Source organism: Dermochelys coriacea, chromosome 1 (genome assembly GCF_009764565.3).
Source record: "Dermochelys coriacea isolate rDerCor1 chromosome 1, rDerCor1.pri.v4, whole genome shotgun sequence".
NCBI lineage: Eukaryota > Metazoa > Chordata > Testudines > Dermochelyidae > Dermochelys > Dermochelys coriacea.
This window is the reverse complement of record NC_050068.2, coordinates 174,943,074-175,015,162: the sequence shown is the minus strand read 5'-3', so window position 1 is coordinate 175,015,162 and position 72,089 is coordinate 174,943,074. Positions and strand designations below refer to the sequence as shown.

At 40.9% G+C, this 72,089-nt stretch overlaps 1 protein-coding gene across 3 annotated transcripts; it reads left to right on the top strand.

Moving 5' to 3' along the window:
- The first annotated feature begins 11,729 nt into the window (after positions 1–11,729).
- CXADR (CXADR Ig-like cell adhesion molecule) lies at positions 11,730–71,039 on the top strand. Of its 3 annotated transcripts, XM_038387765.2 has the most exons (8): positions 11,730–12,212; positions 45,916–46,085; positions 46,748–46,952; positions 47,698–47,853; positions 48,307–48,429; positions 48,815–48,953; positions 49,368–49,554; positions 70,360–71,039. In XM_038387765.2, the coding sequence occupies exons 1-8, from the start codon at positions 12,158–12,160 to the stop codon at positions 70,399–70,401; spliced, it is 1,077 nt and encodes a 358-aa protein (XP_038243693.1). In that variant the 5' UTR covers positions 11,730–12,157; the 3' UTR covers positions 70,402–71,039. The 3 variants fall into 3 exon arrangements, with proteins under 3 accessions (XP_038243693.1, XP_038243692.1, XP_043365190.1); XM_038387764.2 differs by lacking the exon at positions 70,360–71,039 and having other exon boundaries at positions 11,908–12,212; positions 49,368–51,616; XM_043509255.1 differs by lacking the exons at positions 11,730–12,212; positions 70,360–71,039 and adding an exon at positions 43,546–43,688 and having other exon boundaries at positions 49,368–51,616.
- The last annotated feature ends 1,050 nt before the right edge of the window (positions 71,040–72,089 follow it).

Here is a 72,089-nt window from a genome sequence, read left to right as displayed (position 1 = left end):
ATGTTACTTGCTTCTACCAGTTTCAGTGGTTTTAATGTTCTGTTTTTTTGTGAGCCACTGATTTTAAATAAACATTACATACACAATTATTATTTTAAGCAAATTGTTTCCATATTTTACTATTGCAAAGGCATCAGTGTAAAATGTTATCCTGTTAAAGCATTTTGCTGAAAACTATCTCCAGACAAAGAACAGTGGTAACAAAGTATGAACTATGACTACCTAACAATTATCACCAGAGTGAGCTGATAATTTTGAAAGCTGTTCATACTGTTTATATACTAACTTCAATCAATGGCAATATAAGAAAAACACTCAGCTGGAATTACTACACTTTAAAAAAAAAACAGTTGATTTTGGACAGTTTATCCTTTAAATTATTCCTTTTTAACTTCCATTCCCCTCAATAAGGCATTGATTTAAATAGAACAGTGTAAATGATGCCATTATAGAAGAATAGCCATCTAACAAAACACTGTTTAAAAAAAGAAGTTCAGACCTATGCATTTTTTGGGTGGGGGTTGGGAGGGTAAAAGGATTGGGAGAAAACAGACCCTTTAGCCTTGTCTAATCTGTTCTATTCTACGCATGTTCTTGTACTACCCTCAGTGCATAAAACTCCTTGTCTAACATCTGTCACATATAGTTAGTTTTTTCTCTCATTCTCTCCCTAGGGGAAGAATTGTGTATGCAATGTAGATTTTTGCTTTTGGGGATTTTTTTTCTTTTCTTTTCCTTTTTTTACTAGTAAATATTTACCAAAGAATCCCACTGTTGCTAACACTCATTCAAACAAATGGGTGATAGCAAAGTTGGGAATCTCAGGCTACGCTAAAAAGTTAGAACAACCCAGCTACATCGTTCGGGGTGTGAAAAATCCAATCCCTGAGCGAAGTAGTTAAGTGACCTAGTCCCCTGTGTAGACAGTGCTAAGTCAATGGAAGAATTCATCTGTTGATATGACTACCGCCTTTCGGGAAATTGGATTACCTCAGGAGAATCCCTCCCATCAGCATAGATAATGTTTATGCTGATGTGCTACATTGGTGCTACTGCAGTGTTTCATGGGTAGACAAGCTCTTGGTGGAGACAGTCCTCTGGTTCCAGCAGCCATTTTCAACAATATGCCGGCTAGATTTGCTCTGAATAGGTTTAATTGACATAATGCTAGAAATGGCTGCCAGAGCCAGAGAGCCATTTACACTTGAGCTCCCAGTGTTGCTAACACTAGTACAGTTGAACCACAATTAGTAACTGTGAGAATATTTTGCAAGTATTCTGTCGTGTAGAACAATGGCTCCCAACCTTTCCAGACTACTAAACCCCTTTCAGGAGTTTGATTTGTCTTGCATACCCCCAAGTTTCATCTCACTGAAAAACAACTTGCTTATAAAATCAGACATAAAAATACAAAACTGTCACAGCACACTATTACTGAAAAATTGCTTATTTTCTCATGTATACCATATAATTATAAAATTAATGAACTGGAATATGAATATTCTACTTACATTTCAGTGTATAGTATATAAAGGAGTATAAACAAGTTATTGCATAACATTTTAGTGTGTACTGACTTCACTAGTACTTTTTATGTAGCCTATTGTAAAATTAGACAAATATCTAAATGAATTGATGTACCCTATGGAAGATATCTGCATACCCCCTGGGGTATGTATACCACTGGTTGAGAGTCACTGGTGTAGACTAGGTTTTTTCCACTTCTTCCTCTGAGAAGAGGTTTCCTATCATGCTGCTACTATGGAATGAGACTGGAGTTTTCTTTATCCTATCATTATTTCTATCACTTATCTATTAAATACAAACAAGGCGCTTAATAAATAAAGTAAAATTCCATATTATAAAACAGGGATCGGCAACCTTTGGCCCCCGGCCTGGTTTAGTTACCTGTCGCGTCCACAGGTTTGACCGATTGCAGCTCCCACTGGCCGTGATTCACCGTTCTAGGTCAATGGGGACTACGGGAAGCGGCGTGGGCTGAGGTATGTGCTGGCCATGGCTTCCCGTAGCGGTGAACCACTGCTGGTGGGAACTGCGATTTGCTGAACCTGTGGATGCGGCAGGTAAACAAACCGGCCCGGCCCGCCAGGGGGCTTACCCTGGAGGGCCAGGGGCCAAAGGTTGCCGATCCCTACTATAGACTATAAAGAAGGATGGTTCTATAGGAAAGCATTGGACTAGGAGTCAGAACCGGATTCTATTCCAGGCTCTGCTGCAGCCTTTCCTGTGTGATCTAGGGAAAGTCGCTTTGGTCCGAATTCGCAAAAGAACTTCGACATTGCAATGCCTTGAGTCAGCTCAGGCCCCCTTCGAGCTCCATCACACCATTGTGCCTCTCCCTGTGTGGTGTGGGGGCAGGGTGAGAACAGCTTGGGGGTTGGGTTAGAAGCTGGAGGGGAGGTGCTGCAGTTTAGAACTACACAAATCCTCAAAGGTGATGCTTTCCTATTCCTTTGAACAAAGCATTTGAACTATGCTTTCTTCCTACCCCTACTTCTTCTTCAAGTATTGCAGATGATTTGATAGGACAGAGCACAAATCAATCTCAAAGTGTGCGAATGGCCCAGGTTCTGGTTCCCAGGTCTCCTGCATATGTCAGCCTGGTCTCTCATTAGCACTCATTCCGTCCCAGCTTACTGACTCGAGAGAATGGCAAGTTCTGTGTGACACTGCCCCCACATATTCTTCATAGAGATATTATTTATATGATTATGGCATAATTCTGATGTATTTTATAAAAGATCGGTCATGTGAGATATCATTGAAAAGGTTATGATTTACTGAATATGATTATCCTATTTGTATGCATGTATCATTTTTTTTATCTGAAGTTAGGCTTATGACTATGTATCTATGTTACAAATGTGTTTACACATAGGGAATGCCCACTAGACAAAAGACTCTCAGTCTAGATGGCTGGCTGGGAAGGGCCATTCAAGTTAATGAACCATTAGGAGAAAACAATAGCCCTCAGAAGGTGCTTATCTCCCACCAGGAGATAATGTTCTGAGAACACTACAGACAGCCTCCGAGTTATGGCTGCTGTGACACTACAGGGACATGTGACCTGGTCACCTGGTGTTGGACTCCATTTTGGAATACCAGTGTTTTTCCACTGACTGGTGTGGGAACCAAACTTTGAAACAAAGGGGACCCGCCATATGCAAAAGCCATATAAAGCAGGGGAGTGACATAATTGTGGTTATTCACTGACTCCCCACCCAAGAAGACTCCTGGAAACACCTGAGGAACAAAGACTGAACTGGAGGGAAGTGCTGGACCCAGGCTAAAGGGATTTTTAGCCTGTGAATGAAACACCTAGGGATTCCAAGCTGTAAGCTGGTGCAGCTTGCCCCTTAAGAATCTGCAGCCTGCTTGGATCATCACTTAAGGTGAGGATCTGCTATTCATATCCAATCTCTTTAGTATATTAAACTTAATTTGCATGTTTTGTTTATTTGACAGGTAATCTGCTCTGATCCGTTTGCTATCCCTTATAATCATTTAAAGTCTATCTGTTGTAGTTAATTTGTTTTTGCTTTGTCTAAAACCAGTGTGTGGGAGAGTGATAACTCGGGGCAAAAAGCTGTTTTCCTCTCCACATTGAGGGAGGGGGCAAATTTCATGATCTTAGGCCGTACAGTTTCCTGTGCAGCACAGGATGGTATAATTTTGGGTTTAAACCCTAGGGGAGGGGGTGGTACCTGAGTAGCTGGGACATTCCTTAGCTGAAGCATCCCCATGCAGAGCTGATCACACCCAGTTGCAGTTATGTACAGATGCTATGTCCCTACCTGAATATGTGCTGGTAAAAGTGCAGGCAGGAGCCTGGAAAAGGGCTTGGCAGATTGGTCACAGCAGTATAGTGTACAGGGAGCCTAGGCTGATGGGTCAGGGGTGCTCAGTGGTGCCTCAGTTCCAAATGACACCCCAGGGGGATGTCGTCACAGTCTGAAATCCCAGCCCCAAAGTTCTTCACCTTACAGCTGGGTATTTGGATGGGTGTTGAACCTAGAACACTCCTGTTCCAAAACTGTACAAGCCGTTCTTACTAACAGCAGGAAGGACTCCAGCAGTGCTATGTGGAAGCATTTCTCTACCTGGGCCTAGCAGCACCATATGTCTCCTGAGACAATAGATATTCCCGATAATTTGGATTACCTCCTTCTCCTCAGAGTGATGGATCTTTCCCTTAGCCTGACACGGGTTCACCTGGAGGCAATCAGCTCTTCAGTGGACAGTCTTTACTCACCCAATCACCTCCAGAATTCTTAAGTCTTAATTAGAACACTTCCACCAGTTAGAAGACCAACCTCTCAATGGGACCTTAATTTTGTACTTTCAACACTTACCAAGCCTCCTTTTTTAACACCTGGCCACTTGTTCGATGTCTTACATGTCTGTGAAGGTTGTCTTCCTTCTTGCTGTCATACCAGACACATAGGTGAAGTGGGAGCCCCAGTGGCAGACACCCATTACACAATATTTCATAAAGATAAGGTTTCACTAATCAACCCCTAGTTTCAGAATTCCATATAAACAAGATTATTCACTTTCCTGTGTTCTTCCTGAAGCACCAAGCCTCCAGCATAGAAAAGAAACTTCATTCCCTTGACATGAGATGAACTTTGCCATTTTACCTACAGAAAACAAAACAGATCAGAAAGTTACCGATGCGCTGGTTGTTCTGCTGTGGCATCAAGCCCTAGGTCAAGCTGTTTCCTCCCAAAGGACCTCCAAGTTTATCTCTGTCTGTATCCTACTTTATCAGCTGGCACACCTTCCTCTCCCACATGGGATATTGGCTCATTCTATGAGAGCCAGGCAGCCTCAGTAGCATCACTTCAAGAAGTATCTTGATATTTTTAAGGCAGCAACGTGGAGTTCCATTCACACATTCATAAGACATGCCTCGGTCCAAGCCTCTACTGATGCATCCTTTGGAAAAGTGGTTCTGTGAGCAGCAATACACCTACATCCTTTCACCTTCCTCCTCTCTGAGTACTTGCTTGTCAAGTTGTCAGTCACACACAGTGGAATATCCATCGTGATCAGCACTTGAAGTAAAAAAGGAAGTTACTTACCTTTTGTAACTGGAGTTCTTTGAGATATGTGCTCTCTCTCTGTATTCCACTACCCACCCTCTTTCCCCCTCTGCTTCAGATCCTCTCTGATTTCTGGGAGGAGGGAAAACTGGAGAGACATCAGCCTGCACCGCCCCTTAAACCTTCTGCACAGAGTATGAGGAGAGCAATCGTGCAGGCATGGACCAACTGACTCTACTTGCTAGAATTCTCTGGTCTCAGGCGCATGGAGCACATATGTACCCACTGTTGAATACACTTCTTGAACTCCAGTTATGAAGGGTAACTTCCCTTTCATACCTTACAGAGTTTTGTTTCAAGCTGTTTTCAAACTCAGGGAGACAGCACTGCACTGGTTCAAATATTAAAGATTATCTTTGTAATCATGTGGGCTAGATACTTAATTATTTAATAGAAGTTTAGGTGCTGGAGCACAAGCTGGCAGCCACAACAAAAAACAAACAAACAAACAAAAACCTCATCTTGTTAAACTATTGTGAGCTGGTAAAACGCAACTCCTAGCTTACAGTTCCTTGCTCCAATGTCTGCCTCTTCCCCACTAGTGACTTTTCTTCCCATCATGGCTGCTCTCCTTTGATCCAAAGATCAAAGCATTGACTTCAGAAGGAGTGTTTCTGTTCACTTCGGAGGGCTTTGAATAAGACCTTTTGTTCCTTCTTTGTCAGTAAAGTGCTTTTGGCCTCCTGTTTCAGCAGATCTTATCTCACTTTCAGCAGTATAGCCACCTACACCTTCAGCTTCCCCAGTTTGGCGAATCTCAGAATTTACAAGGTGTCACACCTGGGAATACATCTGGTAGATTTCTGTAAGTAATCACAGTTATGAGCTGTGACTTTTCTACATGGATTTTAGTGATTGTATTGAGATCTATTTAATCAAGAATATTTCTTGAAAAATGTAGATTTCTGACACATCATCTCTTACATTTAAAAACTTTCTGGTTTAAGACCTAATTTTTAGGATTGTTGATATTAATTTAAATGGGAGTAGGATTGGCCATATGGAGACTAGACAGAGTGTGGACTTCAGGTTTCCTAAATGCTACACAGTATTTCACTTAATTACTAGCTAGTGTTTATTCCACATAAGGGTGAGGCTCTCCAATCTAACAACCATTTTCTCTTTCAGTAATACTTCATCATACTTTTCATGGTATATAATGTCTGTGTTGACACAAGAGGTGTTTCAACAAAGACTTCACTCACCCAGCCTATGATACTAAAGTTCAGTTAACCTTTAAAGTACTAATCTGCAGTGCATACAAAACCAAACAACAAATCTGAGGGAAACAAAACAAACATATTTCAAGGCACTGTAAACACGCTTTATATGAAATCCACTGTAAGCAAAGTTTTTCAGTTTGTCTCTAGTGTTTTAGATCAGTAAATATTTTATTGCCACTCCCTGAGAAACTACTTAACATATTCTTTTCCAATTTGCTTTGCCTTGGAGATCTCACTGAAGGTTTTATCTATACCTAACAGTTACACCAGTTTAAGTAAATTGATATAAAAATCAATTTAACCCCTACTGTACCCACACTTAAACCACTTTAACCATTGCTAAAGTTACAGATGCAAAATAAAGTAATTTAAGCAAGGGTTAAACTGGCTAAATATATCGACATTACATGTTTACACTGATTTACCTCGACACATTTTAAATAATCTTGAATTCAATAGGTGGAACTTTTTTGTATAGACAATATCTGAGACTGAAAAATTAGACCAAGCTTGAAAACTGTTAATTTCTGAAAAATGATATTAGAAATTCTGATTTCTATTGCATGATCTATTTTATTGACAGATAATTTAGTATGTTACAAAGATAAACCATTATAAAGGTATAAACAAAAGAAACAAAATTGAGGGTTGAGCTTTCAACTTTAACTCTGAAGTTTCTCGTTTTTAAACTCTTAATTTCTTGATTTCTTTGCTTTAACATTGCGTTAATGCTAGACATTTTTCTTTGTGGAATAGATAATAGTTTTGATCTGTATAATTAAATAAATTGCAGAAAGAAATCCTGATTTAAAAGGCAATGCTAATTATGCAAGATCATCTTGAAAGGGAATGTAAACAAATATTAGACCATGTGAATTGTCATGTATTTATAGTGTAAATGTTAACCGTATTCTGTTGTACTCTTAGAGAAAATGACTTGCATTCACTTAACCTTCTCTAACCTTATAAAGAACACAGAGACTCACCGTTGGCAGGTAGAAGCTGTAGCTTTATTTACACTAAACAACCATTTCAAAATATGTCCGTGCACATTTATACAATCATTATCCCAGCAGAAATGGAGACTTCATGGATCACATCAGTGATCAAAGCTGTGGTCTACACTACAAATTTATGATGGCATAACTACATCGCTCAGGATTTTCCACACCCCTGAGGAACATAGTTATACACCAACCTAGCCATTGGTATAGACAGCACTACGTCGATGGGAGTGTGACTGCTTCTCGCGGAGGTGGAGTACCTATGCCTATGGATCCAATAAAAGATATTACCATGCCCGTCTTCACTGAGAACTATAGTGGCACAACTGCACTGGTGACTGAATAATATGCCCTGTTAGATAACAGGTAAGAGAGGACCCTTTTGAATAGTGGCCCATTAAATCTATTAATATATACCCAGGGCAGAAATGACCTTGGGTTTTAAGGTCTTATCTGAAAGATTCCCATGCAACAAATTGTATAATAATATATGTTGAAGTATTTTATGAAGGTGAATAAATATCTTTAGCTGAACTCCTGCCAAAATTCAAACCTGTGGTTCCTGGATGTCTAAGGCTTAGTCTACACACAGATTTTATGCTAGCTATGCTAACTATTTCATTGAGGTGAGTGGTTTTTTTCCCCTCTCAGAAATAGTTATACTGCTACAGCCCCTAGTGTGGCTGCAGTTATACTAGTATAAAGGTGCTTCTACTGGTATAGTTTATTCTCCTTGCGGTTGGCTGTATGTGAATAGAGTACACCAGTAGAAGCACCTTTATACCAGAATAACTGTGTCAACACTAGGTATTTGTTGCTTTAACTAAACTGATATAGTTAAATCAACAATAAATATTGATATGTATTAAAGCACAGTTATATATTAGATACTTAGACCACTGGACTATGGATGGGCCATACACTGCACCCCACTCTGTCTTGTACTATATATAGCTATGTAACTGCTATGGTCTTGTTGCCTGTAGAATACAAATCTTATTTTCTAGGAGTCACTGTCCACTGATTGCAGCTGCCATTTTGTGTTCAGCACAGATTAAGTGTATTACAGAGCAAACACACATTGTACTCTTTCACAGAAACTTTACTTTTGTTTGTTCCTATTTTCTAGTTTCCTTTAATAAAAAGTAAATCATTCAGAGTGAAAATATGAGGTGGTTCTATATATGGAAAATACATACAATATATCTTTACGGGACTGGTGATGTCTGAAACTCAATGGGGAAATGCTGACTGTAAAGGTATATTTGTTGGTTAGTAATGGGTAATTTTACAGTACTGGGTAACGATTGTCCTATATGACATCATCTATACTGGCAAAAATGGGACCCACAATTCATTACCAGCAGTAAAAAGAGTTATATGAGATGGATAAGCTTACCTGTGACTGGTCTACACGACAGCTTCCCCAGTTGCTACCAGAGGTGTTGATTATGGCTTCTGTTTTTATGGCTGTAGACACAGTCTATCAGATCTCCCCTCAGCCAAGGCATTTAGGCAAAAATCTCTTACCGTTGCTGCTCCAGTTATGCTAACAATGGTAACTACTGTATACAGAATCCTATTTTCGACGTCTCCAACTCAGAGAATATTTCCAACACACCTCTGAACAACATACTAACCCACAGAGACCTTCCTACCAACACTACAAAAAGAAGGATTCTGGGTGGACTCCTCCTGAAGGTCGAAACAACAGACTGGACTTCTACACAGAGTACTTCCGCCGATGTGCACGAGCTGAAATTGTGGAAAAGCAGCATCACTTGCCCCACAACCTCAGCCGTGCAGAACATAATGTCATTCACAGCCTCAGAAACAACTCTGACATCATAATCAAAAAGGCTGACAAAGGAGGTGCTGTCGTCATCATGAATAGGTCGGAATATGAACAAGAGGCTGCTAGGCAGCTCTCTAACACCACTTTCTACAAGCCATTACCCTCTGATCCCACTGAGAGTTACCAAAAGAAACTACTACTACCATTTGCTCAAGAAACTCCCTGAAAAAAAGCACAACAACAAATCCGCACAGACACACTCCTGGAACCCCGACCTGGGGTATTCTATCTGCTACCCAAGATTCATAAACCTGGAAATCCTGGACGCCTATCATCTCAGGCATTGGCACCCTGACAGCAGGATTGTCTGACTATGTAGACTCCCTCCTCAGGCCCTACGCTACCAGCACTCCCAGCTATCTTAGAGACACCACTGACTTCATGAGAAAGCTACAATCCATCGGTGATCTTCCTGAAAACACCATCCTGGCCAGTATGGATGTAGAAGCCCTCTACGCTAACATTCCACACAAAGATGGACTACAAGCCATCAAGAACAGTATCCCCGATAATGTCACGGCAAACCTGGTGGCTGAACTTTGTGACTTTTTGTCCTCACCCATAACCATTTCACATTTGGGAACAATGTATACCTTCAAATCAGCGGCACTGCTATGGGTACCCGCATAGCCCCACACTATGCCAACGTTTTTATGGCTGACTTAGAACAACATTTCCTGAGCTCTCGTCCCCTAATGCCCCTACTCTACTTGCGCTACATTGATGACATCTTCTTCATCTGGACCCATTGAAAAGAAGCCCTTGAGGAATTCCACCAGGATTTCAACAATTTCCATCCCACCATCAACCTCAGCCTGGATCAGTCCACACGAGAGATCCACTTCCTGGACAATACGGTGCTAATACGCAATGGTCGCATAAACACCACCCTATATCGGAAACCTACTGACCGCTATTCCTACCTACGTGCCTCCAGCTTTCAGCCAGACTACACCACAGGATCCATTGTCTACAGCTAAGCTCTGTGATACAACTGCATTTGCTCCAACCCCTCAGACAAACACCTACAAGATGTCTATCAAGCATTCTTACAACAACAATACCCACCTACTGAAGTGAAGAAACAGATTGACAGAGCCAGAAGAGTACCCAGAAGTCACCTACTACAGGACAGGCCCAACAAAGAAAATAACAGAACGCCACTAGCCATCACCTTCAGCCCCCAACTAAAACCTCTCCAACGCATTATCAAGGATCTACAACCCATCCTGAAGGACGACCCATCACTCTCACAGATCTTGGGAGACAGGCCAGTCCTTGCTTACAGACAGCCCCCCAATCTGAAGCAAATACTCACCAGCAACCACACACCACACAACAGAACCACTAACCCAGGAACCTATCCTTGCAACAAAGCCCGTTGCCAACTCTGTCCACATATCTATTCAGGGGACACCATCATAGGGCCTAATCACATCAGCCACACTATCAGAGGCTCGTTCACCTGCGCATCTACCAATGTGATATATGCCATCATGTGCCAGCAATGCCCCTCTGCCATGTACATTGGTCAAACTGGACAGTCTCTACGTAAAAGAATGAATGGACACAAATCAGACGTCAAGAATTATAACATTCAAAAACCAGTCGGGAGAATACTTCAATCTCTCAGGTCATTTGATTACAGACCTGAGGGTGGCTATCCTTCAACAAAAAAACTTCAAAAACAGACTCCAAGCAGAGACTGCTGAATTGGAATTAATTTGCAACCTGGATCCAATTCAATTTAGTCTTGAATAGAGATTGGGAGTGGATGGGTCATTACACAAAGTAAAACTATTGCCACATGTTTATTCCCCCCTTCCATCCCCAACTGTTCCTCAGATGTTCTTGTCAACTGATGGAAATGGCCCATCCTGGTTCTCATGACAAAAGGTCCCCCCCCCCCGCTGGTAATAGCTCAACTTAAGGGATCACTCTCTTGTTGCAATGTGTATGGTAACACCCATCGTTTCATGTTCTCTCTGTATATGTATTTTCGCCTGAATGCCTCCAAGGAAGTGAGCTGTAGCTCACAAAAGCTTATGCTTAATGAATTGGTTAGTCTCTAAGGTGCCCCAAGTCCTCCTTTTCTTTTTGCAAACCCAGTTGCTACTCTGAATAGGGTGTCGCGGGCTCTGTGTTTTAACCCCTGTCCCTGTCCCTGTCCCCTACCCCTGCCCAAAGTCAAAGGACATTTTTAGATGTCACGGCGTGCGCCCAGCACTACCCTCGTGCTCCCACCCTGAGCGGCTGCTGCACCCTCCTGGTGGAAACATTTAACGGGGAGGCAGGAGCCCTGCTGGCGTTGACACAGCCCGGGAGTAATTTGAGTTGGAGTCACCGAGGGGTGAGCGGGTAGGGGACTGTGCCGGCGCTAGGTGGGGAAGTTCGCCTGAGCCAGGTGTAGGGGGTAAACTAAAGCAGCAGCTGCGGGGAGGAGCTGTAGGGGCCGGGCTGCGCGGGAGGGGCAGCGTGTGTCTGCGGCAGAGGAGGCGGGTGCCCCTGGCGGGGAGGGGGGCAGTAGAGGCGGGCCCGGGCGGTAGGGGCCCGCAGCTGCGTATGGCGTGGCCCGGGGCTGTCCTGTAGCCACGGGCAATGGGCGTGTCCGGGCCAGCGACTCTTTGTCTCTCGTTTCAGCGCGGCGGCGGCCCCTCGTCCGCAGCAGCAAAAAGCAAGTGAGGCGCGCTTGTGGCACGTGGGGAGCCCAGGGCTTTTCTTTGGGCACAGGCTTTCCGGGGCATCTGGGGAAGTGGGTTGTAGCCCAGGGAAGCTCGTGCCCGAATAAAGCGGTTAGCCTCGAAGGGGCCACCAGGGCTCCTGCTGGGGGAGCGCCCGGGGGCGAAGAGGCGTCCGCCCCGCGGGGGGCTGCTGTGGCCGGCCGGAAGTGACGGGCCGTCGCTCACCTGCTGGGAGTGTCGGTTGGGAGGAGGCCGCCGGGGCCCCGCCATGGAGCTGCCGCCGCGGGCCGCGCTGCTCGGGAGCCTGCTGCTGTGCTGCGCAGGTGAGAGCCCGGCCCGATGCCGGGGTGTCCCCCCCCGCCCGCCGGGCACAGCGCGCCCCTCACCCACTGCCCCTGCCCCGCCGGTCGGGGCCAGGCTTCGGGGCTGCCGAGGGGGCCGCTGTCCCCGGCACCTCCCCCCCCCCCCCCACGGCTGTAGTTTGTAGCACGATGCTGCCCGGGCGCCCATGGTGGGCTGCCGCCGCCCAGCCCGGGGGCCGGAGGGGCTGGATTCTCGGTGCCCCTGCCCGGGGCGCGCCCCCCTCCCAGCCGGTGAAAGTGCTTCGCGATCCCGCCGCCGGAAAGCGGCTTTGTCAGCGAGGCGGGGGGCGAGCCGTGGGCGGCCAGGGCGGGAGCCCAGAGCCCACCTCGGCGCTCGTGCAGCCGGTGCCTCCCGAAAAAAGAGGGCGCGTGGCGCCTTGCCGCGCGTTTCGGGGCTTTGGTCTTTCTGGGGCTTTCGGCGTGATCCGTGTGGAAAACGTGGCTCCGTGACCGGCAATGTAGGAAACGTGGATTAAGTGAAAAGCTCAGGGCAGAGCTAACGTTCACAACGAGTAGTACACATTCCTGGAGAAAAAGCCCAAGCAAAAGACTATAAATTACTGTAGTCGGAAATAGTTTGGTCTGGAGCAAAAGCAAGACGTAATTAAGCAAAAGGAGGAGGCGTGTTGCACTACGTGTTCCTAAAACAGCTCCTGCTTTTGGCTGAGGAAAGGTGCATAAGCATAACTCAATTCTTTCAATTTGTTTGCAGGTACTTTACAAATTATAGAAATATTAGGGAAAGGCACTATTTAAACAACTGGTTCATTGTTTCCCCAGAAAAATGTGTTCACTAGAGTTTGCCTAAAACACTTTTTTGTTAATTCCACCTAATTTTAGGAAAGTACTACAGTTATCTGTTGAAAGACTTTCTCTTTTCAAAGCTTTCAGATATTTCTTAGAATTTTGCATCAATTTTGATGTAAAACAAAAGAACTATGAAACACCTGGGGAGATTAAAAGTTAGAAAAAATGCTTTTCAGCAGCGTTAGGATGACTCTCTCTGTTTCCTGTTGAAATGTTAATGCCATTGTTGATGTCACAGCTGTGTTGGGGAATTACTCATGGGACCAACATTTGTTGTAGTAGAATCTCCAAATCTAATCTCTTAGGTGACAGGGCATGAGTTGGAAACTTTCTTGTCAACTTCAAGTAAAAATATATGGCTGGTTTGTTTTTTGCTATACTGAATATATTACATTTGTTCAGGGATTAATTAAGATTCATTTAAAAATATTTTCCATGTACTTCGAATAGGCACTGTGTATAATCTGGATTGACTGGTGTTAATTTGTGCATTTAGAAACTTCTTTGTTTTCTTTGAGACTCTTGGACAGTTCTGCCCAAAGTGAAGTTTGGGCACAAATTTTATATATAAACACAAAACACTTGATTCAAGTGAAAACTGTCCATAGGAAAAATACTTTCTCTTGTGGCACCTTAGAGACTAACGCATTTATTTGAGCATAAGCTTTCGTGAGCTACAGCTCACTTCATTGGATGCATTCAGTGGAAAATACAATGGGGGAGATTTATATACATAGAGAACATGAAACAATGGGTGTTACCATACACACTGTAACAAGAGTGATCACTTTAAGTTGAGCTATTACAGCGGGGCGGGGGGCGGGTGCCTTTTATCATGATAATCAAGGTGGGCCATTTCCATCAGTTGACAAGAACATCTGAGGAACAGTTGGGGAAGGAGGAGGGGGGAATAAACATGTGGCAATAGTTTTACTTTGTGTAATGACCCATCCACTCCCAACCTCTATTCAAGCCTAAGTTAATTGTATCCAGTTTGCAAATTAATTCCAATTCAGCAGTCTCTCCTTGGAGTCTGTTTTTGAAGTTTTTCTGTTGAAGGATAGCCACTCTTAGGTCTGTAATCGAGTGACCAGAGAGATTGAAGTGTTCTCCAGCTGGTTTTTGAATGTTATAATTCTTGACATCTGATCTGTGTCCATTTATTCTTTTACGTAGAGACTGTCCAGTTTGGCCAATGTACATGGCAGAGGGGCATTGCTGGCACATGATGGCATATATCACATTGGTAGATGCGCAGGTGAACGAGCCTCTGATAGTGTGGCTGATGTGATTAGGCCCTATGATGGTGTCCCCTGAATAGATATGTGGACAGAGTTGGCAACGGGCTTTGTTGCAAGGATAGGTTCCTGGGTTAGTGGTTCTGTTGTGTGGTGTGTGGTTGCTGGTGAGTATTTGCTTCAGATTGGGGGGCTGTCTGTAAGCAAGGACTGGCCTGTCTCCCAAGATCTGTGAGAGTGATGGGTCATCCTTCAGGATGGGTTGTAGATCCTTGATGATGCGTTGGAGAGGTTTTAGTTGGGGGCTGAAGGTGATGGCTAGTGGCGTTCTGTTATTTTCTTTGTTGGGCCTGTCCTGCAGTAGGTGACTTCTGGGTATTCTTCTTGCATAATCACAGGTTTCAGAGTAGCAGCCGTGTTAGTCTGTATTCGCAAAAAGAAAAGGAGTACCGGTGGCACCTTAGAGACTAACAAATTTATTAGAGCATAAGCTTTCGTGAGCTACAGCTCACTTCATCGGATGCATCCGATGAAGTGAGCTGTAGCTCACAAAAGCTTATGCTCTAATAAATTTGTTAGTCTCTAAGGTGCCACAGGTACTCCTTTTCTTTTTGGGTATTCTTCTGGCTCTGTCAGTCTGTTTCTTCACTTCTCTTTGTAAATCATATAACTGTACCAGTGTATATAATCACTATCATTTGACAATTGTTAGCACAATGTTGATATCTTAAAATGAAAGTAAATGACACAATATGTTGTCATTAATTTGAAACTGAGTAGCAGAAAATACAATTTATAGTTCCGATCTGTCTTTATTTAAAGGCGATTTGAACAGTTGCTTTCAAATTGAGTTTGGAAAGAACAGTAATCAATGTTCAGTACACAGTCTGTACAACATGCGTCCTCCTTTTGCTTTTTGTTTTGTATTTACCTTCTTCCAATTAAGAATATTGTTTTAATCAAAATATATTATGTTCCTTTAAGTTAACAGTATATTTAAATGATTATTTTCAGTATTTTGACCTACAGGTTTTCTCATCTTTTTCTTTTTCCAGTTTGTGACAATGATTTAGTCTTCAAGTATTTGGGTATCAAGTTGAGGAGATGCTGTGGTTATGGATACAGTATTGGAAAATACTGATTATCTTTAAGTGTGACTTGCAAATGTGTCTGTTACTTCAACCGTGAACTAAAATATAAGTATTATGTTAAAAATATTAAAGAATGTTAAGGTTGCAAAGTCAACCACTCAAAAAGTTAGGAGGTGACAGAATTAATGCTGCATATTCCAATTTTAATTCAGTCCATTTGTTGTATGTGTTAGGATAGCATGTGGTCATGTAATTAAAGACTATCTTTTCAAAGGTCCCCTGCCTCATCCTGTGCACATAATGGGTTCTGTTAACTCCATGAGTAGCAGCTATTCAGCGTTTTGATTTGTCTTCCCATGTCTAACTTATTGTACACCCTTCTTGCTCTGCTTTGAATACAGAATTAATTTCCTCATGGGCTTTTCTTAGAGCTCATCATTGTAATATCAATCTGCTTCATAAACTTTAATATTCATAACATTTCAGTGAGGTAATGTGGTATTCTATTGTCACTTTACAGATGAGGAACTGGTGCACAAAGAGGTTAAGGTAGAGAGAGCCTGTTTAATTTGGGATCCCAGTTTAATGCACCAGGGGACTGATTTTTTTCAGGGTATTTAACAAGTTATATGTCCAGACTATATTGACTTTCACTGTAGTTGTGAATGGTCAGCTCTTCTGCAAATCAGGCCCCGAATATGTCAGATTGGGCACTTGAAAAATTAGGATTCGAAACAAATGATTAGTGGCTGCCTGTGAATAAATTGATTTAAGTCAGGGTAGTCAATTATTTTTTTGTCAAGGTCCAGACTCCAGAGAAACATTTTTCACACTGCAATAACGATAATGATAATAAGTAAGTAAAAAGACTTCCTGGTCCATTCAAAAGTGTCTGGCAGTCTGGATTTGGCCCGCAGTCTGCCTATTAAGTACCCGTGGTTTAAGTGATTTGTCCAGCATCATCTAGAAACCCTGTGGGAGATGGGAAGGATAGAAGTCAGTTCTCCAGGGTGGCATTCAACTGCTTTTTCCATCAGACTATCCTTTCTTTCTGTAGTCCCCTGCTTTATTCACTCATTCCAACTTCTCTGAAACAAATGATGCAGAAGTACTACAGACAATAGCCTTGTTTTCTAGGCAACTGTGGTTTGTTTCTAGGACACTGCCTATCCTGTGCACTGAATTAAGCAGAGATCATGTGGAGAAAAAAGTGTGATCATGTAATCAAAGACTATATCATAAAGCATACTCACAAGGGGTCTGAATTAAGGCTGCATGGGCAACCTTAATTCTGGCATTTCCCAGCTTTTGGGTACTTGACTTTGGAACCTTACATTCTCGTAAAGTAGCTTTTTTGGAAGTAATTTCCTAATTTATTTTTTAAAGCAAACTGGGGAAAAAACCCAAATATCACAGAAATGTAGGGCTGGAAGGGATCTTGAGAAGTCTAACCTTTTCTCCCCGTCTTCCCAATTCAGTAGGGAAAATCCCATAGGTTCCCTGCTGGTGGTACCATTTCCTAGTTCTTTCCATAAAATGGAGCCAAAGTTAAAGACTTTGTTCTCCTTGTTTAACAAGAAGAGGTTTCTGCTGTAACTTCTGTGAAACTATTGAGGCTTCTATGAGGTAGTGGAAGGAGGATGTTTTAGCACTGCCTGTAGACACCTGGGCTGAGGCAGGACCAAGTCAACCTCCAGTGGTGGAGATTCCACAACCTCTCGTAGAATCCTATTCCAGAGCTTGACTATCTTTTAGAGTTAAAGTTTTCCCTAATATCTGACCTAAATCTCCCTTGTTGCAGATTAAGCCCATTACTACTTGTCGTACCTTCAGTGGACATGGAGAACAATTGATTGCAGTTCCCTTAATAACAGTCCTTAATACCTTATCAGGTTCCCTTTGTCGTCTTTTCTCATGACTAAACATGCTCGTTTTTTAGCCTTTCCTCATAGGTCAGGTTTTCTAAACCTTGTATCGTTTTTGTTGATATCCTCTGGACTCTTTCCAGTTTGTCCACATCTTTCCTGTGTTTAGGCATGACTGGATTTGGTTTAAAATCAACAAATGTTGGTAAATGTTGATTTTAGCTGATGCATTGAAATAAAAGGAAAAAATCCATCTGTAACAGTCAGCACAAATGCAGCTCCATGCCCCCTCCCCTTCCCCCACACATATTTTGCCTGCAGGGATTGGATGATGACACCCAAACTGGTCATTATTAGGGTTGGAATCTTTGGAGTTTGGCTCTAAAGAACAGACTTCTGCCACTTGAGCTAAGGGACTAATTGATAGCAATAGTAGGTTGTAATCCTCTATGTGGACCGGACTGGAAGGAGGTGACCCACACACTTTGCCAATGGGTTTCACATGTATTTGCTGATTGGGAGAGGATTGTTGAGACAGTGCAATCCTGGGTTCAATTCTGGATTGTGCTTTAATAGTCACAGACCCTTACATCCTGACTCCCTTAATCATTTTCTTCTTTCATAGCTCCTATCTCAGTCTCGCTTCACCTTCCCTCCAGCTCATCATCCTTTTGCATTCCAATCAGGTTAGCTCCTTCTCCATGCAGCCTGAGCCCCAGCAGTGGAGGATTCAGAGCTCCCTGTTTATAGTTCTGATGCCTGGCATCACAGATTCCCAGCCACCAAGAGGAACAATTTCAGGGAGAGTTCTGCTTACTCTTGCAGCCTTGGAATAGATCATGCTTATTTATTCTGTGGCAATGGCACATGTGCAGTCTGGTTGATACATAGGAGCTGTGTGATGAGCTCATCCCAGCCCTGCAGCGCAAGGACACGAGAATGAGAGCTGCCTTGCTGTTGGAGAAGTGTGTGGCGATTGCACTGTGGAAGCTGGCTACCCCAGACTGTAGCCAGTTTGGAGTGGGAAAGGTGATATTAGACTCATGTTGACGGAAGTGTGCAAGGCCATTAATCGCATCCTGCTCCGAAAGACTATGACTCTGGGCAACATGCATGACATTTGTGGATGGCTTTGCACAAATGGTCTTCCCTAACTGCGGAGGGGCGATAGATGGCATGCATATTCCAATTCTGGCACCAGAAACCTAGCCACCAAATACATTAATTGGAAGGTGTGTTTCTCAATAGTTCTCCAGGCGCTTGTGGATTACCGTGGGCGTCTCACAGACATTAACGCAAGCTGGTCCGGAAAAGTGCGTGATGCACGCATCTTTCGGAACATTGGCCTGTTTAGGAAGCTTCAAGCAGGGACATTCTTCCTGGACCAGAAGATCACTGTAGGGGAAGTCGAAATGCCCACTGTGATCCTGGGAGATCCTGCCTATCCCTTAATGCCATGGCTTATGAAGCCATACACTGAGCACCTTGACAGCAGCAAGGAGCGGTTCAACCAACAGGCTGCACAAGTGCAGAATGGCTGTTGAGTGTGGTTTTGGCCGTTTAAAGGCCCACTGGCACTGCTGATATAGGAGGCTGGACCCAGCCAATAACATAATCCTTTGTTTATAGCTGCATGGCTGTACACTATATAATATTTGTGAAGGGAAGGGTGAAAGCTTCATTCAGGGCTGGGCCGCTGAGGCTGAGCGCCTGGAGGCTGAATTTGAACAGCCAGAGACCAGGGCTATTAAAGGGGTGCATCACAGGGCCATAAGGATCAGGGATGCCTTGAGACAGCAGTTTGAAGCTGAAAGCCACTAATATTTGTGGCTATGCTCAGGAGTGCAGTGCTTGTAATGCTAGGAGATTATTTGGATTGGTGCAGACGATTCACTGTGAAGGTTTAAGAAAACTGCCTGTTGCTTTGCAGGGCTTTTTTTTCAATTCATGGAATAAAGATTGCTTTCAACCAAAACAATTCTTTTTTATGAAACAACAACTGGAGAAGAGAGACAAACAAAAAAACACATTAGCACTGAGGGGAATGGGAGAAAGGAGAGTTTCAGGAGGACATGGGGTCCCGGGATGGTTAAAGGTTTGTGTATGTCCAGGTATCATCCAACCTTCTCCCTTGGAGTACAGTGTAGCAGGTACTATACTTCTGCGGGGCTAAACTGCAGAGGGATGGGTGTTGAGTGCAGTGGGTACTGCGAGTACGCAGTGCTAGACTGTGATGAGGGAAAAGTGGAATGCAGTGGGTGCAGACTGGAGCCAGGAGGTTGATAGGAGTGTGTTGACAGTGTCCGGGGGGCTCATGGAAAAGAGTTTTGCAACAGCTGCTGTAGGGGAAGGTGGGCATGGAGCTGCTCGGTTTGCAGTGCTAGTAGTACCTGGAGCGTGTCCATAACATTTAAGAGCTGCTCCGTGGCTTAGTTCTGGCGTGCCACATTCTCCTTTTGGTCTCTCTTCTCGCTGTCCCGCCACTCCTTCAGTTCTTGTTTTTCAGCTGCAGAGTGCATCATGACATCACGCAGGAAGTCCTCTTTAGTTCTTTGTGGCCGCTTTCTAATTCTGCACAGCCGTTCAGCTGGTGGTAACAGAGGGAGGCTGGGCTCCCAAGGTCGTATATGTGAAGCCAAAATGCAGCATTTTACAGAAACAGTATTGTTTGCAACAAACAGACCACTGATTCAGTGATTTAAAACAACCACTATTCACATACCTGTCACTAACTGGCTGGCCCCAGGCAAGCACACATGAGCCACAAGACCCCCAAAATGGTGAGTACCCGCTGGGGCAGGGGAAATCAGTGTTCCAGGACCGTATTGTACACTGGGCACATGGCTCTTGGGGAGAGCCAGCACTGTAGGGGGGGGCCTTGTAATCATTACTGTCCCCACATTTTCCACAGGCTGTGTTGATTATGGAAGATACTTCGTTGCTGAGGGTGAGCAGGGAATCAAGAAAGGGTCTTTTCCAAGACTGCAACTTCTCCCTTGGCCCTTATGCCGTACACTGTGTGCAGCAATGGTGTCTGTTCCCCATCTCCCTCTCCCCTCCCCCCCATGATTGACAGAGTGCTGCGGGAAAGTTACCCTTAATGGGGCAAGAAACAAAGCAGCTCTGCCAAAGAACCGCGGCAGCGGTTTTCCCAGTATCTCCATGAGAGTTTCGTAGAGAGGCAGATTCCCGTGAAGTGAGGGAGTCAGTCAACACCCTGTTGTGCTGCTCAGACTAGGCATGTGGTGGTACGTGTATCATACAGACACAAGCCTGCTTTCTGCAACCCTCTTGCCCCCAATAACTCGCTTCAGCGATTCCCACAATCAAAGCCACTTAACAGGGGCCTCCTATCCTGTTTGCGCTTTGCCAAGCTCCGACAGGTGTGACTGGCTAGCCTCCTCTGAAGTAGAGAAGAGCTCCTGGCTGCATGCATCTCTGACCTCCAAGTTGTCCTCTGCCTTTGAGTCCCCCTTCCTCTCCACATCCTTGTCCAAGATTTCCTCCGGGCTCGGTCCACCGAGTATCGCGCCCAGCTGCTTATAGAATCGGCAGCTCGTGGGTGCAGCACTGGAGCAGCAGTTTGCCTCCCGTGACTTGTGGTAGGCGTTCCACAACTCCTTCACTTTGACCCTGCACTGCAATGTGTCCTGGTCATGGCCCCTTTCTGTTATGCATCGTGACATCTTCCGAAGGTATCGTAATTCCTATGGCTGGAAGGCAGCTGGGACTGGACAGCCTCCTCTCCCCAAATACTGATGAGGTCCAGCAGCTTGGCATTGCTCCAAAGCGGGGATCGCCTGGTGCGTGGAGCAGGCATGGCCACCTGGAAAGATGCACTGAGACCGTTCCATGTGTCACTGAGCAAACAGGAATGGGACTTCAAAAATTCCCAAGGAATTGAAGGGGCGGGGCTCACGGTTGGTCACCTGAGAGCAGGGCAGTAAAGTTCAAACCGATGATCAGAGAGGTGAGAACAGGCATTGTGGGACACCTCCTGGAGGCCAATCGCAGTGCTGTAATCAACCAGGGTGTCTACACTGGTACCAAGGTGCTGTACCCTGGCGCAGAAAGCTGTACGCCTCTCGTCGGGGTGTTTTGGTTTTTTTTAATAGCGCTACAACTGCTTGGCAGTGTGTACACCTCAGGAGTTATACAGCAGAAAGCTGCGTTACTGCACATCAACTTGCCAGTGTAGACAAGGCCTTAGTGACTGCTTTTGTTGCTTCACTTTCCCAAGCAGCTGCTAAGTGGTTCATATGGGATTTGGGTTACCTTCAGGTTTCTGTAAAGCAGCAGTGAAACTGACTAAGCTAGTAAATTTCACTTGCTGCTGCTTTCTGGATTCAAAGACAGGTAGTGCATTCGTTCACATATGGAAGCATATCTTTGCAGTCATAAAAGCTAGATCTGTTAAAATGAAAGCCTACATTCTGCAGAAATTGGTGGCTTAGCCCCTTCTCCATGCAACCTACCTGGGAAAGCTTCCTACCTGCTACTGGTGAACGGGTGAATACTTTTTTCCGGTCACTGCATTATCTCTTTTATTCTCTGGTAGAGGATTTTGTCTTTTCCAACCCTTGCTTTTAGCTGATTTTCAGGATTGTTTGCTGAGAGTTGGCTCTTCTCTCAATTGGGTGATTTTTTTTCTCCCTTAAAAACAAGCTTCACTGGCATGCCTATAATCATCTTAAGTAACTTTAACAGGTTGAATTATTGTATTTGAGAGAGATAAGAAATAATCTTATAAGTAGCTATTTGGAACAAATCCATCAGATTAACTTTTCTTGTTTATGAAGGAAAAATATATCCCACTTCAGCAAAAATTTGGAGTTCCTGCTTCAAATCTTCAGTTATAATACATACAGTAATATCTTGGCTTAGTATTTACAGATAAATCTTCCCTTGACTTGGGGGAAATATAGAGAATTTTAGCTTCAGATGGTAAACTTAAAACTCTTTAGTTTGTATCTATACTAACTACTCTTTCTCTGACTACTTTTCTGCTTTTTCTCATTCCCTCCCCCATCTACCATCACTGCAAGCAATATCCTTGGACTCACTTTATCTCTCAGCAGTTCTAGAATAACCAAACCTTTTAACACCTCTGTGTTGTCATTCCTTTCTAACCAGGTCTGCTTGAGGTCAGAATACCACATTTTACAGATTTCAGAGTAGCAGCCGTGTTAGTCTGTATTCGCAAAAAGAAAAGGAGTACTTGTGGCACCTTAGAGACTAACAAATTTATTAGAGCATAAGCTTTCGTGAGCTACAGCTCACTTCATCGGATGCATTTGGTGGAAAAAACAGAGGAGAGATTTATATACACACACACAGAGAACATGAAACAATGGGTTTATCATGCACACTGTAAGGAGAGTGATCACTTAAGATGAGCCATCACCAACAGCAGGGGGGGGAAGGAGGAAAACCTTTCATGGTGACATAGTTTTACCCTCTGCCATGTACATTGGCCAAACTGGACAGTGTCTACGTAAAAGAATGAATGGACACAAATCAGACGTCAAGAATTATAACATTCAAAAACCAGTTGGAGAACACTTCAATCTCTCTGGTCACTCGATCACAGACCTAAGAGTGGCTATACTTCAACAAAAAAGCTTCAAAAACAGACTCCAAGGAGAGACTGCTGAATTGGAATTAATTTGCAAACTGGATACAATTAACTTAGGCTTGAATAGAGACTGGGAATGGATGAGTCATTACACAAAGTAAAACTATTTCCCCATGGTATTTCTCCCTCCCACCCCACCCCCCACTGTTCCTCTGATATTCTTGTTAACTGCTGGAATTAGCCTACCTGCTTGTCACCATGAAAGGTTTTCCTCCTTCCCCCCCCTGCTGTTGGTGATGGCTTATCTTAAGTGATCACTCTCCTTACAGTGTGTATGATAAACCCATTGTTTCATGTTCTCTGTGTGTGTGTATATAAATCTCTCCTCTGTTTTTTCCACCAAATGCATCCGATGAAGTGAGCTGTAGCTCACGAAAGCTTATGCTCTAATAAATTTGTTAGTCTCTAAGGTGCCACAAGTACTCCTTTTCTTTTTACATTTTACAGAGTCTATACTTGGTTATTTTTGTACACTAGCACATTCTAATGTTAAAACGATCAAAAGTAGGTTTCTTAAAACAGTTCAGTCAGTTCACTTTTGCTAAATAAAATCAGTTTGCAAAGTAGAGAGGGTAGTTGCTTCTGAAATTGTGAATCTTAAAGGCAATTTAGTCTGATTTGCTTTTTGTTTGCCTATTGCTTTTTCTTCCTCTGCTCTCTAGGGCAGTAGGCACCCATGTCAAAACCCTCAGTGTAGATGCAGTTACACTGGCAAAACTGCACTTTGCTGGTATAGTTTTATTTTGCTTGGAGTTGAGGGCTTAGAGAGTGCAGTTGGAATAAGCTATAGTGGCAAAACCATGCTTTTGACAGTATAAATTGTGTCCATGCTAGGAGTGTGATGTTGGTATAGTATACTGGTATAGCTACAGTGGCAACATGTTCCTAGTATAGACCTGACCTAAACCGTATTTTGAGAAGAAGATTCAGGCATAAGATGTTAAAGTGTGATGATAAACCACATGTACTACTAGCTAATGGCTGACCCATAGAATCTATTGTGTCCATTAACATCCATTTGAAATGCTATTAATTCTAAAAAAAATTCACTGTATTCATTAGTTAGACATTCTGTAATATGAATAAGTAGAAAAACTAGCAATATTTACACAGTAAAAGGGAGACTAAAATGTCTTTGTTCCTTGCTCTTGAAGACTAAGTTTAAGATACAGTGTAACTGAGTCGAAAATTGGGTGGGTTTTGCAGATTTCCAGGTGACTGGGGTACGTGGGAGTAAATCAGAAGTGCTGCCATATCACTAAGATGAGATACATTTCTAGATAAAGAACAGTGGTTTGAGGATTCTGTGTGGTGATCCTCTTGATGCTGTTACCATTATTGCAGTCTTGTAAAATCCCACTTGAGTGGCATTAGTAATATAAGTATTTTATATATTCAACAAGGTAAAGGTGGGGGAATGGATTGTGGGCAGGCAGAATTAACTGTCTTGTACACCTGAATTATTGGGTCATTGGAGAGAATTTTGTCCCGATTTTTTGAGAGGAAATAGTGTGGGATATTCCATGATACATGCAACACGTTATGCCAGGTATAATAGAATTTAGATATATCTATGTGACATATAAATCAACCCAGAAATACGTTTCCAGTATCTCTTGACTATGCAATTTGAAGCTACACTCGGTGTGTGTGTGTGTGTGGTTAAATTAAATTAAATGCCCTTGCCTACAATAGACAATGTAACCCTTTGTAATTGAACTGGTGGGATAGCACCAGTGTAAATATTAGCAGTACATGTCCACCCTAGCTATGGTTTTTCAGGTGCAGGTCAGCTGCAGTTCTGCCCTAAACTCTCATTAGTGCTGTACCATCTGATGACAATTTATCTGCCCTTGGAATACCTATCCCACGGATACTGGCATAGCTGACTGAGGCTGTGGGTTTCTGAGAGTTTCCAAAAGGCCATCTTGGAGCCAAGGGGAATGTTGAAGTTTGACCTCTTCTCCCTCTTCCCCCCAATTTACTGGGGAAAATCCCATAGGTTCCCTACTTCTGGTACCATTTCCTAGTCCTTTCTATAAAATGGAGCCACAGGTGAAGACTTGGTTCTCTTTGTTTAACAAGAAGAGGTTTCTGCTGTAACTTCTGTGAAACTATTGAGGCTTCTATGAGGTGGGGGAGGGAGGATGTTTTAACACTTCCCGTAGACAGCTTGAGAAGGAAGATTAGTTCTTGGAATTTGTAATTCACCAGTCATGCAGTCGTCATGCTTGGAGTAGACAACATTGCACTGAAGTTACAGACGGTGGTGTCAGTCGGTAGAGCATCACTTTTGTGTTTGGATCATAACTACAGACTGAGTTCTTGAAACCTATGATGAGCAGCAGTGTCTGCATAAATTCAGGATGTAATGGATTTTATAGTATCTCTTTGGGGAATTCCATACCTTATGGATAAGAGCTCCCCTTTGTGTGGAAAAGAGGGGCAGTTACCCTGTGGAAGCTGGCTACCGTGGACAGTTGCTACTTACATGGCACCATTTTGGCAGTGGGAAGCCTATGATGAGTGAAATTTGGTCATTTGTAGGGCACATAATGTGTTGAAGAGGTGCACGGTTAAGGATTTAAATAGCGGGGACTCCAAACCGTATGAGCAATTGAATTTATGTACACATTTTATGGCAGCCTCAAACAAGTCTAAATGCATAATAATGGAAAGAGGTTCAAACTATTCAGTGGTGATGCAAGCCTTAGTGGCTCACCATGGCAGGTTCATGGATGTGTACATTGGGTAACCATGGCAAGCATGGAGCCTGCTCAGATCACCGCGGCAGTTATGAGCATTGTAAACACTTTGCGCATCATCATGTAGTGTATGTAGAACCTGCAAAAGCAGGTGAGGAGGCGATGGCAGCGGGATGACGAGAGTGATAAAGACATGGACACAGACTTCTCTCAAAGCAAGGGTACTGGCAATTTGGCCATCCTGGTGGCAATGGGGCAGGCTCATGCCATGGAATGCAGATTCTGGGCCCGTGAAACAAGCACAGACTGGTCGGACCGCATAGTGTTGTATGTCTGGGATGATTCCCAGTGGCTGCAAAACTTTCGCATGCATAAAGGCACTTTCATGGAACTTTGTCACTTGGTTTTCCCTGCCCTGGAGCTCAAGAATACCAAGATGAGAGCAGCCCTCACAGTTAACAAGAGAGTGGCAATAGCCCTCTGGAAGCTTGCAACACCAGATGGCTACCGGTCAGTCAGGAATAATTTGGAGTGGGCAAATCTACTGTGGGGGCTGCTGTGATGCAAGTAGCCAATGCAATCACTGAGCTGCTGCTATCAAGGGTAGTGACTCTGGGAAATGTGCAGGTCATAGTGGATGGCTTTGCTGCAATGGGATTCCCTAACTGTGGTGGGGCGATAGACGGAACGCTGATCCCTATCTTGGGACCGGACCACCAAGGCAGCCAGTCCATAAACCAAAAGGGGTGCTTTTCAACGGTGCTGCAAGCATGGTGGATCACAAGGGAGGTTTCTCCAACATCAACGTGGGATGGCTGGGAAAGGTACATGACGCTCGCATCTTCAGGAACTCTCGTCTGTATGAACAGCTGCAGCAAGAGACTTACTTCCCATACCAGAAAATAACTGTTGGGGATGTTGAAATGCCAATAGTTATCCTTGGGGACTCAGCCTACCTTTTAATGCCATGGCTTATGAAGCCGTACATAGGCAGCCTGGACAGTAGTCTGGAGCTGTTCAACTATAGGATGAGCAAGTGCAGAATGGGAGTAGAATGTGCATTTGGACGTTTAAAAGTGCGCTGGGGCAGTTTACTGACTCGGTTAGATCTTGGCAAAACCAGTATTCCCATTGTTATTACTGCTTGCTGTGTGCTCCACAATATCTGTGAGGGTAAGGGGGAGATGTTTATGGCGGGGTGGGAAGTTGAGGCAAATTGCCTGGCCACTGATTACGCGCAGCCAGACACCAGGGTGGTTAGAAGTACAGCAGGGCGCGCTGCGCATCAGGGAAGCTTTGAAAACCAGTTTCATGGCTGACCAGGCTATGGTGTGACAGTTCTGTTTGTTTCTCCTTGATGAAAACCCGCCCCCTTGGTTCACTGTACTTCCCTGTAAGCCAACCACCCTCCCCTCCCCCCTTCGATCACCGCTTACAGAGGCAATAAAGTTGTTGTTTCAAATTCATGCATTCTTAATTAATTCGTCACACAAATGGGGGGATAAACTGCCAAGGTAGCCCGGGAGGGGTGGGGAAGGAGGGAAGGACAAGGCCACACTGCACTTCAAAACTTATTGAATGCCAACCTTCTGTTGCTTGGGCAATCTTCTGGGGTGGAGTGGTTGGGTGCCCGGAGGGGCGCAGCCCCCATCCCCTCCCCATGTTCTTTAGCATCTGGGTGAGGAAGCTATGGAACTTGGGGAGGAGGGCGGTTGATTACACACGCACTGCAGTGGTGGTCTGTGCCTTTCCTGCACCTCAATCATACGCCGGAGCATATCAGTTTGATCCTCCAGTAGCCTCATAATTGTATCCTGCCTCCTCTCATCATGCTGCTGCCACCTTTCCTCTTGATCCTGCCTCCTCTTCTGTTGCTCCCACCACCTGTCCTCTCATGCGTCCCTCCTGTCTTCGTGTTCATTTTGTGCTTTCCTGGACTCTGCCATTGTCTGCCTCCACTCATTCTGCTGGGCTCTTTCAGTTTGGGTGGACTGCATGAGCTCAGAGAACATTTCATCGTGAGTGCATTTTTTTCCACCTTCTTATAGATTCATAGATACTAAGGTCAGAAGGGACCATTCTGATCATCTAGTCCGACCTCCTGCACAGCGCAGGCCACAGAATCTCACCCACCCACTCCTATGAAAAACCTCACCCATGTCTGAGCTATTGAAGTCCTTAAATCATGGTTCAAAGACTTCAAGGAGCAGAGAAGCCTCCCTCAAGTCAACCATGCCCCATGCTACAGAGGAAGGCGAAAAACCTCCAGGGCCTCTCCAATCTGCCCTGGAGGAAAATTCCTTCCCGACCCCAAATATGGCGATCAGCTAAACCCTGAGCATATGGGCAAGATTCACCAGCCAGATACCCAGGAAAGAATTTTCTATAGTAACTCAGATCCCATCCATCTAATATCCCATCTCAGGGGCTTTGGCCTATTTACCCTGAATATTTAAAGATCAATTACTTACCAAAATCCCATTATCCCATCATACCATCTCCTCCATAAACTTATCGAGTAGAATCTTAAAGCCAGATAGATCTTTTGCCCCCACTGCTTCCCTTGGAAGGCTATTCCAAAATATCTGCGCTAGCCTCTGGGATGGAGATGCTAGTCACAGGATTGAAACATTTGCAGCTGTGGGAGGGGAAAAAAGGGGAGATTAAAATTGAAAAAGACACGTTCCTCATTTAAAAGGAGGGGCTGATGTTTCCAGGTTAACGTACAGCACAAACCCAATTAACTCTTCCCCCACCGCGTGGATGATTTCTTTTCAGCCACAGGCAAACATCCCAGCAGGAATGGCCAGCTCTGAATGTCCCCTGAATAAAATTCCCCTATTTCAACCAGGTGGCCATGAATGATATCACTCTTCTGAGAATAACAGAGAGAGAGAGAGAGAGAGAGAGAGAGAGAGAATGGATGTTGCTTGATTGCTAGCAAACACCAGGACCACACGTTGCTATGCTTTGTTATGCAATGATTCCAGACTACGTGCTACTTGCCTGCCGTGGTAAAGTGTCCTACCATGAAAAATGCAAGAAGGCTGCCCTCCCCAGAAACCTTTTTGCAAAGGCTTTGGGAGTACCTCCAGGACAGCTTCATTGAGATGTCCCTGGAGGATTTCCACCCCATCCCCAGATACCATAACAGACTTTTCCAGTAGCTGTTCTGTCCGTGAATGCATCCCAAGTCTTCAGGGCAAAGCAATCATTAAACACACTTGCTTTTAAACCGTGTATTGTATTTATAAAGGTACACTCACCAGAGCTGCCTTGTCCACCTTCAAGGACTGGGAGCCCGGTTTGGGAGGGTATTGGATCCAGGGTGATAAACAGTTCCTGGCTGTCAGGGAGAACGGTTTCTCCGCTTGCCTTGTGTGTACTATCTTCAACCTCCCTCTTCTTATCATCTTCCTCATCCCCAAATCCTTATCCCTGTTGTGTAAGACTTCCCCCCCCCCTTGCAGGAGTCCACATACAGGGGTGGGGCAGTGGAGGGGCACCCCCTAGAATTGCATGCAGCTTATCATAGAAGCAGCATGTCTGGGGCTCTGACCCCGAGCGGCCGTTTACCTCTCTGATTCTTTGGTAGGCTTGCCTAAGCTCCTAAGTTTCACACAGCACTGCTCCGGTTCCCTGTGATAGCCTCTGTCCTTTATGCCCTTGGAGATTTTTTTCAAATATTTTGGCATTTAGTCTTTTGAAACAGAGCTCTGATACTATGGATTCGTCTCCCCATGCAGCAATCAGATCCGGTACCTCCTGTTTGGTCCATTCTGGAGCTCTTTTGCGATTCTGGGACTCCATGGTCTCCTCTGCTGATGAGATCTGCACGGTCACCTGTGCTGATCAGCTTGCCACATGGCCAAATGGTATACCAATAAAAACCAGCAGGATCTTATTAAAGGGGAAAGGCAAAATGCCTTATATATTTGAATACAGAAAGAATCATAGTAAGCAGTTAGAAAAGGAGTACTTGTGGCACCTTAGAGACTAACAAATGTATTAGAGCATAAGCTTTCGTGAGCTACAGCTCGCTTCATCGGATGCATCCGATGAAGTGAGCTGTAGCTCACGAAAGCTTATGCTCTAATAAATTTGTTAGTCTCTAAGGTGCCACAAGTACTCCTTTTCTTTTTGCGAATACAGACTAACACGGCTGCTACTCTGAAACCTGTCAAAGTAAGCAGTTAGTTATAGTTATAATATTCCATTCAATCTCGTATTTATTCACACATCCATTCACACACACACAGGTTCTGCAAGGTTTTCATCATAGTTACCAGCCTTAGAGTTGCTCATACCAAGCCACTGACCAGGTGGCCTGGACAAGAGGAGGGAGCAGGGCCTTGTCAGATGCACATCTGATGCACCTCCTGGAAGTTGGTTTGCAGAATCAGACCCCAAAGTTCTCACTTTCTAGAGTCCATTTTTAAAGGCATTTCTTCCTATGCCAGTCTGTGGGAATTGCTTCATCATGCTGTTGCTGAATCAATCAGCAGATGGCACATTCCTGATGGCTCCTTGCTGCCAGATGTTATCTTGTTCTTTGGTTCACCCATCCTAGAGGCTGTTGGGTGGATTTCAGTCTGCCCTCCGGGGGTCCTCTGGTTATTTCCACTTGACGCCTTCTTCAGCCGATGGACACTGGATTCTTAGGCTGGCACCTCCCTGATCATTCAGTTATTATACGTTCCAAGCATCCATCCACATACATCCTCTATCTCTATTTTAATCACAATTGTTAACAAAGCGAGATGAATACAACAAAAGGGCGGGGAGTCTCTGGGTGCTGTCTGTGTTGTTACAGAGTACTGCTTTGAGTCTCTCTCTGTGTGAGTAGTTGTGTTACAAAGAATTGCTTTGAGAACAGACTCTGTCTTAGAATGTACTACACAATTAGCAGCTCGTAAGTTTCACACAGAGGGAGAGAAACAGTACCAAAAACCAAGAGACCTCTTAATTAGTAATACCCTGGAATTTAAACTATGGGGAATCAAACTAATTTGTGATTTTAATACAGAACTTCTTTAATATGATTCAACACAAACAGGAAATGAAATTCAAAAGTTTGCGGGGCTTTTCCTGTCTACCTGGCCAGTGCATCCGAGTTCAGAGTGCTGTCCAGAGCGGTCACAATGGAGCACTGTGGGATAGCTCCCGGAGGCCAATGCTGTCGAATTGCGTCCACACTAACCCTAATTCGACCCAGCGATATTGATTTCAGCGTTAATCCCCTCGTCAAGGAGGAGTACAGAAATCGATTTTAAGTGCCCATTAAGTTGACAAAATTGGCTTCGTTATCTAGACAGGTGCAGATTAAATTGATCTAATGCTGCTAAATTCAACCTAAACTCGTAGTGTAGACCAGGGCTAAATAAGTTTACTATGTAAACCATTTTGTTTAACTGTGAGGCAGGCTCTAACAGACATCCTTTATAATGTAATGTTAGACCTGAGACTGAATGTCAGTCATTTGACCCTCTTGCTAATCTCTCATTTATGTAACTAAGAAACAATAATTATCGGTTGTGAATGCTGCTGCAGAGATCATTCTCTCAGCCTGTTGATTTTGATCTCTTGTCACAGATCAAGTCACGTGCTTGCTCTTTGCCACTCACTGGTCTGCTGTGAGGGAATCCTGCTGCTGAATCCCAGGGTGTTTGAAGCCCCCAGAATGTGAACAGGCGAGGCACTGCTGTTTCCAGGCCCACCCTTGAGATGCAGATTTTCTATCTGCCAGACTTCATTGCCCAGTTGTTAAATTTTCAAATGAGTACCTTTATGTTTTCTCCCAGGCCTTCCCCTCATGCTTGGGAGGAGTTCCCCACAAACATATGAAAAACTGCCTCCTTATCCTTTTTCCAATCTCTCCTGAGATGCTTATAAAAATTCACAATTGTTAGGCTGCTTGTGTGCTGATACACTGTCTCTCATGCTGACCAGTATTGTCTCATCGTTTCCCTTTACTCCCCAAACTGTCTGTATTCATCTGTTGTCTCTTGTCTTGTATGTAGATTGTGCGCTCTTGGGAGGTGTGGGGGGTGCATGTTTGTGCATGTTTTTGTTCTGTGTTCAGCTCCTAGTACAGTGGGGTCCAAGACCCCTGGCTCCTAAGCGTTATGGTAATAGAAATAATAATTAATCAGGGAGGGAAGAAGCCTAATATAATCGTTCTCAAAACTCATAATTGTGACATCAGAACTGTATTTATACTGAAATTCCAGTACTTATCCTACCATTAGCTATCATCAGTGCAGCCCCATGGAAGGTAACACTAGTAGAAATACTGGTATGGATTAGGACAGGTTTTGATCTTTATCTCAGCTAAACAGTGATGCTAACTTTACACTGCTTTTGGAAATTTTCCCATTTTCTCTCTCTCTCTCTCAGGGAATATCCCTTCTCCTTTCCACTTGCTTGAGCGTTTTTAGTGGGTGAGGTACAGGAGCCATTCTCTTCCTGGTGCAGTGGAGCTCAATGGCAGAGTGAGAGCAGGGGGTTGCAGGCTTTCCTGGGTGTAGCCACAGCTGAGCCCTTGCTACCACTGCTGTCACCAGCATAGTGACTCCTGAAAGAGCTTCTGCGTGGGATGGGGAGGGGCTTGGGTTCCTGTGCCCAGTCAGGTGCATGAGCTTCCTCTTCAGCTCCTCCTGTTCCTACTCATTTGAACTGTGTAGGGTGTGGGTGGGATGAGCTTATGAGCTAGAGGGAAGGATCCTGAGGGCTGCTAGTTTGTTAGCCCTACTGTAAAACCTGTTGCAAGAGGACCTCTTCCCATCTAAAAAGTCAGTCCTCTGTTAGGAGAATTTAGAGGATATTCTTGCTTCAAAACTCTAAAATGTATGATTTCTGCAGAGGGAACCTATGTAGATAACTTAACATTCTCTGACAGGCTACTGAGGAAATTTTATCACTTCCTCTTATATTTTGTTCTTTTAATTAAAAGGTGGGTGTGATCACCCCAGTCAAACTGTTACTCTAGAATTTAATGAAATAAGTGGGAAAAAGACCTGTCATAAATATAAAGCGAAGGGTAAACACCTTTAAAATCCCTCCTGGCCAGAGGAAAAACCCTTTCACCTGTAAAGGGTTAAGAAGCTAGGATAACCTCGATGGCAGCTGACCAAAAATGACCAATGAGGAGACAAGATACTTTTTCAAAGCTGGAGTTGGGGGGAGGGGAGAAACAAAGGTTCTCTTGGTCTGTGGTGTTTTTTGTTTTTTTGTTTTTTTTTTGTTTTGCCAGGAACAGAAAAGGAATGGAATCTTAGAACTTAGTAAGCAATCTAACTAGATATGCGTTAGATTCTGATTTTCTTTAAATGGCTGAAAAGATAAGCTGTGTTGGAGGGAATGTATATTCCTGTTTTTGTGTCTTTTTGTAACTTAAGGTTTTGCCTAGAGGGATTCTCTATGTTTTGAATCTGATTACCCTGTAAGGTATTTACCATCCAGATTTTACAGAGGTGATTCTTTTATTTTTTTCTTCTATTAAAATTCTTCTTTTAAGAACTTGATTGCTTTTTTCCTTGTTCTTAAGATCCAAGGGTCTGCGTTCACCTATGCAAATTGGTGAGGATTTTTATCAAGCCTTCCCCAGGAAAGGGGGTGTAGGGTTTGGGAGGATTTTGGAGGGAAAGACGTTTCCAAGCGAGCTCTTTTCCTGTTATATATTTGTTAGACACTTGGTGGTGGCAGCAATAAAATCCAAGGGCAAAAGGTAAAATAGTTTGTATCTTGGGGAAGTTTAACCTAAGCAGGTAAAAATAAGCTTAGGGGGTTTTCATGCAGGTCCCCACATCTGTACCCTAGAGTTCAGAGTGGGGAAGGAACCTTGACAAGACCCTTTTAAAATACAGGCATTTCCCTTTATGGCTGTTTATGCAGCTGAATCTTCCATTCTTTCTGTTCACCTTGATGAATCATAAAGAATCACTTTTCCCTTTGCATGTCACCTCTAAAAATAGGTTGTATTATTAAATAAGTTTGCTTATAGAATTGACATAGAGCTCACCACGTACTAAGAAAAATTCTATTGTCCAGTAGCTCTGGACTGTCAAAAACCTACTGTCCTCTGAATAAATTGCTACCTTACATTCAAAATCCTAGATGCTTTGATTGACAGATGTCTGACATGCCCAAAATGAAAACTGACTTGCTCACTTTCCTTGTAAATGTCAGCAATGACTTGCAAAATCATACATATATATATAATTTATATTTTTAACGTGACTCAATCTTAGTGGCACTAGAAACGTGGAGATGAGAGGAGATGCATCTGGTTGAATAAGAGCAAAAAGAAAAGCCCCTAGAATGAACTAGAGGTAAAGACATTTGGGGGATGATGGGCATTATTTTGGTATAGTGTATAGCTGGTGCCACTATTCAGTACTTTCTGTTGACACTGACTTTCGTGCTAGGGGAAAGGGAGTTGTTCTTCTGTTGACCAGATCCTGTTTTTTTTTACTCTGCTTCACACTGTCTGCCTCCGTTAAATTTTGTGGTGTTTGCTCTACTGGAATTCCAGGAGGTGTTTACTTACTTGCAGACTGACCCATACGACGTTGGATCATTTAAATGAGTACAAATCAAACCAAACTAAACTTATCAAACGTGCATCTTGAGTAGTTCTCCAGAATCTGAAGATTCTGGATATTGGAATAGATAAAGCTCTATGCTTAAACTTGTTTTGTTGATAAAGCTTTTTATAACTCTGTTGGATAGTGGTTGTACAAAAGGAATTGTAATCTTTGCTTTCCTACAGTAATGAAAAGAATACAAGTGTTCTGTGCTTCTGAACTTGATAACTATGTCCCTGTGGAGCAAGGTCATCAACTACTGATGTTGCTAGGAAACCAGCTCAGGAACAAGAGCTTCAAAAATGTTCAGAACAGTTTGTGAATACAGGGACAGATACAAAACGAATGGACTACTGGGTAAAGATTAAACTCATGTATTGTCCTTTCACTTTCAAATTTATTTTAATGGTAGTCGAGCAAAGTATTTAGAAAAGTCCCTTGTTCACTTTTGAGTTACTTCCTAAGCCCAGATTCTGCAAACACCCATGTTAACTTTACTCACCTGAGCAGTGGAGACTACTAACATGAGTAAAGTTAAGCACATATTAGCTGTTTATGGGGTTTGCGCCTAAGTTGTCTATAAATCTGTTTTAACAGTTATTAATCTTTGTTTCACTCTGAGAAGAAATAACTTTTCTGACAATTGCTGAATGCAGACACAAAAATTGTACATGTTTAGCAAGTCTCTGCCACTGGAGTGTGCAACTTTTTAAATGGATTCCTGGAAGTAATCATGCTGTTGACTGAAACTATTGCACCTTCCATTTATTACAGGTAGCACCCAAGATATAACATTAGAGGAGAACATGTATCTTTTTTTTTTTCTTTCAGTTTCTTTACTTTGTGCATAGACACACTTTGCCCCTTTCACTGTTTCTCCTCTATGCATCCATTTCTCCTGTTTTTGATCCTTTAATACAGCAACAAGGGAAAATATTTATTTAAAATAGGAAAACATGATTACATTTACTTTGGATTTGTATACAAAAATAAAAAGGGCCCTAGGCACCCCTGTCATAAATTGCAAAACGACAAGTAAAACTAACAGCCAGCAGAACTCTCCATCCACACAGACCGAATTTCATGCTCTATGGCAGCTCTTGCAAATAGATTTACCTTCCAGTGTGTCCTCGAAGTCAATGGACCTGGCCTATACTGGGGAGAGGGGAAGCTTGTTCCAGAACCGAGTCTACTCTCACATAGAACACTCTAGCTCCTTCTGTTAAATTCAAAGGGATTCAGCTTCAGCATCTCCACTGTTCATAAGTGTAACAGTACAGTACAAGGAGAGAGGTAGTCTCTAAGGGTTGGTCTACGCTACAGCTGTAAATTGATATAATTTTGGTCCTACGCTGTGTTAATGGGAAACGCTGTACCGTTGACTTACCTTATTCTTCTCGGGGAGCTGGAGTACCAAAGTCAACAGGAGAGCACTCTGCCATTGATTTAGCAGGTCTTCACCAGACCCACTAAATTAATACTGCTGCATCGATCGCAGCAGGGCTCATCTAATCTTAAGTATAGACATGGCCTAAGTAAGGCCACAAACTCTATAGTGCTTTATAGGTCAAAACCACTTCAGTTCAGTCCAGAAAACCAATAGTCAGCCAATGTAGATCACAGAAGAAAAGTGTTATGTGCAGCCATTGAGATTCACCACTTATTATAAACAGGCCATTGTATTCTGCACTGATTTAAAATTCCAGGTTGAGGATATTGCAATAATCCAATATGTAACAAAACCCACAAAAATTGACAGAGGGATCTGGTGACAAATGAAGTAAACTTTTTATCTCAACTTTTTACAAAATAATGAGATTGCAAATTGATGGTGCCTCCTTTTATGTGTATTGGAAAGCCTTGCTCAGAGCTTAGTTTGTACAGCGTTAGATGTTCTTTAGAAATAATTTGTGCTTGTAATTTTATGATGATGATCTCTATGCAGTGATGCGTTGCCATTTAGAGCTGCTACTTTTCTTTAGTTTGCAGGGTTATTGTAGCAGTGTTTGGATATTAGAGAAACAAGGAAAGTGGGTGAAGTAATATTTTTTTTATTGGGCCAACTTCTGTTCATGAAAGAGACTCTTACAGAGTGCTGTTTACATTTACCAGAATACTCAATTATTGGATTACTTCGCAGCCTCAAAATACTCTCTCACGAACAACATACAGCTCCTGTGCCGTAGTGCTTTTTACAAGTTGCCATAAACCATATCTGATGTGTACTAGGCTCGTGGTGGTTCTGTTTTGTTTCATGCTGAGCAGGAATTCAGGAGTGCCACTGACTGGGAGAGGTTTTATAGTGTGATACTGATTTGCATTGTAATTCCGCGCAATCAACAACAAAAAAAAAAAAAAGTTTGTGGAAGTTAACTTGTAAAGCTCAGTTTTTAGCATTCACGCTGACCTTTAAGACTTTCAAATAGATATAGATAATCTTCTTTGCACAACTCGGTAAAACATAGTAGGCAAAAAGGGTTTTTCAATATAAAATCTAAATTAAGGGATTGGTTTATATCCTGCCTAGTTCTTAAAAAATGTGTGTATTTTCTGCTACCGTGGTATTCAGTGTTCAAAAAAATCTGCCTTATTACCCACAGTAGCTGCATACCCTGAAGTAAGCAGCAATATGATCCCATCTCTTCCTTTTTTGCCCAAGCACTCCAAACTTAACAAATTTAAGACTTCTTGGACATTTTCCAGGGAAATTAAATTAAATATAGTGATGTAAATAAAATGCTTAAATGCAGCCATAGCTGTGTTTCTTTTCCACTTGTTTTATTTTCACATTCTTTCCCTCAGTTTACTTTTCTCTTTTTCTTTTTCTGGATTCGTCTTCCTTGCCCTCAAATTCTCACTATTATTAAGTTTGGGTTTCTTTAGTACTAGCCAAAGCAGCCTTTTCCTATTTGTTTCTTCCCTACTGCATCTTTGCCAACTGTTTTCACTAATTCCCTAGTTGCTGCTTATTTGTTACTACTGCTTCTTTCTCCCTGGTGTGTATTCTTTTTGCTTTCTCTGACCGTTCTAGAATAAATTAGGTTGTCTCACTGGTAAGGTACTTTTCAATAATAGATGTTCTAAAAATTTACTAGGCTTTATGCACCTAACTAACATAAATTTCAAACCTTGTCCTTCAGCGCTTGATATTTAGAGTGTCTAAAGTAAAACAGAGATGATAATGAATTGGTCCATTGGAACTGAGTTTCTCTTTTAAAAACAAAACAAATAATTTGAATTAAAGGTTACCTACAGAAGAGGAAAAATAGCTTGTGTTCTTTATCCTGTTTCTTTAAAATGCATAAAGAAAGCTGGAACAGATTTATTTGAATTTTTTTATTCAGAATATCGGGTCCTAATTTCCCTGGTTTTGGTGGAAGACTACGCAAATAGTGGGATTACAATGTTACAAGAGTAGATGATTACCAGTGTAGGTGAGAGAAGGAACTTTTGTAATTGTTCTGCTTAAATTTATTATTTTAATTAATTAATGCAAAGTCCTGTCAAACTCTTGGGAGCAGAAAAGGTTCAACGTCCAATCAGCTATGTATAATGTATTTGCTTGCAGAGTTGCACCAGTTTAATTTTAGGTGTGAATTTAAATAATTTTGTTAAGTACTTGGTGTAAAAAGCTGTGTGGATACTTATTTTAGTTTTAAACTACGTTTATTTCTGTTGAGTTTAAATTGATTGGGAACAGGTTTAAACTAAACAGAAATAAGATCAGTTTAACTAAATTGGTACAAGATTGTGCTGAGACAAGGCTTTAGTACTTTAATGAGTCCTCCAGCAACAATAGGAAGGTGGGGTGGGAGGAGAAGGGAAGGTTTGGTAATCCTAATTGATTGAAGATCTAAAAGAAACAAAATACAGGAAATAAAATTTTAGTCTTCCATAAAGAAGTGAAAAAATCATTTTTTCCCTTTTGATGGTCACTTTTAAGCATATTGTCTTTTACAGATCATTGACGTTGGGGAGGGATAGCTCAGTGGTTTGAGCATTGGCCTGCTAAACCCAGGGTTGTGAGTTCAATCCTTGAGGGGGCCATTTAGGGATCTGGGTCAGAATTGGGGATTGGTCCTGCTTTGAGCAGGGGGTTGGACTAGATGACCTCCTGAGATCCCTTCCGACCCTGATATTCTATGATTCTATGACTCTAGCCATTGGGATGCACTGCCCTGAGAACAAGGGCTGTATTACTGACTGTGGCCTCTGGACCACACTGCCCTGACAGCAGGGATCGTAGTACTGATGTTGGCCACTAGGCCAGACTGCCCTGATAATGGGGGCTGTATGATTTAAAAAAAATTCTGTAGTATCTGGCTGGTGAATCTTGCCCATATGCTCAGGGTTTAGCTGATTGCCATATTTGGGGTCGGGAAGGAATTTTCCTCCAGGGCAGATTGGAGAGGCCCTGGAGGTTTTTTCGCCTTCCTCTGTAGCATGGGGCCTGGTTGATTTGAGGGAGGCTTCTCTGCTCCTTGAAGTCTTTAAACCATGATTTAAGGACTTCAATAGCTCAGATATGGGTGAGGTTTTTTGTAGGAGTAGGTGGGTGAGATTCTGTGGCCTGCGCTGTGCAGGAGGTCAGACTAGATCAGAATGGTCCCTTCTGACCGTAGTATCTATGAATCTATTTAGAGTATCTAATAATGCACCATCCTGCTCTGCTTGGAAAAGAACTCTTCATATATCCTACCCATGATCAAATACTCTAGCTATTCGTGAATTTTCTAAGTGAGATACTCATCAACATACTCAGTGGCTACCCTCTGATGACGCAGGCTAGATTTGCAGTAAAACCTTTTGCCAGTATAGTAATGTTAGGGGTGTGAATTATTAGTAGTATTTATTATTGGAACAACACTTCTATATGGGGGCCGGATGTGGGGGAGCCCTAGCATAGATGCAGTTATTCCAGCAAAATGGTGTGTTATAGGTTATTTTGTTCAGTGAACTGGTATAAGCAATACCATTAAAAGCACTCGTGCCAAGATAAGCTGCGTTACACTAGGAGGGTTTGCTACTATAGCTATGCCATCAAGCTTTTTCTTGCATAACTTACGTCTAAGAAAGAATCCTTTTGCTTAGGCCTCTAAGTTGGTATTAGTGCTATGACTACTTAAATGGGAATTTTATGGCTTCTCTACTCCGTTCCCTCCCCCATCAAGATTTAAATCATAACTATATGTAAGTATCTGTTTTACTCACTTTAAAAAAAAAAATAGCCAGTTTAAGGCATTGATATTTTTCCAGAAAAAATATTTTTATGGATATATTTGAACTGATTGCATAAATTTGAGCAGAAATTATTGCATTAAAATTTTTGTAAAAGTCTTATTGTTTGCATCCTAAGATCTAAACTGTCCGCTATACTAGAAAGTTTACAGTGGCACTGCACCACAGTAAGCTCTCCAGTGTTGCTCTTTAAGCCAATGGGCAGAGAACTCTCCTGTCAGCTTAATTTATGTCAACATAAGCTGTCTTGTAGCCATAGACTAAGGGCTGGTCTACACTAAGGCAGGGATCGATGCTCCGAGATTGATCCACCGGCGGTCGATTTAGCAGGCCAAGTAAAGACCCGCCTAATCGACTGCAGATTGCTCTCCAGTCGACCCCTGTACTCTACCCCCGATGAGAAGAGTAAGGTAAGTCATGTAGACCCCGTGGTTACTCGACCTAAGTTACGTTATGTTGCGTAACATAGGTCGACTTACTGCGGTAGTGTAGACATAGCTTAAGAAATAAAACTCTGAAAGAATGACCAGGAAATGAGTAATTTATATTAATAATGTAAACAGGACATGAATTTTAACAGCCCCTTTGAAGTAGCCTTGCCTCTTTCTTCCCTTCTTTCCCCATCATTAGCCTGTAGTGTTTCTTAAAAAAATTATGTTTGGTGTTATATTACTGGTTATTTTTAGTTTAAAATGAAAACCAAAGACTCTGTAGGCACCAACTTAAAAACACATTTTTAAAATCAAACCCCTGAAAATTATTTTTGCTTTATTTACCTGTCAGCACAAAGTTCTGTTTTTCTGTTACAGTTGATGTCAACAGCTTAGGCAGTGCAAGAAATGTAGGTCTGGTAATGTTAGGTCTGGTACACTTGCTGAGAACATGACTGCATGGAAATCCCACCAGTACTATGATTACTTCAGCTGCATTGGTGGTAGCTTGGGTGGGACAAGTGTAGGGAAGAGTGTAGCAGCTTCCAACATTTTTACTACTGTCAACTTCCTACTCAGACTTTTACTAATGCAACTAAATCCGTGCTAGCACCAGTGGGAGATTCCTTAAAAGTAGGTCTTGTGTACACAAGGGTAATTATGTTAGAAGTGCTGAACACTTAATTCTAGTCTCAGTGGTTAAAAGCTTTTTGGTTTGTAAAAGGAAAATCTTCTTGAGTAAGACATTTCAGTTAACTTTCTCCCTTTACCTGTGGTGTTTTACTATTCATAGGGAGAGGCTAGGCATATTGCATCAGGAGAACATCTTCACATTCAGTTACTAGAAAGTGGGTCATTAACTCGCTGTATCGGTTGAATTCACTTTAGCATGAAATCTGTATTAGAGCAATAACTCTGCTGTAGTTAAGGTTAAGAACATCTTTCTGTTTAAAACCTAAGTCCTGTAAGTGCTCTAAAATCTATACTTGTTACTTGGTTTGCCTCATGGGAGTGTAGGGTTCCGTAAGGTGCTGTGCTCTTGTGTCCCCTACGTTACTGATCTCTAGACTGTCTCTTTGCCCATCTTATATTACCCAAAGTTTGTCTCTGTTTCAAGAGCCAGGAACCTTCCTGGGGTGCAGACTCTCTGCATGGCATGATTGTTTAATGGTCTTCTCCCCTGCTTGTCTAATTTAATGGCTTTATTTACTTTATATGCAAATATATTTCTGTTGTCCTCTGCCTGTAATCAGGTCAGAAGGTAAATACACATTTCTTTGCCTAGGGCAGGTTGGGTTCTTGCTCTGCCTCCCAAACGCATTTTAAGAACATACTTGAGCACACAACTATAACGTTTTGTGTACAGTCTGTACATACATAACACTGATTTTTCAGGACCAGCATATCACCAGTTTACATATGCCTTACATGACACCTTTATAATGTATGTTTGGGCAGTGTGTGTGACAGGCCTGCTGTGAGTTACAGTATGGGAGCCCTCTGTCAGCTGGCATTGAGGGACTCTAGGATCACAAACCCCCTAGTAGTCGTATCTAAAAAATTAGTCATTGTAGAAGGATTGTTGTATGTTCAACAAAGTGCACAATGGCTTTAAGTGCTATTCAAGCTGCAATTGAAATAATCCGATCTTTTGAATCTTGTATTGCTACATAGAATAATTGTATTTGTAACAAGTCCTTTACTGCTATGTGATCTCTGATGGATGGGTTTGTGCTTATTTTCTCTTGGCTGTATTTATTGGCTGAGACTGGAGAAAACATGGTAACAAGCAGTCGGAAATTGTATCAGGCTATAGAAATTCAGTCTGCATCTCTGTTATACTATCAGCTGCACGTAGTTTTAAAATGCACTTAAAAAAACAGTATGGGAACTGATTCCTACATGCCTTTTCTTCATACTTCCCCTGGATGGTCATTCTAGGCTGTGTTGGTTGGAGTTGAATTTAGCTGGAAGGCAGACTTGAAGATGTCTCATTCTCCTAACATCACCTCAGTGAGAGAGGGTAAAGGGGGAGGGGTGAAGAGAGAACGAGGACAGTTTTACTAGACTGATACTGAGTTGAAGGTCTTTGTTAATCTGCCCCACTGTGATGCCCTTAATACGAATTCACATAGCAACAGTAATCTAGAACAACTAGTGACTCTGCTATATTCATTTTCAAAGTGCTGTCTCTGCATAGATTGTTTCTTTCCTTTGTATTTTTAAACAAATGTAAGGTTTATTTGGTAGCAATAAAATTCTCTCTAAAAGCCTCTTAATGCCAAATGTGCTTGTTACAGTGGCTTTGGGTCTGTAGGAATCTTTTGTGACAGGTAGTATCCCACTCTTGATTGAATTGAGAGTTTTGGCTCAATCCACAGCGGGATGCTATTGTAGTTTGGAAATAATGTTTATATTTGCTTAAACATGATTCCAGAAAACCAGTTTCTAATGCATTCTGGCCTGCTAGTATAGATGGTTCCAAACTGTGTTAAACCCCTATTTTTACAGAGATGCTCTGGACTTGGTAATGATACATACACACTGGCTGGTGGTAATGTGTTGATAATATTTTTCTAGAAACTTGTTTCAACTGATGCTGTGTATTCTATAACCTCATATTGAACTGTTTGTGGGGTTGTTTCACTTGTCACATAGGAAGGCAGACAGACCAAGAGTGATTTAAGAATCTGGTTACCCTCTGACCATATGACACTTTGACCAAGTTCCCACATCTCTTCTCTGCTACTCCAATAAATAGGATGAAATTCAGTAAGGACAAATGGAAAGTACTCCACTTGGGAAGGAACAATCAGTTGCGCACACACAAAATTGGAAATGACTGCGTAGGAAAGAATACTGCGGAAAGTGGTTTGGGGGGTCACAGTGGACCACAAGCTAAATATGAGTAAACTGTGCAAAGCTATTGCAAAAAAAAAAAGCAAACATCATTCTGGGATGTATTAGCAGGAGTATTGTAAGCAAGACATGAGAAGTAATTCTTCCGCTCTACTCCATGCTGATTAGGCCTCAACTGGAGTATTGTCCCGTTCTGGGCACCACATTTCAGGAAGGATATGAACAAATTGGAGAGAATCCAGAGAAGAGCGACAAAAATGATTAAAAGTCTAGAAAACATGATCTATGAGGGAAGATAGGAAAAAACTGGGTTGGTTTAGTCTGGAAAAGAGAATACTGAGGGGGGACATAATATTTTTCAAGTACATAAAAGGTGGTTACAAGGAGGAGGGAGAAAAATTGTTTTTCTTAACCTCTGTGGATAGGACAAGAAGCAATTGGCTTGAATTGCAGCAGGGGAGGTTTAGGTTGGACATTAGGAAAAACTTCCTAACTCTCAGGGTGGTTAAGCTCTGGAATAAATTGCCTAGAGAGGTTGTGGAATCGCCATCATTGGAGATTTTTAGGAGCAGGTTAGACAAACACTTGTCAGGAATGGTACATATAATACTTAGTCCTGCCATGAGTTCAGGGGACCTCTCAAGGTCCCTTGCAGTCGTATGATTCTATGAAATGTTTTTCCCCCCCAGAATTTATCACTTAATAATTGAATGTAGGTGTTTAAGCAAAGTAGCATTATAAATAGAAGTGGGAGGAAGGACCAAATTTTTCTTGTAGTTCTGCATCTATGTAATCAAAAGAGTGCTGAGGAATTTCTAACAGTCAGATTCTCCTCAGCCACCTGGGACTTGGTGGAATCTGATTCTGAGAACTCCTCATCTGAGAAGACGTTCCTCTGGCTGTCATTTGAAGGTAGCTTTGACTTCAGTTTTGCAGCAAGGCTGACAACTCATCTTGAAACAAATTTTACCTAAGACAGAATGGTGAATCTCAGAGTTGTCCCTGTTAAGTTTTAGTACAATAACTCCTCACTTAACATTTGTAGTTATGCTCCTGAAAAATGCTACTTTAAATGAAAGGATGTTAAGCGAATCCAATTTCCTCATAAGAATTAATGTAAATGGGAGGGTTAGGTTCCAGGGAAATGTTTTTTGTCAGACAAGACTATTTTTATATATATAATATATAAATACACACTCACTCACTCACTCAAGTTGTAAAGAAACAATTTAATACTGTATAAAGCAATGATGATTGTGAAGCTTGGTTGAGGTGGTGGAGTCAGAGGGTGGGATATTTCCCAGGGAATGCCTTACTGCTAAATGATGAACTAGCCCTTGGCTGAGCCCTCAAGGATTAACATATTGTTATTAATGTAGCCTCACACTCTACAAGGCAGCACAAATGGAGGGAGGAGACACAGCATGGCAGAGAGAGACAGGTGGGGGTGGGAGGATGTGAGAGAAAGAGACTGAGACCATGTGAGAGGGAGGGCATGTCTACACTGGCACTTTACAGTGCTGCAACTTCCTTGCTCAGGAGTGTGAAAAAACACCCCCCCCCCCCCCCCCGAGCGCTGTAACGTGCCAGTATAGACAGTGTACCAGCACTACGTCCCTCATAGAGGTGGGGTTTTTAAGAGCGCTGGGAGAGCTCTCTTCCTGCACTTGCCCCAACTACACAAGCCATGTTAAAGTGCTGTCATGGCAGCACTTAACGTTGCCAGTGTAGACTAGCCCAGAGACACACATTGCCCTTTAAGTACGCTGACCCCAGTTGAGACATCAGCTGCTGCCAGCAAGCTCCCTCCATTTTGAGCCCTGTCGTGTCCCTCTGCTCCTGCTCTGTGGAGATGTTTTATATTGGAGCATTGCATAACTTTAAATGAGCATGTTCTCTAATAGATCAGCAACAAAACAACATAACCGGGATGACGTTAAGTGAGGAGTTACTGTACAGAATTTTAGTTTTACTACTTCAGGTAAGAAATTACCATTTGTAAACCACTTAACCTTCTAGTCTGTCGCAAATGTTAACTTTCAGCAAGATGTTCACACTCAACAATAGATTCAAAACAACAAATACTTTTCTAGTTCATCTCATAATTTATAGTGAAATATTCCTCTTGGAACATTTCCTGATTGCTAAACAAATACTGTGTGATTCTGCTATAAAGCACATGACAGGTGAACACATGTAGATTTAAGATAGCTTCTGGCCGCTTACTTAAATCTTTTTTTATGTAAATCCTGTTTGGTCATTGTTTAGTTTATCTTTCTTCTTTTGAAGCATTAGATAGAGCGGAATCTGTCGCTTGGAAACATATTGTTCTTTGAGCATACCATGCAAATGAGGATTATGCTGAGTTTTCCAGGGGATCAGGCAGAAAAGGCTAACGCAAAAATTAAATCTAAAAAACTCAGTAGGATTTTTGGAAAAGATTAATCCACCCATTCCTTTAAAGCAAAATGATCCTTATGTTTCAAGAACAAGTAATTTAAGTTCAAGATTTCACAACTATCCTGTCAGACTTAACTGACCTTAGCAGTATGCTATATGTCCACATCTTCCCAGAGAGGTAGCGTTAGGATTGTGGTATGCTTTTACTGTTGACATGAAAAAGTCACTGTCAAAGGGTTTTAGTTATGATATGTATGCTTTCTATAGGACTTCTGTTGCATAAAACTAGGGTGTGTTTGTGTAGGAGATAGAAAATGAGGAAGGGTGTAGCTTTTCCTGATTCAAGTGACTATTTATAGGACTCCCAGGTTGACTGATTAACATTATATCCAGTTTGCTTCATTGTTCAGAAACACAGTATGGCACAGGGTTTGTTGGGTAAGCTCTGCTAAAAATATGTCTGACTAGACAATTCTAGTTCTGTACACTGAACCATGTATTATGGCTAAGATTTTCAAAAGTGAGTGCCTAAAGTTAGGCATCTGTATAAGCAGGCTGACTTTCAAAGATGCTGAGCTCCAAGCAGTTTCTGTTACAGTGAAGGGAGCTGTTGGGTGCTCAGAACTTTGGATAATTGGGCAACTTCCTTGGTATCCACTTTTGAAAATCTTGGCCTGTGCCTAATGGAAAGTTTTATCATAAAAGCTGAATGTTTATCCACAGATTTGAGTTATTGTTTGTTGAATTAGTAGAGGTTTAACACTTGTTTATACCATCACTTTTTTTCTTCTCTTCCCCCCCCCCCCCCAGGTCTAACAAAAGGCCTAAAGATAACTTCAACTGAGCAGCTTATGGTTGAAAAAGCTCAAGGAGAGAAAGTTACATTGCCATGTACATTCACTGTCTCACCAGAAGATCAAGGCCCACTAGATATTGAATGGGTCTTAATACCAATAGATAATCAAAAGAAGGAACAAACAGTGAGTAGAGACAGCTTTTTAGAGATCTTTTAATTCCTAGCTGTTTAGTGTTAAAGCTTTCTGCCCATAAACACCTCTTGTTCTCTGAATTTTGTCTCTTTCAGGTCAGGGCACTTGTGATCTTGCATGTCTGTGAAGCATCATGCACAGGAATAGTAAACAATTAATTCCAGTTATATAAACATAATTAAGATCTAGAAGGACAAGTGATTGCTCCTTATAAGTTATTGAATTGTAAAGCGAAAATAACTCCAGGATAATTTAATTTTTCATTTTTTCAGTTACTGATAAAGATAATGCTGTGTTGAACCAAACAAGTCAGCTTTTTCTAAGAAAATACATAAAAAATTCTTAGATCTTAAAATATGTTAGCCCCCTTCCCATTCCATTCTTTAGAAGCAATACCAGTAAATTTAGATGAGCCCCTTCGTGCAGAGGTTTACAGTATTAGAATGTAGCAATTTTAAACAGCTATTAATAGAGCTTATTCATTTCCCATCAGATAAATTGCATTGTGTGGGTTTTTTATTGTTCTAGTTAGAATTATTTTTACACATGAAAAGATGACTTCCAAAGAAATAGAACTGTGGTTCATTTGAAATATTCAAATTGCTATGCAGATTTTGTTTGAAGAAAATACCCGTTTTTTTCCTTTTCTTTAGATCATTATGTACTCTGTAGACAGGATTTATAATGATTACTATGAAGCTATGAGCGGACGGGTACAGTTCACTAATCCTGATCCCAAATCTGGTGATGGCTCCGTAGATATCCTGAATCTAAAGTCAACAGACACAGGCACATACCAGTGCAGAGTGAAGAAAGCTCCTGGAGTTGAAAGCCAAAAAATACAATTGACTGTGCTTGGTAAGATAACTTGTACGGACGCTATATGCTGTATATGTTTTTGAGGGCAAATTGTTACATGCCATATTACATTTGACACTTAAAATGACAGAGGTGCTTGTGTAAAATAAATTCATAATCAATACTGAATTGTAAGTGGATAAATTGTTATTTAGTAGGGCTGTCAAGTGATTTAAAAACAACATTAATCGCAAGATTAAAAACATTAATCACAGTTGTAATCGCACTGTTAAACAATAATAGAATACCATTTATTTAAATTTTTCTGGGTTTTCTATATTTTCAAATAGAGGGTTGGGTGGGAGCTCTGGACTTCAACCTTGCTCAGGGTTCCAGCCCCTCTTGGTGTATGGGGTTCCAGCCCCTATGTGCCGCTGATGCCTTCCACCCTCACACACGTATGTGATTAATGTGTTAATTTTTTTAACACGTTAAATTTGCTTTCAGTTAATAGCAGGTGTTAACTGCGATTAATTGACAGCCCTATTATTTAGTGCTCAAAAATTAGAGGATTGATACCCCTCCTCCCCCAGTGGAATAGGGAGGAGGACAAAAATGTAGAAATAATTAACATTTCTTGAAAATGGCTCTAAAATTGGTTTGCCCTTGTAGGAAATATAAGCGTTAAAAAACATAGGCTGATTTCAAGTTTTGTGCAGTGAAAAATGATTTACTTGCTAAGGCTTAATTAATGGTCACCATAACTGACTTTTAATTTAATTTTAAATAATACTTTATTTATTAGTAAAGCCAGCAAGGACTAAATGCTACATTGAAGGATCACAAGAAACTGGAAGAGACATTACCCTGAAATGTGTATCAGAAGAAGGCTCCCCACTCTTGTCCTACAGCTGGAGAAAATTAACTGGCACAGAGGAACTTCCGGCAACATCATTATTGAGTAATGTTTATCCTTCATTATTTTAATATATTTAAGATGGGTAATAGACCTTGTGGTCATGTTTTTATTTTACCTTGAAATGCTAAGCTTTTTTTAATGCGTAGGCTTAATGTCTTAAGACCTGGTACCTCTCAGATTACCTGTGTTAAACACATCCCTTACACTCTTGGCAAGGAAATATTCTCAGCAGATGAGTGGTATGGAGTACCAAGACTTAATACTGAAATTAAATACTATGGAATCAACTTCCAGTTATTCATAAAAGAATGATAGTATTACATATGACAGCTCTTTGCAGCTTGACAGATGTCTCATTTTTTTTCAAACTAATGTCAACATAATTAAGAAACTGACTTTTTAAATAAATTTGTTGTAATGGATTAACACCTTTGTACATATTGAATAATAACCATTAATGGAAAATTTTAACCAAAGTTTCTTCAATATTTGTAGATAAAGATACAGGTGAACTGTCTCTGAAAAATGCCTCTGAGGAGTACTCTGGTACATACAGTTGTGTGGCTGCAAACAGAGTTGGCACTGATGACTGTTTCGTTGTGCTAAATGTCACTCCTCGTAAGTACTTGCTGTATAGTAGTTGCCGCAAAATCAGAAATGTTGATAAATGAGTTAAAGAAATAGTCGTTTGATCGTTTTGTAATCTATAAAAGAAATATACTGTAGAACAGGTAGCTGAAAGCATTTTTAATTTTGTCATATTTTTGAGTATTGAGCATTCTTTCAGCTCCTATAAATGTCAGCCTTTTGACTTGTCATTCCATGTGAATTAAGATTTTTTTTTGTTTATTTAAACATGTGTATAAGTACTGATCTATCAGTTCAGTAATATTTCTCAGTATAGGAAACATTTGTTTTTATTTTAAGATGTAAGGAGAATTCTCTAGATATGCAAATTAAGTTAAAGGCCAGTATCGTAGTAATTTGTGTTAATCTATTTTAGCCATAAATACAGCTGGCACAATTGCTGGAGCAGTTATTGGAACTCTTCTGGGTCTCTTTTTATTGGCCTTTCTCATCTTCTGTTGCTGTAAGAAACGTAAAGAGAAAAAATATGAAAAAGAAGTGCATCATGATATTAGGTAATGACCTTTTGTCTTTACCCTTTGAACAGTAATATCTGAAACTAGAACATAACTTCCTCTTAATGTTTTTTTCGTAGGTAATATATTCATTATGACTGATTAGAATTCTGCATTGAGCTAAGCCAGTACATTAAGCCAGTGTGACAGCTAAGCCTATAACCTTATACTTCTAATGTAGTATACATTAATATGCCTGTATCCTATTTTCTGATATGTTTCAATGTTTTGTTCAGTTAAAAAGGATTCTGAAAGTGGTAAATATTTGAAACACATTTTGTTTAAAGTAATGAACAGTATTAATGTTTTTGCTACTTTTATTTTTGGAATAGAAAAAGAGTAGACATTTTACAAATCCCTCAAAACGCCAGTACGTTCTTGGTTTAAACCGTTTTTATTTTTAACTATTTTCAGAGAGGATGTTCCTCCTCCAAAGAGTCGTACTTCAACAGCACACAGCTATATAGGCAGTAATCGTTCTTCCCTGGGTTCAATGTCTCCCTCCAATATGGAAGGTTACGCCAAGACTCCATATAATCAAGTACCAAGTGAAGACTTTGAACGTCCTTCTGGTCAAAACTCAAACTTTCCACCATCAAAGGTAGCTGCACCTAATCTAAGTAGAATGGGAGCTGTCCCTGTGATGATTCCAGCACAAAGCAAGGATGGGTCCATAGTATAGAATGGTGCTAATTTATGCTTTTTTTTTTAAATTATTCTTTACAAATATTAAAAACAAAACAAAAAACCTTGTTCCAACCTACATTTAAAAAGTGCACAAAATTGTCCTTGAAGAAAATGAACAGTTAGTTTGAACAGCCATCACTTTTGCTTATTAATTTTAAACTGTTGTTAAAATATATTAATTAAAAGCTTCAGCAAAAGCATTTAAGTTCCTAATGAGACATGAAACAACGGAGGTATTTGAATTTTAGATGAAGAAACACCATATCAGCTAGATGTGGAATTCTGAATATGAAACACAACATTGTGTATTTTTGACAGTGAAAAGACATTGCAACTGTACTCCATGAAATTAGATTTCCAGAGACTTCACCCTCAAAATTTGGAATGATTTAAATATTTTGACTCCTTTGGCCATTCTGTGATGATGGCTACAGTGGCTGAAGTACTTGAATGACCTAAATATTTTACTGAAAGTCTGTGGAAATCTTTACCTTTCGTAATGTGCTTTTTGGGGCATCTTCTGAATTGCTGAGAACTCGTATACCATGGGCTACCAGTTGCAATTACTTGAACCCGATCAACTAATAAACTTGATTTTGGGATTAAGTGCAACAAGTGGAAATGCTACAGGAGATCTTGCAAGCTTTATGAAAGCCCAATTTTAAGAGAAGCTCATTTTATTATAGTCATGCCAAGCAACCCAAGACTGTTCACTGGCATTAAAGGGGCATGATCAAGTTTATACCAACTTGTTACTCATGGAACCTAGTCTTCCAAAACTTCAGATCAGCTGTTGTTTTCCCATGAAAAATGGATATGTGTTTGTGGACAAATAGTTAAATTATGCAGGACAGATATTTATCTGTCTTAAGATTTTCAGAACCTTGCTTTAGTTTTCTAAATCTCACTTTAAGTTTCTAAATCCATATTTTGATTCCAAAGAGGCACACAAACTCCATCTGGATTTAATGGGAAATGAGTGCTCATCAGTTCGTAAAATCTGCCCACTTATTTTGGAAACTTATTTTTGACCCTAGTGTATATATACACAATACAACTTTAATCTGCTATTTTAGGACATTCTGTAAACAGGTTTTGTACAAAGAATTTGTAAAAGGGGTAAAAGAGCTTGGTCCTCGGTGTCCCCATTAAAAACAAACCAACCTCTAAATATTGGTACCAAACACTTAATTACATTTACTTTCTCATAACAAAAATAGAATTTCAAATAATTTCTCCTCTTCATGCACTGTGGTTATCCAAAATTGTAGATATAGAACTAAAATTCATTTTTTTGTTTTTTTAAAAAAAAAAAAACCTTTCACAATTTACAAACTTTAAAAAAAAAAAAAGCTTTTGAGTGCGATTTCTGTACTAGTCTCAGACTTATTAAAGTACGGTTGATATCTAGTGATAGCTATTGGGTTGTTGTGGATAGTATATTTGAATTTTGCATCATTTTGAGTCTTTGAAAGTAATTTTTTTCAAAACAAAGAATTTTGTAAATTTAAAATGTCACTAGTGGATACTAAACTGCCAAATATTTTTCAAACTGAAAAGGAAGATCTTATTTAAGGTAAATGTCCGAACTACCTGTGTGAAAGATACTAGGTATATCTGTATTACAATGATGTGAGACAAAAGGTTTTCTCAAGAGTTTAGGGAAGCTTTAGGCTATAGTGTCTTTTTTTTTTTCTATAGCTGATTAGGCCTGTGAAATTATTCAGCTTGCTCTTAGATGTTTGTCCTAGTTATAGGTAGATACATAATTTTTGATCTGGATTATTACGTAGAGTATATAAACCCTTTTCATTCTGAATTTAGAGAATGAAGTAGATATTAAGTATTTTAGATATGTATAAAACTTTCCACATTTTGGGACATCTTTTTTTAGATTGTAATCAGATACTGTTAGAACTAAGATACTTTTATCTTTCATATGTGCCTTTCCAATAAACTTTTATGCCTGATTGTAACTTACGTTTTTTAAAGAAATTTCTGGTGCCTGAATTGCTCTTTCTTGAAGGGTGCTTCTTAAACATGAAGGTACAGACTTCACAATACTGTGACCTGATTTCTTCTTACATACTTTATATTTATACCTCTTCCTGCCAATATTTTGGATGTGGCTTAAGTAACTCTGCATTATGTTCTGTATGTCAAAGCGCTTCAGTTTTGCTTGAACTTCTCTTTACAAGCTAGTAAATGTTATGTTCCTGAAAACTGTTCACTTTCATTGTAGTACCAGATTGGATGATTAGAACCCTCACATGTGATACGTGCTACTTTGTAATTGTTTTCCAGACACATGAATACAAAAGTTTAATAAAAAAAACAAACCTTAATTTTAAGGAATGTTTGAAAGTGTAGTACAGCAGTTCTTAAACTATGGGTGGGGACCCCAAAGTGGGTTTTGACCAAAGTGGGGTTCCCAGGGCTGTCTTAGACTTGCTGGGGGCCATGGCTGAAGCCTGAGCCCCCCCCCACCCAGGCCAAATCCGAAGCCAGAGGGCTTCAATCCTAGGCGGGGGGGGGGGGACTCAGGTTACAGGCACCCTGCCTGGGGCTGCAGCTTTTGGGCTTTGGCTTGCTGCCGCCCCCACCTTCCCCCCGCCAGCAGGGCTTGGGCAGACTCAGGCTTTGGTCCACCACTCCTGGGGTGGTGGTGTAACTTTTGTGGTCAGAAGGGTATTGCAGTGGAATGAAGTTTGAGAACCCCTGGTGTGGGGAATGAAGACAATCTCTTCCCGTATCCAGTTATAAACGCTGAAGAGAGGCTGTCACAGTTGAATGATATATTGATACATCAAATATTTTATCTACCCCTAAAGTAAGGTGTTTATTATTTTTAAAATGCTGTTATGTCAATCTTGAAAACTGATCTGCTGTGCAAAACAGGAGGTAAAGCAGAGATTAAAAGCCACCACTAGGGCTGGGCAACTAGCTAACCGTCTAAAGTGCTTGATTAATCCATCTGTGGACGTTTGTGAGATGGGCTCTCATTGCACTGTCCAATACTCCATACTCCTGTCAGGTAGCAGGCAAGATACTGAACAACATAAATGTATTACACTAAAGCAGGTGTAGCTGCATTTGTGCATATTTAATTCCCTGTCAGCTCACAAGAAAGGAATAAGTGATAAAGTGGAAGGACAGCATGATATGCCCTCAGAATATAGCTTTTAGGCCTTGTAGCCTTGACAATGTCTGTTTATGAAATTGCATGGAAGATAAAGTAACAGAAATTGATACTGTCCTCTGAAATACATAGGACTACCTACTTGTGATAGACTTTGCCTCAAGTATCTAACATCCAGGCCTATTGAACGTACAAAACATTATTATGAAGGCCACATTATTACTACTATAAATTTGATTAATATCACAAAATAAATATTTTAGTAAATTGTTTTTTTCCTTTAAATTCACACATCTAATTTATTTAAAGCAGATACCAGATTAACAATGTATTGTCTATTTAGAAGGGGAATGGATGGGACCAAATAGCTTGTCCCAATATTCCCCCCTCCTCCCAATTAGAGTGTTGTTACAAATAAGGCTTCTAAGGAAAACTCTTACAGGTAGCAAGGACAGCTAGTTCATTGATTAGAACACACCATCCTCAATACCTCATTCATGCAGTTTTATTTTGAAGATAAACTCTTTTGTAAATATTAAATCAAAATTAACTGAAGAAGTAATAACTAGTTAATTGGATGACTGAAAATTTACTTTTCCATTGTCAATGAGGCATACTCTGATTTTAGTTTGGGATGAATAAAGTGCGACAGCCTTATGTAATTTGAAAAAAACACTATATTAGACCAGATATCATAAACTTCCTTTTAATATACTTTTTGAAACAGATATTTAAAGGTGTTTTTGTGAGGCATTATTTTACACTGACATTTCATGAGTAAATTTTTTAGCATTTAGTGTGTTAAAAATGCCTTGTTCCAGTTGAACAAAATAAATACCCATCATATTTTTGTAAATGCCATTAATTGTGATACATTGCCTATTCAGAAATATACAAAAGTACACATTTAATCTAATGTTGTGTTAGTATATTGTTACATGTCAGATTAAATGTCCTCATACCTTTTGTTTAGTAACAATACAACTAAGTGTTAAAATGTGTTTCAAATATTTATCTTTAAATCAGGGCTTTCCTGCAATAAAGGAAGCCAACAGTATAGAAAGTAGTTTTCATGGCAGACTTTTGTTCTTTGTACTCTTGCCAGGTAGGAAGAAAGACCGCATTAGGTTCGTTGTATCACTTAAAACCTACAAACACTGCATTAAGTGTTTGTTTATAGGGCCTTTGGGCTTCTCAATGATGAGTACATTTCAACTTAATTATAGACTCATAGAATATCAGGGTTGGAAGGGACCTCAGGAGGTCATCTAGTCCAACCCCCTGCTCAAAGCAGGACCAGTCCCCAGCTAAATCATCCCAGCCAGGGCTTTGTCAAGCCTGACCGTAAACACTTCTAAGGAAGGAGATTCCACCACCTCCCTAGGTAACGCATTCCAGTGTTTCACCACCCTCCTAGTGAAAAAATGTTTCCTGATATCCAACCTAAACCTCCCCCACTGCAGCTTGAGACCATTACTCCTTGTTCTGTCATCTGTTACCACTGAGAACAGTCTAGATCCATCCTCTTTGGAATCCCCTTTCAGGTAGTTGAAAGCCGCTATTAAATCCCCCCTCATTCTTCTCTTCTGCGGACTAAACAATCCCAATTCCCTCAGCCTCTCCTCATAAATGTTCCAGTCCCCTAATCATTTTTGTTGCCCTCCGCTGGACACATCCTTCTTGTAGTGTGGAGCCCAAAACTGGACACAGTACTCCAGATGAGGCTTCACCAATGTCGAATAGACGGGAATGATCACGTCCCTCGATCTGCTGGCAATGCCCCTACTTATACATCCCAAAATGTCATTGGCCTTCTTGGCAACAACGGTACGCTGTTGACTCATATCCAGCTTCTCGTTCACTGTAACCCCTAGGTCCTAACTGCTGCCTAGCCATTCAGTCCCTAATCTGTAGCAGTGCATGGGATTCTTCTGTCCTAAGTGCAGGACTCTGCAGTTGTCCTTGTTGAACCTCATCAGATTTCTTTTGGCCCAATCCTCTAATTTGTCTAGGTCCCTCTGTATCCTATCCCTACCCTCCAGCATATCTACCTCTCCTCCCAGTTTAGTGTCATCTGCAAACTTGCTGAGGGTGCAATCCACACCATTTATGAAGATATTGAACAAAACCGGCCCGAGGACAGACCCTTGGGGCACTCCACTTGATACCGGCTGCCAACTAGACATGGAGCCATTGATCACTTCCCGTTGAGCCCGACAATCTAACCAACTTTCTATCCACCTTTATAGTCCATTCATCCAGCCCATATTCTAAAGCAATATTGTCTAATGGAGTAAATGTCTGCAACTGGAAAAAGGTATTCAGTACTTCACATGCACAAAGCATAGTATTTGATATTGGTATGAATTTCAGCATGAGGTTCTATATTTAACTTTTAAGAATTTAAAGTAGAAGCACCGAAATTTGTAGGAGTCCATTTGTAAAAATAAATAAATAAAAATAATACAAGAATGCTGTAGTTTTTCATGACAGACTTGTGTACTTTTTGAAATAAATCTGTTAGAGAAAACCGTAGTCTCTTTATTCTAAAGCAGAGCTTGTTTGTGTCTTTAGTTTTCTCTTCCTCTTGTACTCTTTTAAGCATACTAATAAATGTGACTGTCCCTACCACACTTGTGCTCATCTTGTTCTTTCTTATTCCTCCTTTTGTTACCGCTTTCAAATTGAATGAAAAATAGCAGTTAAAACTGACTGGATATTTTAAACTTTTCTGTGGATATAGGCATGCACCTTCAGATTCTCTAACTTGATTACTCATTAGAATATAGATTATAGCTTAGATTGATTTTTAAATTGGGTTAATTATCCACTTTCCATTGCAGGTATAAAATATTTGAATATAAAGTTGTTCCACCAGGAACTTAACCATTATTATTGTAGATGTCCAAGTGAATACTATTCCTAACATTTGTTAACCAGTCAAACACAAGTTGCTCATTTTAAGTGTTGTTTAAAGTATTTTACTAATGTGTTAAATTTGGTCTGAAGCCTGTAAATGTGGCAAATTCTTAGTGTATGAGTATAGATTTCTAGTGGTGTTCAGTTCCTCAAATTTTGAATTTAAAATTTCATTGATTTCTATACATTTATATTTAAGTTAAATTTGTGTAATTAAAAATTTGTTCTATGCATATGAGCATTGGATCTGTATTTATAATAGGCATGAATACCACTAAGGGCTTAAGGAAGTAATGTATATACATAACTGACTTCTTTACAATCTGAAAATACTCTGAAAAAGATACATGTCTACATATGTTAATGCATGCTTAATTAAATCTGTACAGGGCCAAGCACATTTTGAAATTTGCTTCAATATATATAATTAATGGTTGATCAATGGTGCTTAAGAAGTGAGCACACTAATGAAAAACCTGTAATGACAATGGCTGATTTCCCCATATATAGCTGTCCTTTTCTGTCCTTCGAGTACAGAAGAGTTTTGTTTTAATATAGCCCAGAAATCAAAATAAGCAGAAAACTTAAGGCAGAATGCAAGGAAACTAAGAGATCAATGTTCTAAATCTAACAAGTTTCAATTGAGGAAAAACTGATCTGATTTTAAAATGTTCATAAACAGGCTAGACAGTATGTCCCTTACCAAGTGTCATGAGCCATCTCCAAAGCGACCCAGTTTCTTCAGTTGGGGATGAGGAATACCTCTGGAAAAAGTAATGCCTGAAAAGAGGACCAATCAGAAAAAAGGTCAAGTGAGATTAACAATTATAGAATACGTATTCTGCAATAGAAATGAGATTGCTGACGCTCATTTAACAATCTGGATCAAATGGTTTCCCTCAATGGCTGAACCTAGAAGGAAGAGGGAGCAATCATCACTTACTAGATTTTTTTTCCTGACCAGCTGCATTTCCTTCACCCTGGATGCTGTGTTGTCAGTTAATCTTCTGCCTAAACTCCGGGCAAACACCTTCTAGTTCTTTATAAAGCAAGCAGCGACCTGGACCGGCAGAAGATGCACAGGTACGGCAGTGCCCAAATTTCTTCAGTGGCAATTGTGATGTCCATTTTTGCTCTTCCTTGAGATAGAGTACAACAGACCGAAACTTAGTCTGCTTCCCCTTTGAGCATAAAGACCTCTTTCATGTCAGTGGAAGCAGCCTTGAAATTTCTGGGTACCCCTGTCTGAGTATTCTTGCTTCTCTGTTTTGGTGACTAATGCATCCCCCTCGGCCTGGGCCCTCACTGGGCAGCCAATGTTAGAAGCTGAAACTCACATTCCTCTTCCCCTTTCAGGACAGGCAGTCTTTCATAAGATCACCTGAGCTATGTTATGTTTTACTTTTCCCCTGGGCAGTGTCCCACCTTACCCTCCCCCTGGTCCAGTTTTCATCACTCCCTTCCCCAGTGGCATAGCGAGGTGGAGAAATCAGGGGGAGCGAAGATTTAAAAAAAAAAAAAAAAAAAAAGTACCACCCGCTAGTACTCACCCAGCAGCACTCCAGGTCTTCAGCAGCACTTCGGCATCGGGTCCTTCAGTTGCACTGCCCGCTCCCCCGCAACTAGGCTGCTACCCTTCCCGCTTCAGGACTTCAAGGGGAGGGGGTGGAGTCCAGAACCACTACAGCTAGATGGCTAAAAGTCCTGTGTTTCCACATAAACTGCGTAGTCGTCTTCCCCTGAACCATTTATAGCCCACTGTACTAGAACCATGACCTATCCCATGGGCTGAAAGGAAAAGGGCTTCAGCAAGGGACTTGTGTAAAGCTGCCAAATGATGATCCTTAGGTACCTATATGCCACTATAGATTTGTTGTGTCAGCTTTGGCAGATACTGTCCTTAGAAGGAGCATCTTGACCAGCTATTTTTCCACCAGAACGAGGGAGTCGGTGTGCACTCTCTATATCTGGTTGATCCAGATTGTCAAATAAGTAGGAACAGAGAGAAATTTTCTACTGGTAAATTGGGTTTTTGTGAAGAAGCATTTGACTGGGATTCTTCCAGACCTTAATTACGTTAGTGCTGATAATTAGTTATTAGCCTTGCTATTTTAGAAAACATTTTAGTCACTTTAGGTTTGCCCATATCTAATTGTTTCCATAAGCATCTTTAAAGGCTAGGGAATAATCCACCTAAAGAAAGTGTACAAAAGCAGCCTGTAGATAGTGTCGCTGAGTAAGGAGGATAAGCTATTGGAAGCTGATTGGTCACTAGTAAGTTCAAAGAGGAAAGCCCCATGGTCTAGAGCCTGCCAGCTATCTTGTGGCAGAAACTTGAATTACAGGAAGGGAAAATCTCACTTTCTAGGAAAAGCAGGAGTTCAATAAAGGAAAAAATAGAAATGTATACATGCCAGAAGCTCTGATTTTTCCAAAATTTTATTTATTTTTAATTTATATAACATACTTAGAACTATAAGTTAAATCAAAATTGGCACAGGTTCTGCTAAAACAAACTGCAAACTCCCTAGCAAAGAATACCACCACCACCACACTCCCATTCTCATAAACTAATTCTTCGGTTTTCTGGACATTTCAATTAGGATCCATCAACCAGTGAGTGAAATAAGTTCCGTGACAAAATCCCTGCTTCCAGCCTTGTCTGCATGAATCTAGTGAGTGCCACCTCTATTTATATCAGTTATGTTGGGATGGAAGACTAGGAGAAATATATTCAGGGCTAAAATGTATAATATTTTATGAATCTCCAGCCAACACTATTAAAGCACAACATTACTGGAGTTCAGTGACAGCAATCACTAGCTGGACCTGAGTGTTCTGTGGAACAGATTAATAAACTAAATCTCAAGGTTGGATATATTCAAACAAAGTAAGAACCTTTTATGCAAATTGTCTTAAGAAATCGGATTGACGGGTAGTGATCGATCTATCAGATCGATTTATTGCGTCTACTGTAGACGCAATAAATCGATCCCCGATCGCTCTGCTGTCGACTCCAGAACTCCACCAGAGTGAGAGGCGGAAGCGGAATCGACAGGGGATTGGTGGCTGTCGATCCCTCGCTGCGAGGAGGCAAAGTAAAGTGATTCTAAGTCGATCTAAGATGTGTCGACTTCAGCTACGCTATTCTCATAGCTGAAGTTGCGTATCTTAGATCGATTCCCCCCCCCAGTGTAGACCAGGCCTAAGACGATGTTTCTATCAGCATAGTAACATCACCTTCCCAAATGACATTGTCTATGGCAACAGAAGCACTGTTCTTTGAGCATAATTATGTCTACAGTGGGGATTTTGCTGGGATAGGTTTGTCAGCCAGAAGTGTGGTTTGTTTGTTTTTTTTCACACCCAGGACGTTATGCTGACAAAACATTGTAGAGTAGAACTGGCCTGACACTTATCCCAGATCTTCATCTCCACTATACAAACTGTTAGTGCCTGAGAAAACGGAACTGGGCCAGAGTCACTAGTTTCATAGTCAAACCTGATGGTAGATAAATATCAGGACCCATTCCAAAGTGTGCACTTGTCAAGATATAATTTTATTTATCTGCTCCCTAATTACTATGGTTTCAATTTACCACCACTCTAGCTCAGGTGGGAATTGAGCGACTTAACCAAGAAATTGTATGAGATGAGGCTAGTAACTAAACTAAATTTTGACTTAAACAAGATGACATCTTTGGGACACAGCTGGTGGTTTGCGGAGCGCTGTCAAGAGCTTATGTTGTGGCTGCCAGCACTATATGTTTTGTGTGAGTAAATAGGATGCCCTTCCCCATCACTTTTAATCCCAAACTGCTGAAAGCAGAAATATTTCGTCCAGAATATAAAATAACCTAGTAATGTGATGCAAAAGCTTGGTTTTAAAATATATTGATGTGTATGCCCTTTATCCATGCACTATGGTTTTCCTTCAATAAAAGTAGAAAGGCGGCAGTCTCAGATGAACCACTGTGAATATAAAACAGCAAGGATGAAATCACCCATTTTAAATTAAAGAAAAAAGGGGGTACTAATGAGCCAAAGCTTCTTTGATTCTTTTCCTTGACCTCATTACACTTCTCCGCATGTTATGCATTGTAAAAATATAATTTAAACACCCCAGGATATGGCCACTTCTGAACTGGTACCCCTGTAGATCTACTGACTATCACAAAGTGTTGCTTTGTCCATCCTCAGTTAAAGGTTGGGAGGGTGGCAACAGTATGTATTAATACACCAGGATGTCTCAAAGCTAGGAAACTGTGATCTTGAATGTATGTTAGTAATGTTTAAAGGTAACCTGCAAAGAGGCAGGGTCATGGAAATTGGACTTGTTTGAGAAGATGGGTACTATAGAAAGCTATTGGATGCTCAGGCAACAGAGGAAAGATATTGAACAGGTATCCTCCAGACAAGCATTCCCAACCATTTAAAACATCTTCTGCAGATGTACCTATAATCTGTAATACGTACTGTTCATGTCTGTAAAGCTTTATAACTTCTATTAACCATTTACAAACAGAACCTTAAGATAAAGTATGACCAATTTTTTTTATAATGTGGGTTGTTTTTATTTTTTTTTTGTATTTTGTTCCTCTGATATTTTAAAAAGCTCTTTTCAGGGAAGAAATTAACTAGTGCTGAACTTCATGCTGGTGGTCTCCTGCACCTATTCAGAGTCCCACTGAATCCACTGGGACTCCACTCAGGCACTAGTGTCTGCCTGCCTGCAAAACAAAGTTATGGGATTGGAGCCTAGCTATACATGGATTGCTCTGAGATCCCTTTAGCAAATTGAATAAATTAGATTTTTCCTCCACTGACTTATTTCAGTTACACCAGTTGTGTTACCTTAACTATAGTATGTATGCAGTGTAGTTGCAGCTGTGTCGGTCCCCGGAGATTAGAGAGACCAGCTGGGTTTGGTAGTATCTTTTATTGGACCAACTTCTGTTGGTGAGAGAGACACACTTTCCAGCACACACAGCTGCTCTTCAGGTCTGGTGTAATGTGTTTGTCGGGCCGAAGATGAGAGTTGTTGACAAAGGTAACTCTTTTTGTCAAGGGGGTCTCAGTATCACAGCCTGACCCCTATAGAACCGGGGGGGGGGGGAAGACAACTCTGCCCAGATGTGAAGAAGAGCTGTGTGCGGCTCGAAAGCTTGTCTCTCACCAACAGAAGTTGGTCCAATAAAAGATCTTCCCTCATCTACCTTGTATCTATAGTATGTATGACATTTTTCAGCCAGAACCATGTTTTTTCAAGCCCAGTATCCTTTTAAATAAAGTATAAATAATATAAATTAGAATGGTCATTAAATACCATGTGAAATGAGTATTTTATAGTATCGGAACATTTTAAATAGTTTGTAAATAGGTTGCAACACTTTTTGCTTCCAACTGAGTTACCTACAGATGTATTCACAGGCAGGTAGAGGAAGTGTTCTGGAGATCATAAACTACCCGCCTTTATTGTACTGGCATGGGATCACAATGCTCTGTCTGTTGACTAGATTGATTTAGTACAATATAACAATTTTCATGATTTTTAAATAACTGTATTAAACTGGACAGTGTTTGACAATAAAACAGTTTATTTCTGTGTAGTCATTCATAGTATAGTATGACAAAAAAAAATACCTCTTAAAATGATTATACTGATTATTTTAAAAATGAATGGTTATCTTATGAATGTCTCAATTATGCATTATTTCTGCACATTCACCAAAACATTACTGTGTGTGCCTATAAACAATAAGACAAAAATGATTGATTAAGCAGAACTTTCAGGACCTGATCTGAAGTCTATGGAAAGAGTCCTTTCTGCCTTCAGTGGGCTTTGGATCAGGCCCTTTACTTGGTACCTTAATAACCTTTATAATTCACAATTCCCTATTACAGTTAAAAACAAAATAAAATAAAAAAATGAGATTAGTCAAAACCAGGTAAAAAGAAGGCATCCTGAAAAATGCTACAATCCGAAATAATCGCTCCTCTTCCCGCCGTCCTACCGCCCTCCCCCCATGTTAAAACATCACAGTGCTTGAAATTGAAACATGCTAATATGAAATATGGTTTGGTAAGAGAATATTGGATGCCTTCTTGTGGCCAACAATTTCTGATTGTCTTAATTTTTTTTTTAACAGTGCTTCACCCATACCCCAGTGACTGAAACATACCACACGTTTGCTTGTGACTTGCTGTGATTTGTTAATTCATAGCAAATCATTTTAAATATTGTTATATGCTCTATGGTAAAGCAAAAAGAATTTAGCTTAACTTTTCGGATTCCAGAAAATTACAACCCTGAAAAACAAAATGAAAATATAGAGTAAAAATTCTATTGTAATTCATGTCAATTGCAAGAGCAGTAAATTGACCTTTCTGCATAAACCCTGGAAGGAAAGCTGAATTATATGAAGGTAATGTAAAGGAAATGTACAGCTTGGTATATAAACTTTCTCTTTTGGTCAGGTTTAACTGTTTTAAGAACTATTTACAGACTTTTTAAACTTAGGAAGCCTTTAGGCAGGTGTGCACCATACCATTACATAAAATATTTGGAAGTATAAATTAAGGAGTTACAATGAAAAAATAGTTCTGAAAAGCACATAAGTTGACTGTGTGGGCGTAAATATAATAAGGATCTTATTAAAGTTAAACCTGAATTTAACTGAAAACTGATTAACTCCAAGAAAGCGGCTCTACGCTTTTATATTGAAGAAATGTACTGCACTAACGCATTGAAATATCAGCTGTCCTCAATGCAGCTGAAGCCATCTAAGGTCCTTGAAATAATGTTTCCTGGTTCACTGCTCTTCCAGGGGAGATGTAAATTCCTAAGACAGATCTTAATGTATCTGATGAAATGGGTGTACTTAGGAAAATGAAAGTACATTTTTTTTGTATTGCGACAGTTGTCTGATCATGCCAGATCTCTCTCTCTGTTTACAGAGACATCAAGGCTGCACATTTTCAATAACAATTTTTTTAAAGATGAGAGGGTGAAGCTGTCGAGTTAGCTGAGAAACTGACAATAGATGCCAATTAGTTAATTCGTAAATCTTAAAGATAGGTATTACTTGGAGTAAATTCATTTCTTTGTGTTTCTTGTATGCTCATCCTTGTGTTGATCAGGACTGAATACATATGTAATATCATGCATCAAAGGATTTTTTTAGCACATTTAAGCTGTGTGCTTTATGAAATATATACATTATATATATATCTATCTATCTGTAAAAGGCAAGGAACTGCTCTTTTTTTAAACTGGCATTTGTCATAAAATCCCCTAGAATTTTTTGCTGCTAAGGTCAAGAATTGGGAAAAAAAAACTCATGCCTTTCCCCCACTTACTTGCTGGCTGAATTTCCATTATTCCCCTGTGTTTGGTTATATCTGGTTAGTGTAGGAGTTTAGTCAGCACTTGGAAAAGGCATAAGGGGTAACTTACTGACAATGAAAATGGGGTCCTTTCAGCGTGCACATGAATTTTGGTCAGACAGCATCCTATATCTTTGTTAAGCCACTTTAATACCTACCTTGCGTTTCAATCTTGCAATTCGGTAGACAAATGGGAGACTGCTGTAACTGCATGGAGCCCTGCTGAAATTAATGAAGCTCTGCATAGGGACAGCAGAGTGCTTGTGTGCAATGGAGTCCATATTCTGAAATCCCACCTCATACTCAATATCTGATCAATATGCTCTTGAGAGACATAACGATACCTCATAAGGTCTGGGTTTTTTCAATTGTTTTTAGTCCCACAAAGCTTCCAAAATGCTTTGATTTAAGCTAGCTGTAAATTTGTTATATAAATATTCATCAGTATGAATGCTGGTTCAGATTTGTAGAGTTATTAAGGTCAGAAGGGACTGTTTAATCTGACCTGTATGTCACAGGGCACTACACTTTACAGAGTTACCTCCGTATTGAGCTCAATACTCGTGTTTGATAAAAGCATAAATTGTGTTTGGCTGAACATATCTTGCAGATATATTCCAGAACACTGATGAAAATGCTGAATAGTATCAGGCTCAGTGCCAAGTCCTGCAAAAACCCCATTAGAAACATCCCCACTTGATGATGATTCCCCATTGATTACTACATTTTGAGATCTGTCATTTTAGTCCATTTAACATGTGCTTTATTGATACTGTATAGTGCCAATTTTTAAATCAATGTCATGCAGTATACTAAGTCAAAGTACTATAGCCTACACAGTTATCTTTGTCAAACAAACTGATAATTTCACTAAAGAAGGTGAAATCATGATTGTTTGACTAACTTCTTTCACAAAACCATGTTGATCAGCATTGATTATACTCCTGTTCTTATCAGTTGAATCGTGTATCAGCTTTTCCATCGTTTTGCCCAGGACTGACGTCAGGCTAACTGGCCTATATATCAGTACAATATTAGCACACTTCTAGTCTTCTGGAATTTCCCTGATATTCCAAGATTTATTAAAAATTAATGCCAGCGGACCAGAGATCTCCTCAGCCAATTCATTTAGGATTCTTTGTGCAAGTTATCCAAGTTGATTCAAAAATGTTTATCCCCACTACACATTGCATAACATTGTCCTTAGTTACTAATGGACTGGAAATGTTCTTTATCATATGCAATACCAGTACATTGTCCTTTCCAAATACAAAACTGAAATATTAATTGAACCACTTCTGCCTTTTCTGCATCACTATTTAACAGTTTTGCCCTTCCATTTAGTAATGGTCCTACCCCATTACTGTGATTTCTTTTGTTCCTAATATACTGTACAAACAAACTCCTCCTTTGAGTGCTATTCCCTACGTGTATTCCACTGAGGATACGAATGTGCCTGAGACCAGAAGATTCTTGCTACTGGAGTCTATTGGTCCATACCTGGACTCTTTCTGACTGACCATCTCCCCAGTTCCTTCTTACTGCCACATGGTCTGGGATGGAGCCCTCCAGTGTTCACAACTGATCCTTGACTCTGTTTTTGTAAGTATTATATAAAAATCTATAAATATTGGCAAACTGTCTACAAAAGTTGATAAAACTTTCTTAGTAAATTAATGCCCCTCACCCCACCTCTGCTCCTTCCCCACTTTCCCAGTCAGCGGTGAGCACCATAGGTGCCCGTTCTGCCTCGGAGAAGCTCATATCTCCACTCAGTGCAGTATCAGCCACTCCTTTTTGTCTCAAACCTGTCAAGCCGGGAAGTTCAGGCTTTGGAAACACTACATGGAGGAGGCTATGAGTCCCCAGTCAGATCCAGGCTAGGCAGACGCTTGTGCAATGGGCTGAGGAGTCAAGGAGCACACTGGCCAGCACTGTTTCCCCAAGGAAATAAAGTCCCCTGTGGAAGATTTGCCCTTCGAGGGAAACAACTTATCAATCTCTTGACTGAACAAGGCATTGCACTCATTAAAATACCAAAGGGCAACCCTCGGTTCCTTGGGGATATATACCTCAGCTGCCAAGAGGAAGTACACAAGGCAACCTTTCTTTCACCAGAGAGCTTATTGAACTGCTGCGAAAGTGTCAGAGGACACAACAAAATAAACATAATGCTCCTTCTACCTCCTCTTTCCAGGGGCAACACCTTCCAAGAAGTCCTTTTGATAGGATCTGTGAGCATCACTAACCTACCCAGATGCCAGGTCCTCCCTACTCCAAGATCTGATTTGGTGGCTGTCTAGCCCAGTTTTCTCATATATGGTGGATGATTACAGACAAATAGATTCCTGATACTATCCACTTTGGTTGTACCATAGAGTTCCCCTCTTCCTTTCCAAAACCCCCTTTCTCATTCCTTTCCAAGGATTGCTCTCATGAAAGGATACTCTTACAGGAAATAGACTCCCTACTTCTACAGGGACCCATAGAACCTGTACCCTAATGCTGAGGTGGAAAAGGATTTTATTCCAAATATTTTTCGATTCTCTAAGAAGAAAGGAGGATGGAGATGGCACTTCAATATCTGTATCCTAAAATTAAGATTCAGGATGGTCATCCTGGTATTTGATGATCCCATCCCTAAACAGACAGAAATGGTAAATGGATCTTGACCTGAAGGATGACTCCAGCTGTACTCTCTACAAGCTTGGCTTTGATCAGTATATGTATCGGACACAATATAGAAAAAATAGTTCTGCTCTCTCCTACGGTCTCTAGCTTAGGGGACAGGACAGGGAACATGTGTGTAAGAGTCCCCATTTGCTGCACCTCCTTAGATGATGTTAATTATAGATGTCTCCCTTGTAGGGTAGGGCATTCATCTGGCCAAACATAGCTTGGGGAACATGGACTCCTCAAGAGTCCAGGGTACAAGTGGATCTCCTGGAACTCAGAGCAGTCCAAGAAGCCAGCAAAAGATTCTTACTATTCATTCACTTGCGACTTATTCAGCTGATGTCATACAATGTGACAACTGTGTTCTACATCAACAAGCAGTGGGAGCAAAATCAACCCTTTGCATAGAGGCAGTCCACCTATGGAACTGGTATCTTTGTCATCACATTACCCTGTCAAGTGTTCACCTGGCAATACAGAGAACAAAATCCTTTAGGAGATCACCTAGACGGTTTTGTAGTCCTAGTGGAACACATGAAAGGCCAAGCAGTATCTTCACAAGGACTATCAAAGTTGATCTCTGGCCGTATCTGATCTGTTACCAGTTACTGGATGCTGCTCCTCCTTACAGAGTGAAGGCCCATTCCACCAGAGCAAAGGCTCTTTCAGTAGCTTCGCTTTGGGAAGTGCTACACCTTGACATGAATAAAGCAGTCATTTGGAGTTCTGTTCATACTTTCACACAACACTCTGCCTTAGTGAAAGCCTTCTCAGCTGATGCATCCTTTGGGTCAGTGGTCATCACACCCTCCTCCATCCTGAGTAGTGCTTGTCAGTCACCCACAGTGGAATACACATAGAGACCAGCACTTGAAGATGAAAAAGAGGTTACCTGCCTTCCGTAACCAGAATTCTTTCTGATGTATGCTCTCTATCTGTACTTTACTACACAGTATCTTTCCCCTGTGCTTCACACCATCGCTGTTTCGTGGTGACAGAAGCAACTGGAGAGGCAGTTGGTCTGCACCACTCCATTTACCATTGGATCAGAGTGGAAGGAGATAGAGAGCATAGGAGTGGACCAACAGATGCTACTCTTCCAGTTTCAGGTGCATTAGGAGGGCATGCATACCTACAATAGAATACAGATAAGGACCTCGCACCTCAAAGAACTCTGGTTATGGAAAGTAGGTAAACTTTCTTTATTATCCTTGGCCTTGACAGCTATGGCTTTTTCCCTGATGTCTTTTAGCTTCCCTTATGAAGTGTAGAAAATTGATAACTTTTAATTAATATGGATTTCTATTTCCCCTTTTTATTTCTAGTTGCCGCTGTCTCTTCTGCCACTGAACCAAGATGGGCCCTTAGCCAAAGTTGTTTTCTTTATTGATTGTGGCCATCTAATAAACTCTTCCCAAAGAATTCCCAATTTTAATTTACACTTTTCTGGGTTTTTTTCTGAATAAATTTAATTCATAATTTTTCTCATCTTCAGGAAATTAGCCTTTTTGAAGTGCCAAGTATATAAAGATATATATTACTGATTGGGACTGTTCCTTGTTTGTCCACATTAAATGTAATCAGGTCATTATTGCTTGTCTCTGGGCAACCAATAACTTAGAGATCAGTGATTAATTCATCTTTATCTATCATTATAGGTCCAAAATAGCATTACCTTCTGTTAGTTGCAGAACTGTTTGTATTAGAAAATTATTTATAATTTTTAGAAACTCTGATGATTTACTACTGGCTGCATGAGACCACTTGTGTTTCCTGAATTGAAGTCCCATGTTAGTTGTTAATTTTGTTGCCTTGGGAATGAAGAGACATTTCTTTTATTATCCTTTGTTTGCTAAAGAAATTTACCTGCAGAGGAAGGATAAACTGAGGGAAATAAAGCCTGAGTTCAGGATTGACAGTACTTTGGACAGGTTAATATGAACTGGAAAAATTGGGTTGTACCCAGTGAAAATCCAGATTTGACTAACAGATCATTGCTCCTCCAAATGTCTGAGAAGATATGTGATTGTTTTGTTTTTATTTTATTTTTTGGATGTCAGATAAATACATCTTCTGGTGAAAGCTGCCCCTTTGGGGCAAGTATCATCTGTATGGGAAGCATGGGTGGGAACAAAGGGCCTAATTTAGACTGGTAAAAATAAGTGTCATTCTTCTTCAGTCAATGGAGTTTGCACTTGTTAACATCAGAGCTGAATTTAGCTCAATACTTTTTCCAGCCCAGCCTTTTCATCATGAATATTCTGACAATTACAATGTGCTACATAACAGAGGTTTTCCAAAATTGGGGGGATATCTTGTTAACTTGCCCTAGATTTGCTCATATAAGGTGTGGGGACAGAGCATTCCTGACAGGCCCTCAACTCTGGAATCTATGTCCCTACCCCGTTGTTTGACAGAAGCAAAGTTTGATCTTGTGGTGGTAGTCGTCTTTGTGGCACAGGAGAAGGAAGATTATTTTTTGTTGGGAAGTGTTCTTTCATTATCTTATTTTATTACTTATTTGAACTATGGTAGCACTTAGAGGCCTCAAGTAGGAGTAGAGTCTCATTGTGCTAGGTGTATAAAAAGAGTAAAAAGATGGTCCCTGCCCCAAAAAGTTTACAATCTATTTAAAAGAAAATGAAAAAAAATGGGTGTAACAATCATGTTTTTGCATTTATTTTTGTATTGTTTTTGTTCCTGTGGGTCACAGGTATGGGGATGCACATGCTACATGGAGTAATACATAGATCAATATGTTTGAGCAGGGACAGTCTTTTTGTTCTCCGTACAGTGGGGATACAAATAAATACTACTACTACAATAAAAGAAGCACATATGATGCTAATCTTCCAAAATGATTGGGGGGGGGGAGGGAAAAGGGATGAAACAAATGATCCTGACTATTACTGCTTTATGGTGCCACTAAATTAAATTTAACCCGTACTAAATTAAAGGGATAAATAATAAAGACAAAAATCTAGATGGACAAGCATTAACCTGAAAGGGTTTATGAAGAATGACAGATCAAGCTAGATTTTTTGCAGCTAGATTTACAAAACTAGTAGGCAAATGGTCTAAAGTAAATGCGGTTATCAATAATCACTTTTACAGGGATTGAGTAGCTGGAGTATTTTACACAAAGGCTAATGCTAATCAGCAGTGTGTCAAGTTATAAGGAAGTGTCTATAGGAAGTGACAGCATGCAGTGTTACAAGAGTTCCAGTCTGAGTCAACATCTTAATTAATGATCTGGAAGAGGAAATAAATAGTGTGCTAATTACATTCATAAATACTGTGGAATTGAGGTATGTTATGAACAGTAGTGAAGAATGAGAAATAATACAAAGGCACATAATAAGTTTGGAAATAGGGTTAGACAATAACAAAATGAAATGCTTCCTGGACAGTTGTAAGCTTCCATGATATACTAATTAGGAAAAGAGATTTTCTGTATATTATTGGAAATGAGTTGTGCTGAAATACAGCAAGGGGCGATAGCAGACAGCATGTAAAATGTATATGATCTTTCAACTCAATGTGGTGGCCAAAAAAAGGAAATGTAATTTTGAGTTGTGTCCTTGAACAGCAATTTGTGCATCATTTCACAAAGAAGGTTATAGTTATAGTTATAGTTATAGTTCCTCTTTATACATCGTTAGGGAGATGAGTACTGGAATATTCTATTTAGTTTTGGGTACCTCAGTACCAGAAAGATAAGGTACTCGGAAGGCAGGTGGGGGAAGGATCAAGGGACTGGAAGGGCTGATTTACAAAGAAACATTAAGAATGCAAAATAAATATGTCTAAATAGCCAGTTGCATTGGGAAGGGACTTGATAACTAAGTACTTAAAAGTTGTAAACACAAGAGGAAAAATAATTGTAGGGTGGAAAAAACTGGTAACTAGGAGTGATGGGATGAAATTAAGGAAAGGACAAGTTAAGTTGAATTTCACAAAAAATATCTTCATAATAGTGATGGTGGGAGACACCTTGCTTGCGATTTTAAACTAGACCAGATAAATACTTTAAAAATATGCTGTAGATAACTTTACGCCAGCTGATGGATGAACTAAGGAGTCTGATCTTATAGGCATAGAAAGCACTGGCAAAATTCTGTTGACTTCAGTGGGAGCAGGTTCTAGATCAGAGGTGCACAAACAATGGCCTGCAGGCCGGATCCAGCCCGCCAGCTATTTTAATCCAGCCCTTGAGCTTCTGCTGGGGAGTGAGGTCTGGGGCTTGCTCCACTCCGGCCCTCTAGCTGGGGAACATGGCCGTTCTCCGTCTCCTTTGCGTAGGGGCAGCCAGAGGCCTCTGCTCTGCACACTGCCCCCAACCCAAACACTGCCCCTACAGCTCCCGTTGGCTGGGAGCTGCAGGGGCAGTGCCTGTGACAGCTCATTTCTATTCTAACATATTAATATTGGGACTTACTTGCCACTATATTACCCTGATTTAATGTAGGAGTAACTCCAATGATTTCAGTTCTAATAATCTGCATGAACCTAATGGTGTTTATCTTAACTACAAATTTACTTAAGTTATGATCAAATATCAGCACCTCATATAGATTAATGGTATTCTCTTTTTTATAGTATGACCTCGCATACAAGATTCATGATATAACAGTGGTATAAACATGAAGAAACAGGCTGTACTTTCCCCATGAATTTCAACTATGGAAAAACTGAAGTATATTATGAAATGAAGTACTGTTTGTTTCATCTTTACCTATTTTCACTTTAGAGTCAAGATTACAAACTAGACTCTGTTCAGTTTTACAGGTAGCATTTTCTTTTAATCTCACCTACCTATGTTGCAAAGTTTACAATGTTATTGTTAAAGGATTTTTCTCCACTAGTTCTAGGTTTTAAAGAATTAAAAAATAAAAAAACCCTTTTCATAATATGAAGATAGCAATGCCTCTGGGTACATGTAAAACCTCATGATGATGTTGACAGAAATCAGCTCAGGTGGCAAAAAAATGTAGCATATTATGCAATTTTGGTGTTTAATTGCTTTGTGATTGGACTGAAATAATTTCATGTGATTTTTAAGTTTTCAGTTAGACTGAATTTTGTTTACAACTAGTTAATTATTTCTTTGATAGGAAGGTGTCTTGAATACTGTATGTTTAAATGTTGTGATAATATTGTCTTTTAATACTGTTAAAAATGATTTCTATAAACATTTCTTTAAAAACACTTTGCTATATTGTATTCCTAGACTGTAAATCTTGTAACATATATTTAATAAAACATTACATTATAAAGTATATAGTACATATATCAAAATCTGGTAAAATATATGCTGCAATAAGTGATGTCAGTTTATGACCCTATCTTTGCTTTTCATCATTTTAATATAGAAAAGAGGGACAAAGAATATGTAAATAATAATGGAATTGTTTAAACAAAGAAATGAACATACATTATCTTAGATTCTCCTGTGTGTTAAGATGGCTTTGTACAATTCTGATAGTGCAAAGTGGCCATAAATCTGGTGCAGATGGCTACGGGACAATCACCCCAGCACAGGCAGATCTTCTTGTGGCAGATAGCAAATATACCCACTATGTAGCTGGCATGAAGACTGTGGTCTGGAGAAAGAAGGCATGGTGGGATGGAGGGTTCCAGTGCCCCAGTAATCCCCAAACATTGGAGTGGCTCCTTGTTACCATACATAATCTGCATAAATTAAAGCAGCCTGAAGGATGAGACCAGGCATCGGCAACACTTGGCATGCAGCCCACCAGGGTAAGCCCCCCGGCGGGCCAGGCTGGTTTGTTTACCTGCCGCTTCCACAGGTTAGGCCAATCGCGGCTCTCACTGGCCGTGGTTCGCTGCTCCAGGCCAATGGGGGCTGCAGGAAGCAGCGTGGGTCGAGGGATGTGCTGGCCGCCGCTTCCCGCAGCCCCCATTGGCCTGCAGCGGTGAACCACCGCCAGTGGGAGCTACGATTGGCGAAACCTGCGGATGCAGCAGGTAGACAAACCGGCCTGCCTGCCAGGGTGCTTACCCTGGTGGGCCGCATGCCAAACGTTGCCGATCCCTGGACTAGGCTGACATGCAGTGGCCTACTGTTAAAGGAGCACAATTGTCTTAAAGCCATTTTGTGCACACACAGAGAGACTCCTGAGGTACACTGTGTGCTCATCAGTGACTGCTGAAGATCTCATTTGATTGTTGGGTTAGTGAATCAGTGTGAGGTAATGTGTTTGTATTATTTAAGGCTTAATGCAGTGATTTCTACCATGCTCTCTCTCTCTCTGAAGGAACCCATGTAATTTGATAATACAGGCTGTTATTCCTTCCCTGATGATGGT

Coding starts and splice junctions, on each gene's coding strand:
- CXADR (XM_038387764.2), top strand. CDS start 12,158: ATGGAGCTGCCGCCGCGGGCCGCGCTGCTCGGGAGCCTGCTGCTGTGC. Junction 12,213..45,915: donor CCTGCTGCTGTGCTGCGCAG/GTGAGAGCCCGG, acceptor CCCCCCCCCCAG/GTCTAACAAAAGGCCTAAAG. Junction 46,086..46,747: donor ATCAAAAGAAGGAACAAACA/GTGAGTAGAGAC, acceptor CCTTTTCTTTAG/ATCATTATGTACTCTGTAGA.